The sequence below is a fragment of the Pelophylax lessonae genome, assembly GCF_965119305.1.
Source record: "Pelophylax lessonae genome assembly, chromosome: 9".
Classification (NCBI taxonomy): domain Eukaryota; kingdom Metazoa; phylum Chordata; class Amphibia; order Anura; family Ranidae; genus Pelophylax; species Pelophylax lessonae.
The window spans coordinates 243,260,507-243,332,595 of record NC_138776.1 but is presented as its reverse complement, the minus strand read 5'-3'; the positions used below and the strand labels follow the sequence as shown (position 1 = coordinate 243,332,595).

Genomic DNA, 72,089 nt, shown 5'->3' with positions numbered 1-72,089 from the left:
GCCGAGTTGCCCACATTCTAACTTGTGCTGATTACTGGGTGGCCACGCTGCTGGATCCCCGTTACAAGGACAACGTACCGTCCTTAATTTACTCACTGGAGCGCGATCGCAAGATGCGCGAGTACAAGCGCACGCTGGTAGACGCCATGCTGCTGGCATTCCCATCTGACAGCGGGGCCACAGTGGAAGCACAAGGCAGAGGAGGAGGAGGAGGAGGTCGCCAACGCAACCAGGGCACCGCCAGCACCTCAGAAGGCAGGGTTAGCATGGCCGAAATGTGGAAAAGCTTTGTCAGCACGCCACAACAAACAGCAGCACCAGCAGCTCAGATGGAACGTCTTAGCAGGAGGCAGCATTTTACCAACATGGTGGAGCAGTATGTGTGCACACGCCTACATGTAGTGAATGACGGGTCTGCCCCCTTCAACTTCTGGGTCTCCAAATTGGGCACATGGCCTGAGCTTGCCCTTTACGCCTTGGAGGTGCTGGCGTGCCCTGCAGCCAGTGTATTATCTGAACGGGTATTTAGCACGGCTGGGGGCGTTATAACAGACAAGCGCAGCCGCCTGTCCAGAGACAATGTGGACAAGCTCACGTTCATTAAAATGAACCAGGCATGGATCCCACGGGACTTTTCCGTACCTTATGCAGAATAGCAATGGATACCGACCTTACCCACCCATTGTTCCATTTTTGCTCTTTCTCACTCTTTTGGGGTGTACCCTCATTTAAAATTTTTGAAAAGAAGCAGTGTTGGCTACCTCGTCCTCCTCCTCAGGGCCAGATTAATGTAGGGGCTATTGGAGCTGCAGCTCCAGGCCCCTACCTTTTATATAGGCCCCGGGTTGGCCATATTCACTGTTACCGCTCTTCTGTCACTTGTAAACACAGAAGTCTGGCTTCTATGCTCGCTTCCCCAGGCAGCACCCTCAGAACCTCCCCACACAGCGTGAAGGCCGGACAAGGAGGGACAGTTGGCGATGCATGGATGTGTTTATGGGCTTCAGAGACAGCATCCCATGTTGAATTAGGCATGCATGGCTGCACCCTTCCTCCTCTGGGTGCATGGCAAGGCACGGCCCTTAAGGCCCTTCAAAATCCTCAGCACCAAGCCCATGATGCTGTTAATCCGGCCCTGGTCCTCCTCCACCGCCGCTTCCACCTACACCGCCCATAGGTGTGCGCAGCCTATTGCATTAAGGTGTGCACCCCAAAGTTGAAATACACATGCATGTGTTTGCCAGCAGGGAGAGTAATGTATCGGGGCCATGTACCTGTAGGCAAGGAGAAATAGAGCAGAGCAGGTCCCAGGGAGATCTTTCCCATCTCCTCACTGGCAATGCTATGTGCCCTAGGTGATTAGGGTGTGCCCAGGCACACCCAGCACACCCTGTGCGCACGCCTATGTCACCGCCACATCCACCACCACCTCAACCTCCCTCCTACTCCATATGGGCCTCGTCCTTCAGAGATGAAGAAGAACATTGTTTTATTTTTCTGTTTTTTTTGTTGTTTTAAGTTATTTCCCTATCCACATTTGTTTGCAGAGCACTTGCCATGCTCTTAATTACGTTTTGCTGCCATTTGCAGCACTCTAGCCCTTTCCTTTGGTGTTTTAGAGCCATTTTAGTGCCTTAAAGTTCGGGTCCCCATTGACTTCAATGGGGTTCGGTGTCCGGGAAAAGTTCGGTAAAAGTCCGGGACACGGACCCGGACTTTTTTTTAAAGTTCGGCCGAACCCGTCGAACACGGACATCTAGGTGTCCGCTCAACCCTAATTGTAACCAAAAACTGAGATTCATCTGTAATCAGACTCTTAATCTCTTTGAGTAATTGGGTACTATCCTTCAAATAGGACCTTCCTTTGGATACTAAAGGTTGAAGGAACTTATCTAAATATTCACCCAATCGAGAGAACAAAGACTCGACCCCACTAACTATGGGTCTCCCGGGTGGTTTTTCTAAACGTTTGTGGATTTTAGGAATGTGGTATATTACAGGAGTTTTAGAGGATGCAGGAATTAAATATTTTGCTTCCTTTTCTGTTAAAATGCCAATATCTTTACCCTTCTGTACATATTCTTTGAGTTTCTTGGTGTATTCACTTTTTGGGTCCTTTTTTAATTTCTTATAGGTATCTGGCACTTTCAAAAGGTTTTCCATTTCATCCTCATAGTCTTTCTTACTCAAAATGACAAGTCCTCCTCCCTTGTCAGCTGGTCTAATGACCACTTCCTTATTTTTTTCCAAATTCCGTATAGCTTTCCAAATCCGTTTACTGTCTTTGCCATGAATCTGTAATTTTTTAATATCTTCCTCCACCATTATTTTAAAAGCTTTAATACAGTCATTGTTTGGTACCTTGGGGTTAAAAATTGAGTTGTTCCTTAAAACCGTATGCTTAAAACGTGTGGATATGGGATTTTTATATTCGCCCTTGATTTGAAAAAATTTCTTAATATTCAGTTTCCGGATGAATTTTTGAAGATCTATATAAGTTTCAAATTTATCTATATCTTTTGAAGGTGCGAATTTAAGTCCCAAATCCAAAATTGCCATTTCCTCTTTACTAAAAACTTGATTGCTAAGATTAAAAATGCCCTTTCCTAAAACTCCCTTCTTCGCTTTCTTCCTGCCCCCACGTTTGCCTCTTGCCCGTTGCCTGTTGCCTTGAATCACAAAAGATTCAAGATCAATAACCTGATTACATGTAATACTACACATGTCACCTATGTTGTCGAATGCACTTGCAATTTGCAATATGTAGGTCGTACTACCAGACCTCTTCATGTCAGGATCAGAGAACATATAACCAATATCAAAAATGGCTTCCCGAAACACAGCCTCTCCAGGCATTACCTAGAAGTTCATCACAAAAACCCTGAAGGGCTAGTCTTCTATGGTATAGATTCAATTCAGGGACACTGGAGAGGTGAAAGTAAAAGGAAGAAAATTTCCCAAAATGAAACTAAGTGGATATTTTTACTCGACTCACTTCAACCCAAAGGACTTAACCTGGACATTGATTTAAATTGTTTTATCTCTAATTTTTAACATACAGTATATTTATATTTTAGACATTTTAATTTTTAAACAACAGGTTTTATCCTATGGGATATCCAATTCTCTTTTCTCTGGTTACCTCTACGGGATTACCCGTCAAAATTTGATCATAAGCTTATAAGGACCACCTATAAACCTACGGGACATACAGGTTGTTGTCTCTCTACCCTACCCTCATTCAATTGGTTTTTTCGGATAGACAGCCAAAATTTCCCTATTCATGTTTCCCTTTATATATTCTTTCTATTCAGGTTCCCTTTAATTGGGTTGGTGTTTTTACCCCCCAATGACTAGACACCAAGTATTCCGTTATGTGTATTTTTGTATCTTAATGCGGCCCACATTTATATGTCTTTCTCTTTGACTCCATACTGGTTTGAGTCCCTTACATCAAGTTACCAGACCCATCATATTTGAATATATAGCATTAGTGCTATACTTCATAGCCTTATAATGTTCACCCTGCAAATGATTACGAACTATAGCATTTTTCACTTCATAATATGTATATTTTTTCTACCTTATTTATTTACCGACTAGAAAGAGTATACACCATATTCTATTTCACCTCCACAATTTTCTATGTATTCACTGTCACTAATCTATTATTATCACCACATTTTTAGTCACCAATTTTTTTATCACCATGATCTTAGGCCATTTATCAAATTATTTATATATTGACTAGAAGGAGTACATACCATATTTCATTTCACTTTTATTTTTTATGTATTCACTGTCACTAATATTAATTTATTTATTATTACCACCACGTTTTTAATCACCAATATTATTTTATCTATTATTACCATCATAATTTTAGGTCACCTATTAAATTATTTAAATACTATAAACTATATACATGATTTCTATGAATGGGTTATATTCTGAGATCGGATGTAATGTTATTTATATTTACCAACGTTACCTATTTATTAAGATCTTATGATTCATCTTTATTATCATTATTAGTTTAGTATTATATGCCATCGCATGTATTTAATGTAATTTGTTGTATACTCCTTTAAACAAGATGGTAAACAGACCCGATACCCAAGCAGAGATTGTCATACCATTATTGTATTAGCGGGAATAGAGGAGGACCTGACCCTCTTAAAGTCCGTTTTTTTGGTCTCTTTTTCTTTTTTGAACATGGTACATTGCGTACTTTTGAGGTCAGAAATGTCCATCTCTTAATTACGCAGCCGCCAGTATGTAAATCTCCCAAGTTCTAATACACACAGTTCTACCCGGCAACAGCGTGCGTCCTCTCTCTTTTTCCTATTGGATGCTTTGCCCGGCATTCTGATTGGAGCATGCATCGAGTCTTGTTTACCATGTTGGTATAAAGAGGCGGAGATGGCGTGATGACGCTACTCCTGAAGACGTCATCACGACGAAACGTACGTAGAGCGTCATCGCGTCACATCCGCCTAAGTGGAACGCACATCCGCCCTGTGGAACGCACGGCGTCCCGGAAGTGCGCTACTATTGCTATTTTTTCATGCCACTACCCTCTATTCGTTTGTGAGTACCTAATTTTTTCTTTAATAAAGTATTTTAAAAAACGGTACTACTCTATGTGAGCCTTCTTCCCCCATATATTGGTACATCTTTGGACCCTAATACCAAGGAGCCGGGTTTACAAGATTCGGGCAGATAATTGGACCACCCAACCACTTTGATGGTCAGTGGAGGAGACCCAGATTATAGATTCAAGGCCTGACACCCCTGCAGGGGTATATAGCTCTGGTGAGTGCGGTCCAAGGGGTGCCGGGAGCACTGAATGGTCACCATATACCTGAGCACCTTCAATATTTATTATCAGAGCACCTGCACTCAAGTCACCTTTTGCCCTGTTTTTTAGGAAAAGTCTTTTTAACATTGTGGGACTATCCGCCTTTCTTAGGTGTTACGGACTTATTTATTCTTGTACTATTGCTGCCATAATATTTATATACCTACTGTGCACCTTATTTATGCCATACCTGATGCTTTGTATTTTACGATCATAAGGCTGTAGATTTAAGTGGATCCAACTGTTTTTTATATTTTGTATATTTCATACATTTTATTTATTTTTAATTTTCTTATCAAACTGTATACACACCAATTCACACCAATTTTGTATCAACCTTTTCTCACAGTTTAGCACAAATATTTATCAACCACAGAGTTGAATATCCTACAGTATTGCACATATTTATTAGGGATACACATACGATGCACTGGACACTTTAATTATAATTTATAGTGGTGATTTATATCGTATATACTTTTAGCACCTATTTTGGACATACAGAACCATCAGCACTTTTTGGCAGCGCCATACACCTTCCCCCTTTTTTCCTTCAACGTGCTATAATGGACTGCCAAGATTCTCAGAGAGTCTAAATCAGTCAGAAAAAAAAAAAACAAAAAACAAATGAATAAGCAAAATAAAAAGCATCATATGAAAAACCAAAGTGTAGTTGAACTGAAAAAAATAGTAAACCAGTGCAAATATATATAATGGTCAGGTAACCAAATGAACCTAAAAAATAAACGACCAAGCATGGGACCAAGAAGTCCCAAACCTGACCCAATATGAGCCATTCCAAAGTTGAAAAGGTGAAACCGATATACCATCAACAGCCACAAAAAGGCAGCCACAGTCCACCAGAAATTAACAAGCCCTGGTGAAGACAAGTAGGGAGTCATTGCATCAGCACCGACGGGCCAAAACCATCAAAATCATGAGCTTTTGTGCCTATGTAGTAGCACTTGACTGAGCAAAATACTAAGAAGGCACAAGAAGACCTAGATACCCTGAAAAAAAATCCCAAAAATTTATTCTCAGAATAGCCACTAGGTGGCACAGCCAGATAAGGTTAGAAAGGTTAGAAAATAACCAGCCGGTATCAACTGGAAGTATGCAGCATTAGAGAGCGATAGAAATGGGCAGAACAAGTCCACTATGAAATACATAAAAAAACAGTCAGGCCTCATTTTCAAAAGGAGAAAAATCAAACATAGGCAAAGATGAACAAGAAATCAACCATCCTTTTGACTTAGGACTCTTCCTCCCTCTCTTCTGGAAGAGGGAGTATTCCAAATGGGTGATAGACAAGGTGTAGAGGGAGGGTAAGGGGCCACTTCTGCTTCCAAAAGGCCCAATTCTTGCAATGTAATAGCTGAATAAGTGGTACCATTATGGGGAATCACCAACTTAAAGGGAACCCCTAATGGTATTGAATGCATGCTGCTAACACAAAAGTGACTTTTTTCATTTTACGTCTGCGATCCAGTGTGGTTGGAGAAATATCAGGGTAAATCTGTAGAACAAGACCCTCCAGAGAGTTTCCAGGAGAATTTCTGGCAGACCTCAGGATCTCTTCTTTCACCAAAAAATCCTTTATACATAATTTGATGTCTTTCAGGGGTTTATCCAGCGGTGGTTTAGGACATAGGGCCCTATTAATTCGATCAGATGAAGGCTGAAGTGTCATGGTCATACAATAGAGAGGAAAACCACTTGTACATGGTTGGGGTCAATTCTTTGATGGTTTCCAGCACCCTTCTGATCCACAAGTTGTTGTGCCTGTCTCGATGATCTAAGTCCTCCACTAGTGCTTGGAGGATTGCAAAAGCCATGGGATATGACTCTTGAAAGCTCATTGTAAGCCTAACTAAGCTTATCATGGAGTGAGTCTGGTGTGTTATGTGGACAATACCGGATCGGGAATGTTAAGAGCACTGACATCCCATAGTGTTCAAAACTAAGGCATATACAAAGAATGCTGGACTTTTTAGGTGCATGGACATATACAGTAGTTACACAAAAAGTACCTAAAAACAATACATTTTATTAAAATTCTAGTAAAGTAGGTGCTGTTATGTACAAAAACCATGTGAATTACATAAAGTGCAAAGTGCCAACAATAAACTAGTATAAACTGCATATACAATAGTGTGATTTTAAAGCGGAATTCCGGGCACAAAAAAATGTTTTCAATGAACATATCCCCGGGACAGTCAGGGCTAGTACATTCCACAATGGCTAGCCTCTGATCTGTCCCGGTTCGTACTTACCTTTTAGAAGAAATACTTACTTTTAAAACTTCTTCTCCAGCGCTGCCATCTCAGGTGTGGGCAGCTTGAAGCCAGCGTGATCCTCTTCCGCGTCCTCTTCCATCCTCTTCGGTCCCACGATGCAATGCGCCGGCCCCGCCGTCACTTCCGGGTCTGCAGCATCATCCCTGCACAGCTTCTGGGCATCCCCAGAAGCTGTTTAGCAAGGTATGACGCGCCTGCGCCAGAACTGACGTCGGGGCCGGTGCAGGCGCATTGATTCCTGGGAGCGATGACGTTCAGCTCCCAGGAATCATTGCAAAGCGGAAGTGACGGCGCGGGCCGTGCGGCCGAGGGAGGAAGTGGAAGAGAGGTGAGTATTTTCTTTCTGCAATTACAAGGTAAGTAAAAAAGAAAATATACTAACTACCCATTTCTTTTTCAGGTGAGCTAGAGCAAGCGGATGGCCCAAAATCGACTATGTCGATTTTGTGCCTGGAACTCCGCTTTAAGTGCTCAAACCAAATAATCTAAAATAAAAATAAAAAGCAAACATGTGTTAAACATGGAAATCCTGATGATGCCTCTAGAGGCGAAATGCATAGAGATCGGGTTGCTGCCTGGAAGCCGTAGATAACCATTGGCGTCATATCCTGGACATTGCTGGAACGCACGCATGTGGGTCGGGGAACCAGAGCTAGCAGTGAGAGAGTTGACTTTCATCCAGGATTTGATTTCCGAAAGGCATAGTGCAGGCTTTTCGAGCTGGTGCCGGCCTAGCCACTTTTAAATGTAATCACAATTTCTGCAGAGTTGTTTTTAAATTTTTTATTGATTAAATGGTGTTGCACGATTACCTTTTTTTTTTTCTATTTTTTTTATGCCATTTAACATCTACTTTCTGAGGGGAGGATATTTGCTAAGGTGGATTACGCTTACCGTGGAAGATCTTTTCAAGTTTATGGCTCTTGTATATATCTAAAGGCGATAGTGGTCCCTGTGACCTAGGGGCTCTGGTGAGTGCATTTATTTACCTGCACGTGGTGGAGCACTAAATCTATGGGAAGAGGACCAAGATAGAACACAGCACTGGTTGCGGTTAGTGAGGCTGTCACAATATTTTGTGAATTGTCACTATTCACATTCAAATTTTTAGTTCATGATATGCATTATTTTTACAATTTTATTTTAATACACAGAAGTTGGGGATCTTAATTATTGAGGTCAAAATTTGGGGATTTTATAGGTATCAAACATTTATGTTGTTTAACATGTTTGATTTTTATTTTTATTTTAGATTATTAGGTTTGAGTTCTTAAAATTATACTGTTGTTTATGCAGTTGATACTAGTTTTTTTTGGCCCTTTGCACTTGATGTAATTCACATGGTTTTGTACATAGCAGCGCCTACTTTACTAGTATTTGATTATTTGATTGCGTGCACTACTCTTAAAGGGGCAGCAGTTATCTGAGTGTTTTTAACACTTTATTAGGATTGGCGCCTTCTGCATGTACACGTAATACATTTTATTGAATTACAAAAATTATTTTAAAAACATTAGTAAAACCATGTGTTGTTATCCATCTTACACGGGCAGCATGTTTCTTTCAGCATGCTTAATATTTCTACATGTTCCACCGTACCGGCTTCTTCAGGAAAAAGTGTGGCGAAATTACTAATAAGAAAAACACAGAACAAGTATCAAGATAATATCAAGCATTTAACATTATATACATGTTCCCACATAATATATTGGCAATGGCATACAAATAAAACAAGTTGCAACCACCCAACAAGTCTTAGTTCTCTAAAATGGGTATCTACCTCCAAGATTGTACAGAGACAGTAGACCACTATATAATGGTCTACTGCCTCTGGGCAACTTGTCCACTGCCTCTGTACAGAGGCAGTAGACCACTATATAGTGGTCTACTGGCTCTGTACAATATTGGAGGTAGGGACCCATTGTAGAGAACTAAGACTTGTTGGGTGGTTGCAACTTGTATTTTTTGTATGCCATTGCCAATATATAATGTGGGAACATGTATATAATGTTAAATGTTTGATATTATCTTGATTCTTGCTCTGAGTTTGTCTTATCAGTAATTTCACCACACTTTTTCCTGAAGAAGCCCGTATGACAAAACATGTCGAAAAATTAAGCGTGATGAAAGAACATGCTGTCTGTGTATGATGAATAATAACACATGGTTATTCTAATGTTTTTAAATTAATTTTTGTAATTCAATAAAATGTATTGTTCTTAAGTACTTTTTGTGTAACTATATGTCCATACACTAAAAAGTCCTGCACTCTCTGTATATGCCTTCATTTTGAACACTATGGGATGTCGGTGCTCTTAGTATTCTTGATTCCGATATTGTCCACATAACACACCAGACTCCTAAGCTTATCTGCTTTGTTTCAAGGTGGTCTGTGGGTGTACCCAGTGCAGCCAGCTCTTGGGAAAGTGTGTTAGTTGTCTTATAGAGCTCAGATTGAAACTTGGCTGCACGTTTCATGTACATAGAATCCAAACTGCTGATGAGATCACCTTTTGTAAGGGGAGCAGAGTAGTCATGATCAGCTACAATAGAAGCAGGGTCTGGTTTGGGCTACAGTAAAGGCTAAGGGTGAGGAGAAGGAGGGTTCAAGGCACCATTTTAAGCCATGCGTAGCGACTCCTGGACACTATATGTGATGAGGAATTTCTGAGCGCCGCCACAGGTCTTTTTGTGGGTGGAAGCCATATACATGCTCTCTGCTGTGAGGGTGAGTAGAATCCGGGTTGGCCTCACTGTAGCCTCAGAAAGCCCAGGAAGGAGCAGAGCTATTGAGAAAAGGGGCCGGTCTGCAGCATACCACGCATGGGCCCTCCATAATTACGAGGTTTCTTTGCCTGATAAGACCCTATTTTTGTTCAGTGGTATGACAATTAGCTCTAGCTGTATCTGCTTTGACTACTCTAATGTAGCACTGCCCCCATAGGGGTTGCTGAGTATAGATTTCCCTGGGTCTCCCTCTGATTATCCTGCAGCCAGTTGCTTGGGTATTTTCACACAGCCAGGTGCACACTCATCTGCTCGTTAGCCAATGACCAGTCTAGGGGATTTTTTTTATTTTGTAATTATTGGTAGAACTTGGATAGGATAAGGGATTAGGCCAACTTTAACTATGCACAGATAAGGACAACTCTCACTTGGCCTCACTTGGTTGAACTGAATAGCAGACCCTCTGCTGAACCATACAGCATTTGTTTGGAAGAATAGGTCCTTTGCTTGCTCTGGAAGGAGACTCAATGAACTCTGATTCTTAGGGACACCTACCAGTATCTCCTTTAACTAGCACCTGTCCGCTGACTTTACTAGCTTGAAGGGATGGCGCTGTAAGAGAACGTTTACTGTACAAAGACATGTTCCTGTCAGAAACCGGACAATGGGCAATGCGCATGCATGAACTCGCGCAACCGCGCACGCACGTTCGCAAGTACACGAACGTGCACTGCACACGCACGTTCGCGGGTACGCGAACGTACGTTAGACATTGGCGCCAAAGGGACTATTTAAACCCAGCCATTGCACTGCTCTAGTGCTGCTTTGTCTTCAGCCTTGGATACCTGTTACCTGTTTACCTGCACCTTGTTCCTAAGTTCCAGACCAGGCTTGTCCTGACGATTCTCTGATCTCCACCTGCACCGACCTTGGCTTGTCCCGTGACCTCTCTTCCTGTCCACTCCTACTGGCTTCTACGTTACCGATTGGCTCCTGACTCGGCTTGTCTTACCACGCTTCTGTCATTTCCAGATCCATCCATCCTGCATAGGAAGCTCCTCCTGTTACCCAGGAACCCCTGCTTCCAGCACCTGCTGCCTGCTCAACACCCTGCTCATCTGACTTCTCTGGCAACCTTCACCAGTAGCCATCGTCCGCTCCAAGCAAGTCACCAGGCGCTCGTGCTACTCTACACTCAGGTGTCCCCTGTCTGCACTATCAGGGGTCCCGAGTCGGAGGCGCAAGGGAGGCCTTCCTCACAGTGTCAGGCTCATCTCCAGGTACGTGATAGGCGCTCACTTACCGAGCCCCTAGACTTAGGTCTGCTCTTACAATAGCCAGGAACAGATCCTTCTAGGTGTGTCTCCCTCCCAGTCTGCAGGACATCTGGGTTACAGCTTCTGTGACTCTGGCCCTCAGGTAGACCACCTGAGGCCGCATGGCAGCCTGTACAGAGGAGGGGCAGTGACTCCCCTCCCTCTGGGACGCTGCTCTCCAGCCGAAGACCCCATGTACACGTGCTCTCTTTGTATAAATGCAGTCAACAACCATGCCTTGAGGCACTTTCCTCTGCCAATGGCCAGGGCTGTATCTACACCCATGCTCCTATTTGTCAGGCTTCCTCCCACTGTCCAATATGCTCCTTCCTATTCCACCAGTGTGAAACAGGCAGACAACATGAGCAGCATCCGATCATACTGAGCAGACCCTATCAATTAATCACTGCTCCCTGACAGTCCCCCTGTTAAGCAGAAAAAAACAAAAAATATGCACTCTAGCACCTACCTAGGAGGGTGCTACACTAAAAAAACAAGTATACAAACATTGGATTAGGAGTTTAAAACCCAAGTGCAATGGATATGTAGCCATAAAGTCATAAATTCAAAACTCCAATGCAGCAAGATTGATCTGACGACTTAAATGTCAAATGGAGCAAATGGAATGTGTTTGCACTATGGCCAGATTATGGTCACTTTTGAAGCAGAGCTTGCCACCTAAAGGCAATATGTCCCTTCTTTGCATCTTTCACAGTAGTAAATAGATGAATTAACAGCCTGCCATCTAATATACAGGAAGTGAGGGGCATTCTCTAGCAGAAGAGAAAGTTATACGGGTGAGGTTAGAAGGTCCATGGCCACAGGTTGATGGTGAAGGCAGTTGGTAGCTTGCTGTGGGGGGGAGGAGACAGGAGCGCAAGCAGTGGACATCAGAAGAGGATGATTGGGGCTGTTCTGTGCAAAACCATTGCACAGAGCAGGTATGACATGTTTGTTAATTTAATAATAATAAAAAAACAATAACCTTTACAATCACTTTAAGTGCCGGTTCACACTGTTCCGACTTGTCAGGCGACTTGGTCGCCTGACAAGTAGCGGACCGTGCTGTGCAATTGGAATCGTTCTAATAGGAGCGACTCAAGTCGCTCCGACTTAGAAAAAGGTTCCTGCACTACTTCGGGGCGACATCGGAGCGACTAGCATTGACTTCCATTATGTGAAGTTGTTGCAAGCCGCACCGAAGTCGCGGTGCACGGGTGAGGGCATAACTCGCCCGAAGTTGTGTCGCCCTAGTGTGAACCGACACTTAATGGATTCTGCAGATGCCCCCTGGACTTATTGTTTGCTTAGGAGTTTTTTGTTCACATTTTCGTTTTTTTTGGTAATGGATTACATCCATGTTAACATTTTAGCTTTAAAGGTTGATTTGATTTTTTTTTTTTTGTGTGTGTCTCCTAGAAAAAACATTTACATCTTGACCTTAAATACAGTATAGTGAACTGACCCCACCTATTTAGCCCCACCCACATTTTTTCATAGCCATTTTTGGTTGGAGTTGAGCTTTTAATATGTGGAAAAGAGTGGATTATATTCTACTTTCCATATAGACCTTTGGTGAATGTTCCTGTAGTATTCACATCCACTGGTTTATTAGTGGATTCCCTTGTGGCCTACAGTACCAATGGGGTCATGGACAGCAACAAAAACCTGATGGAGTTTCTCATTTTCCCTAAACTCTTCTCTCAAAATATGTTGTAAAAAAGACAAGTATTACCTAAAGTTTTACGTTATTTCCTGTATTTTGTTTGCAAAGAGAACAGTCAATGGTATGCAATGTAACAAAATACGTGAAATGTGAGAAAGCCATAAAAATGGTGATAGAAAAGTTAGCAAACATCAGTCATATAAACAGAAAAAACACTCCTGCACAGAATTCAGACATTCAGAGTGTGACGAGCTTCTAGGTGAGTAGATTGCAATTTTTTATCTTATAGATAACAGCAATCAGATATTACATACATTATCCAGGTCTTTCCGTCATAATAATAACAGTAGATTATGGACAGCCAATCATAGATCAATTATTTATTTGAAAACCCTTTTACAAATGATTGACAATGTTATCATTCAAAGAACCAAAACATCCATCTGCAACCAATTAACATAGGAGAAATTGGTCAAAATTACTTTTTATGAACTTTTTCTGTCCATAAACCTTATCAGAAACATTTTATAGGTAATATGTTTACAGGTGGTAGCAGGCCAAATGGCTGTATGTATCTGGTTTGTAGCCTCAGTGATTGTTTTTCAGCACATGAGTAATTATCAAGTACCCCTCTTTCCACTGACCCCCTCGGGTATGGCATACTGTATTTTCCTGCATAACCACCATGATTTAAGGAGTATCTCTCCAAGCAGGTGTCGGCACACAGTTGCTACATAGGAACATGCACGGTGCTTTGCTACATTTTTACTGTTGCAGAAAGATGTCCTAATTTTTCTAGAAAGATGTCCTCATTTTTCTAGAAATGTTGATAATCATATACAGAAAAACTGTGTCAGGAGGCATCGGTGCTGAAATTGTCCTGGCCAAAAAGAACCACAACCTTGTCCAAGAACAAAAGGCTCCTTGGTATGATGATCAAAGCTTTATTAAATGTGATAAGAATAGGAACACAAAGTTGTTCTGATCTTTCCACTGAATGCATAGTTTTACAAGTGAAGTAATTTAGCATAGGTAATGAGATACATCCAAGATTGGGTGGACACATTATAAATGAAATAACTAGTGTTGAGCGAACACGGACTGTATTATTCGTGTTCGTACCGAATAATTGGATTTTTTGTACCCGAACACGGACACGGACACTTTACTGTATGTTCGGGTAAAAATCCGTGTTCGGTCGTTTTATTTCCGGGTTTTGCATGCTTTGGCGCTCTTTTCATGGCGGGCTTTCAACAGCCAATCAACAATCGTTTAACTGGTGTGCCTTAAGCCATCCCAGCCATGCCTGCAAATGTCTCAGTAGCTGTGATTGGCCGTCTGAAGCATGTGACCAAGTCTTTATAAGTTCGAGGCAGCCGCAGCGGCGTCATTATGCTGCTTAGATTCAGGGACAGAGCACACATCAACGTGCTGGCTGCTGATTAGGGAAAGATAGGCAGGAAAAAACCATTTGTGTCCGGATAGAATTGAGGGACAGGTCGGAGTGTTTAGGCAGGGCGAGTTGTAGGCATTTTAGGGATAGAGTCTGCTGAATTATAGGGTCAGTGTCTTCTACAAACTACAATCGATATTGCTGTGTGGGGGGTGGGGTGAATCTGCACTCAATCCTGATCTACGATCTCTTCTCAATCCTGTTAGGGACAGAGTCTGCTGAATTTTAGGGAAACTGTGTTCTACAAACTACAATCGATATTGCTGTGTGGTGTGGGATTGGAGATAGGCAGGTGTCAGTGATCCACATCCATTTTTCTGTGTGTGAGCTGCAGTGAACACAATCTTTTTGGGCTGCAGTGAACACAATCTTTTTGGGCTGCAGTGAACACAATCTTTTTGGGCTGCAGTGAACACAATCTTTTTGGGCTGCAGTGAACACAATCTTTTTGGGGTGCAGTGAACAAAATCTTTTTGGGGTGCAGTGAACACAATCCTTTTTGGTGTGCAGTGAACACAATCTTTGTGGGGTGCAGTGAACAAAATCCTTTGTGGGGTGCAGTGAACACAATCTTTTTGGGGTGCAGTGAACAAAATCCTTTTTGGGGTGCAGTGAACAACATCCTTTTTGGGGTGCAGTGAACACAATCTTTTTGGGGTGCAGTGAACAAAATCCTTTGTGGGGTGCAGTGAACACAATCTTTTTGGGGTGCAGTGAACACAATCTTTTTGGGGTGGAGTAAACAACATCCTTTTTGGGGTGCAGTGAACAAAATCCTTTTTGGGGTGCAGTGAACAAAATCATTTTTGGGGTGCAGTGAACACAATCTTTTTGGGGTGCAGTGAACACAATCTTTGTGGGGTGCAGTGAACACAATCTTTTTGGGGTGGAGTGAACAACATCCTTTTTGGGGTGCAGTGAACAACATCCTTTTTGGGGTGCAGTGAACACAATCTTTTTGGGGTGCAGTGAACACAATCTTTGTGGGGTACAGTGAACAGAATCTTTGTGGGGTGCAGTGAACACAATCTTTGGGGGGTACAGTGAACACAATCTTTGTGAGGTGCAGTGAACACAATCTTTGTGGGGTGCAGTGAACACAATCATTGTGGGGTGCAGTGAACTCAATCTTTGTGGGGTACAGTGAACACAATCTCATACTTCTGAAGGTTTGAGGGTGCTGCCTGTTCCATACTCCCCCTACTCCTCATCTAGCCTTTTAGGGGTACAAACAATAGTAATTGGGGCCTAGTGTGGTTGTGTACGTGTGATATACATACACTTTTTTGGGATCATATTTTCTATTCCGCTATTTAATCAAAAACCTTTGGGGATCAGTTAAATTGGGGGATAGTCTGTGTTGGTACGTGTGAGAGAGATCCACCTTTCCAAGTTGTTGGGGTTCATCTCATACTTCTGAAGGTTTGAGGGTGCTGCCTGTTCCATACTCCCCCTACTCCTAGCCTTTTAGGGGTACAAACAATAGTAATTGGGGCCTAGTGTGGTTGTGTACGTGTGATATACATACACTTTTTTGGGATCATATTTTCTATTCCGCTATTTAATCAAAAACCTTTGGGGATCAGTTAAATTGGGGGATAGTCTGTGTTGGTACGTGTGAGAGAGATCCACCTTTCCAAGTTGTTGGGGTTCATCTCATACTTCTGAAGGTTTGAGGGTGCTGCCTGTTCCATACTCCCCCTACTCCTAGCCTTTTAGGGGTACAAACAATAGTAATTGGGGCCTAGTGTGGTTGTGTACGTGTGATATACATACACTTTTTTGGGATCATATTTTCTATTCCGCTATTTAATCAAAAACCTTTGGGGATCAGTTAAATTGGGGGATAGTCTGTGTTGGTACGTGTGAGAGAGATCCACCTTTCCAAGTTGTTGGGGTTCATCTCATACTTCTGAAGGTTTGAGGGTGCTGCCTGTTCCATACTCCCCCCTACTCCTAGCCTTTTAGGGGTACAAACAATAGTAATTGGGGCCTAGTGTGGTTGTGTACGTGTGATATACATACACTTTTTTGGGATCATATTTTCTATTCCGCTATTTAATCAAAAACCTTTGGGGATCAGTTAAATTGGGGGATAGTCTGTGTTGGTACGTGTGAGAGAGATCCACCTTTCCAAGTTGTTGGGGTTCATCTCATACTTCTGAAGGTTTGAGGGTGCTGCCTGTTCCATACTCCCCCTACTCCTAGCCTTTTAGGGGTACAAACAATAGTAATTGGGGCCTAGTGTGGTTGTGTACGTGTGATATACATACACTTTTTTGGGATCATATTTTCTATTCCGCTATTTAATCAAAAACCTTTGGGGATCAGTTAAATTGGGGGATAGTCTGTGTTGGTACGTGTGAGAGAGATCCACCTTTCCAAGTTGTTGGGGTTCATCTCATACTTCTGAAGGTTTGAGGGTGCTGCCTGTTCCATACTCCCCCTACTCCTAGCCTTTTAGGGGTACAAACAATAGTAATTGGGGCCTAGTGTGGTTGTGTACGTGTGATATACATACACTTTTTTGGGATCATATTTTCTATTCCGCTATTTAATCAAAAACCTTTGGGGATCAGTTAAATTGGGGGATAGTCTGTGTTGGTACGTGTGAGAGAGATCCACCTTTCCAAGTTGTTGGGGTTCATCTCATACTTCTGAAGGTTTGAGGGTGCTGCCTGTTCCATACCCCCCCTACTCCTCATCTAGCCTTTTAGGGGTACAAACAATAGTAATTGGGGCCTAGTGTGGTTGTGTACGTGTGATATACATACACTTTTTTTGGATCATATTTTCTGTTCCGCTATTTAATCAAAAACCTTTGGGGATCAGTTAAATTGGGGGATAGTCTGTGTTGGTACGTGTGAGAGAGATCCACCTTTCCAAGTTGTTGGGGTTCATCTCATACTTCTGAAGGTTTGAGGGTGCTGCCTGTTCCATACCCCCCCTACTCCTCATCTAGCCTTTTAGGGGTACAAACAATAGTAATTGGGGCCTAGTGTGGTTGTGTACGTGTGATATACATACACTTTTTTTTGATCATATTTCCTATTCCGCTATTCAAAAAAAACCTTTGAGGATCAATTGAATTGCGGGATAGTCTGTGTCGGTACGTGTGAGAGAGATCCACCTTTCCAAGTTGTTGGGGTTCATCTCATACTTCTGAAGGTTTGAGGGTGCTGCCTGTTCCATACTCCCCCTACTCCTCATCTAGCCTTTTAGGGGTACAAACAATAGTAATTGGGGCCCAGTGTGGTTGTGTACGTGTGATATACATACACTTTTTTGGGATCATATTTTCTATTCCGCTATTTAATCAAAAACCTTTGGGGATCAGTTAAATTGGGGGATAGTCTGTGTCGGTACGTGTGAGAGAGATCCACCTTTCCAAGTTGTTGGGGTTCATCTCATACTTCTGAAGGTTTGAGGGTGCTGCCTGTTCCATACCCCCCCTACTCCTCATCTAGCCTTTTAGGGGTACAAACAATAGTAATTGGGGCCTAGTGTGGTTGTGTACGTGCGAGATACATACACTTTTTTTGATCATATTTCCTATTCCGCTATTCAATAAAAACCTTTGAGGATCAATTGAATTGCGGGATAGTCTGTGTCGGTACGTGTGAGAGAGATCCACCTTTCCAAGTTGTTGGGGTTCATCTCATACTTCTGAAGGTTTGAGGGTGCTGCCTGTTCCATACTCCCCCTACTCCTCATCTAGCCTTTTAGGGGTACAAACAATAGTAATTGGGGCCCAGTGTGGTTGTGTACGTGTGATATACATACACTTTTTTTGGATCATATTTTCTATTCCGCTATTTAATTTAACTGGGCCTCCATGCGAGACCTGTGTGCCTTGTTGCGCTGTTTTGAGTACTCCACCAACATGGCCAGTGGCAATGACGCCGTTCTCAGCTTAACTATCCCACTTCTATGCCTCCTTGAAAAAACAATTCGGGCGATGATGGAAGAGGATGTGGCACAGGATGAGGAGGAGGAGGAGGATGAAGAGGTAACATTTCCAAGGCTTTCAGGGCAGTCATTCGCAAGGGGCTCCGAGGGTGGGTTCCTGCACACGCAAACGCCAGGGACGCAATTGTCCAGCAGGGGCACAGTTCTGGAGGATGAGGAGGATGAGGAGGAGGAGGAGCTGGAGGAGGAGATGGAACCATGTTCACAGCAGGGTGGCACCCAGGCCAGCTCATGGCCATCACTGGTGCGTGGCTGGGGGGATACAGAGGACACGGACGATACACCTCCCACAGAGGACAGCCTTTCGTTGCCTCTGGGCAGCCTGGCACACATGAGCGATTACATGCTGCAGTGTCTCCACAACGACCGCCGAGTTGCCCACATTCTAACTTGTGCTGATTACTGGGTGGCCACGCTGCTGGATCCCCGTTACAAGGACAACGTACCGTCCTTAATTCACTCACTGGAGCGCGATCGCAAGATGCGCGAGTACAAGCGCACGCTGGTAGACGCCATGCTGCTGGCATTCCCATCTGACAGCGGGGCCACAGTGGAAGCACAAGGCAGAGGAGGAGGAGGAGGAGGTCGCCAACGCAACCAGGGCACCGCCAGCACCTCAGAAGGCAGGGTTAGCATGGCCGAAATGTGGAAAAGCTTTGTCAGCACGCCACAACAAACAGCAGCACCAGCAGCTCAGATGGAACGTCTTAGCAGGAGGCAGCATTTTACCAACATGGTGGAGCAGTATGTGTGCACACGCCTACATGTAGTGAATGACGGGTCTGCCCCCTTCAACTTCTGGGTCTCCAAATTGGGCACATGGCTTGAGCTTGCCCTTTACGCCTTGGAGGTGCTGGCGTGCCCTGCAGCCAGTGTATTATCTGAACGGGTATTTAGCACGGCTGGGGGCGTTATAACAGACAAGCGCAGCCGCCTGTCCAGAGACAATGTGGACAAGCTCACGTTCATTAAAATGAACCAGGCATGGATCCCACGGGACTTTTCCGTACCTTATGCAGAATAGCAATGGATACCGACCTTACCCACCCATTGTTCCATTTTTGCTCTTTCTCACTCTTTTGGGGTGTACCCTCATTTAAAATTTTTGAAAAGAAGCAGTGTTGGCTACCTCGTCCTCCTCCTCAGGGCCAGATTAATGTAGGGGCTATTGGAGCTGCAGCTCCAGGCCCCTACCTTTTATATAGGCCCCGGGTTGGCCATATTCACTGTTACCGCTCTTCTGTCACTTGTAAACACAGAAGTCTGGCTTCTATGCTCGCTTCCCCAGGCAGCACCCTCAGAACCTCCCCACACAGCGTGAAGGCCGGACAAGGAGGGACAGTTGGCGATGCATGGATGTGTTTATGGGCTTCAGAGACAGCATCCCATGTTGAATTAGGCATGCATGGCTGCACCCTTCCTCCTCTGGGTGCATGGCAAGGCACGGCCCTTAAGGCCCTTCAAAATCCTCAGCACCAAGCCCATGATGCTGTTAATCCGGCCCTGGTCCTCCTCCACCGCCGCTTCCACCTACACCGCCCATAGGTGTGCGCAGCCTATTGCATTAAGGTGTGCACCCCAAAGTTGAAATACACATGCATGTGTTTGCCAGCAGGGAGAGTAATGTATCGGGGCCATGTACCTGTAGGCAAGGAGAAATAGAGCAGAGCAGGTCCCAGGGAGATCTTTCCCATCTCCTCACTGGCAATGCTATGTGCCCTAGGTGATTAGGGTGTGCCCAGGCACACCCAGCACACCCTGTGCGCACGCCTATGTCACCGCCACATCCACCACCACCTCAACCTCCCTCCTACTCCATATGGGCCTCGTCCTTCAGAGATGAAGAAGAACATTGTTTTATTTTTCTGTTTTTTTTTTGTTGTTTTAAGTTATTTCCCTATCCACATTTGTTTGCAGAGCACTTGCCATGCTCTTAATTACGTTTTGCTGCCATTTGCAGCACTCTAGCCCTTTCCTTTGGTGTTTTAGAGCCATTTTAGTGCCTTAAAGTTCGGGTCCCCATTGACTTCAATGGGGTTCGGTGTCCGGGAAAAGTTCGGTAAAAGTCCGGGACACGGACCCGGACTTTTTTTTAAAGTTCGGCCGAACCCGTCGAACACGGACATCTAGGTGTTCGCTCAACCCTAGAAATAACCAATAAAAGATACATTTTCAGCCCAATAACCAATAAGAGCCCATTCAGACTAGCGCGACTTGTCAGGCGACTTGTCAGCCTGACAAGTCGCGGTCCATTGAGTAGTACAGGACCAGTTCTAATAGGAGCGACACAAGTCGCTCCGACTTAGAAAAAGGGTCCTGTACTACTTTGGGGCAACCTGGGAGCGACTTGCATAGACTTCCATTATGTGAAGTCCCCGCAAGTCGCGCCGAAGTCGCGGTGCACAGCGGTGCACGCGACTTCACAGGTCGCCCCCCGAAGTCGGATCGCCTCAGTGTGAACCGGCTCTAAGAGATACATTTTCAGCCCAATAACCAATAAGAGATACATTTTCAGCCCAAGAGCTAAACAGTCATTTTAGCATGAGACACCTTGTTTTGTGGTTTTCAGGTCCACCTGAAAAACTGAGAGGCAGAAATGATTGGTCCGCTCATGTGAAAGGGGCCTTAAAGTAAAACAATAGTTTATGAGTTTAAAAAGAAGTGTTAGCATGTGCTGTGAAGTTTAAACCCTTGCTGCCACTGTCCGGTTGCCCTTTATAACGGGCTTTAATTAGGGATCGACCGATTATCGGCAAAGCCGATATATCAAGGCCCGATCTGCACTTTCCCCGATATATCGGAGTCAGCCCCTGAGGGTACCGATATTGCCAATATTTTGGGAAAGTGCTGTACCGGAGTGATGCCTGCAGCTAGAGGCATCACCCCGGTACCGGTGTCCATAGTCGACAGTCGGCTGTATTGTAATGACAACTGATGCAGCTGAGAAGCCGCTCGGCTGTCATTACAAGGAGCGGGAGGGGACGTCCCCCCCTCCCGCCGCCTTACGCGGCTCGCCCGGGTCTCCCCTCCCACCGGGAGACCCAGGCATCCTACCTGCACGGCCGCCGAAGACCCGATCAAAGCCGCATTTGGCTCTGATCGGGTCTCCATGTAAAAACCCGTAAGTGATGTTATGACATCACTTTCGGGTACTCTGCGCCAAATTCAAAAAAATTACAGCATTCAAAACAGCCAAACTTGGCGTTTTGAATGCTTTTAAGTGCAGAGGAGGGGTTTGGGGTCTTTTAGACCCCCAGATACCTCTTCAAGATTACCTGTGTAAAAAAAAAAAAAAATCACTACCACAGTAGTCACATGATTTGAATCTCCCTTCAGAGATGGTGGGAAACAATGATGGGGACATGTCCATGACAGCTTGGTCAATGTGCTGGGAGCGCACTCTCAGCACAAAAGAGTGGTTCCCCATGGATGGTGTTAGGGTCATTAAAGTGATTGTTATTAAAAAAAAAAGTTTGACTTTACAAACATGTTATACTTACCTGCTCTGTGCAATGGTTTTGCACAGAACGGACACAAACTTCATGTTTTCTGGTCCCCCCTGGCGCTCCTGGCTCTTCCTCTTCTCAGGAGTACCCAACAGGAAGCGGCTTCCTATCGGGTACCACCTGTGGGCTCACACCTTGACCACGTTTCCTGCGTCTAAAGACACAGACAGCACAGTTCAGCCCCAATCCCTGCTCCCAGCAAAGCCTGTTAGAGCTGGGAGAAGAGGAAAGAACCGCTACAAATGGGCACAACATTTGATTGAATGAGGGCTCAGGTAAGTATATGGGGGTTGAGGGGTTGATACTGATACCTAAACATCTTTTACCTTGATGTGGGGAGTGCATTTTGGTAAAAAATGTTTAGGCTTTTGAACCACTTTAAGGTCCACCCAACCTGCTACTGCATATATGCGTATGGCTGGTGAGAACATGTTGAGCAGTGGGCAACAATAAATGTGTGTGTCTCTAGGGATTTATATATATTTTTCATGACAGATAAAATCAGATTAAATCAGGAAGTTCATGGAAGGAGCAAAGAGTTTGTGGTTCAGCAGAAGTTAAGGTATAAGGCAATATTGTCCAATGGATCAGACAGGGCCCTGTCCAGGTAGCTCAGATAAAAGTCATTGCCAGACACAGCAGAGGTCTTAGGTTTAGGTCCAGGCGCTGACAAAGATAGAGTAAAAAAATTGTCAAGATTCATCTGTGGCTTGCTTTGTGTTAATAATCATCTGATACTGCTACCAGGCAGGTACAGTAAAAAGTTCAGCGTTTGACTGTATGATGAAAATAAATGGTTACAGTGAAGTACGGAGAAGAATTGTCAGAAAAATTATGGGAAAAGACTCAAAAGAGTTCAGAAAGATACAGGAGGGGAATGGGCAGACTGTGGTTTATCCCAAAGGAGTAAACTTTATTGATAACAAAATTACGAAATCAAATGCAAAGTAAAGGCAGACTACACTAAGGTAGGTTAAAAAATGACGACAATGTTGTCACATAAAAGCACACACATCCTGGGTAGTCACATAAAAGCACACACATCCTGGGTAGAACTAAACACCAGATGTACATATTGATAATTAAATGTGTTGGATAACAATGATGTATTAGGTTCAGGTAGGGGTGAGTAGCAGGAAACCCCAGTGATGTCAGCTGAACTCCAGCTATACAGAAATCAATGTGGACATCTCCTCTCACCATTCACCTATGATCCAAACATGATAAGTGTCATGTACCTGGGTGTCCTTGAACCGGGAGCTTCCCTGTTTTATAGCTTGCAGCCTTATCTGTTGTGCCACAAAGAAGCTCTGGAGTTTTTGCAGTGATTTTCCAGCCTGATGCTTTACTTTTGGACTCACTAGCTCCACCTGCTGCCAGCTGCGAACAATATACAATTTAACCAGCTGTGAACAATGAACAATGAGCAATGTACAATTTACCCAGCCTTCATAAAGCAGCACTTCCTGTTCCTCAATGCCCGTTTGTTTTGGAATATCTTCCTGGGTCTGCTGTTTGCTCTTTTACTGACCATCGTGTATGAACTTTTGCCTGTATTCTTGACCCCTCTTCAGCCTGCCGAATCTGTACTTCACCGCCAGCTTGTGTATGACTTCTGCCTGCCTGACCATTCTTTGGATTACATTTGGATACCACTTTGCCCGATCTGTTGCCGGCCTGATCTCTGACTATGTTTTCAACTGAATCCTCAGCACTCAAGCTCCACTTCGGACTTTACCTAACAGGTACCTAACAATAAGCACTTCAAGTAAATAAACACATTACAGTCCCTTCACCAAACTGGTAAAGTTAGGGCACCTCAGAAGAGGCAGTCCTTATCCTGTGTGGTCACAGGGAAAAGAACAGCTGAAAAGACAGACGGAGTGAGTCCCAGATTGAATAAAGGGATTCCTCTCAGCACATCATGGGGAGCAAGACACTTCAAGAAAAATCATGAAAGACATCCCAAGCTGGGAAGTGTGTCAGATGGATTACTCACTGTCATGTGTCTAGCTTGCTCACCGCACTTCAAAAGGGATTGTTACAGCAGAGATTGCCGTTGCTCAAGGCATGTTCATTACCTGTCGCCAGCCTTACCAAAAGTCATGGGAATCCTTCTCACTAGCTTCCTCTCAACTGCATAAGGAAGGGGATGTTTTCCAGAGATAAAACTATAATCCTACCAACTTTATAAAACTCTGGTCCAACCGGATCTGGAGTATTCTGTCCAGTTCTGGTCGCCAATCCTTATAAGGGATGTGTTGGAACTGGAGAGAGTCCAGAGAAGGGCAACTAAACTGATTAGGGGATTGGAGGACCTTAATTATGAAGAGCGCTTACAAAAGCTTAAATTATTCTCCCTGGAGAAGAGACGCCTGAGAGGGGACATGATAGCAATTTATGAATACCTCAATGGTGATATCAACATAGAAAAAAAACTATTCAGTCGCAAAGAATGTATGAAGACACGAGGCCATACAATGCGATTAGAGGAGAAGCTATTTAACCTCAGACTACGCAGTGGGTTCTTTACGGTAAGGGCTACAAGACTGTGGAGTTCTCTACCACAAATGGTAGTTACTGGGAGGAGTATGGCTACTTTTAAAAGACTCTTGGACGTACATCTCAAGGATAAAAACATTCATGGATATGGGAAATGAATACGTCCACACACACCTACACAGGTTGAACTGGAAGGACTATTGTCTTTATTCAACCTTCAGCCCCCGTTCACACTAAGGCGACCTGGTCTCCTCACAGGTCACCGTAGGTCGCCTCCCATAGGGAAGCTGCGGACCCGTTCTAATAGGAGCGACACAAGTGGCTCCGACTTAGAAAAAGGGTCCAGAGCTTCTTTGGGGCGACCAGGAGGCGACCGCCATAGACTTCAATGTTATGAAGTCCGTGGCGGCCGCTCCGAGGTCGCGGAGCGCTGCTCGCACCGCGACCTCGGAGGTCGCCACCCGAAGTAGGATCGCTTGCATGTGAACGGGGGCTAACTACTATGTTACTATGTTACTATGTAATTGCATTGGGTATGCTGGGAGCAGAGAAGCCTCAGTCGGCTCCATAGTAGCCTCAGATCGCAATGGTGCGAGTATGGATGAGCATCTGTTTGCTGTCCAAATGGGATATCACCCGTTGCGATGCAGATCGATGTAGGTGAAGGTCAAGGCATATCACACTGGAATTGAGGAGTGTATCAACTCCGTTGGCAAGTTCCGTGATAGGTCAGCTTCCCTTCCTGAGTGTGTGGTCAGCGGGCTGGAGATAGCAGGGGAGTGATGGATGAAGGGGTACAAGCTGGTGTGGAGGTGGACCAGGGGGTGCGAGTGTAGAAGCACTGACGCGTTTTGTCCACTATGTGGCATGGACTTCTTCAGGGTGAGAAGAATACAGCTATAGCAGCAAATTGAAAGAGGCTGGAAAGTGTGGCAGGCTGCATAATTCCATGTTGATATGAAATAAGAAGTTGAATTCTTAGGTCTGGTTCACACCTATGAATTTTTTAGCGTGTTTTCAGTTTTTCAGAAACACACTACGGTCCATTTAACATAGTTTTCTGTGAAAAACACAAAATGCACCTGGAATATGTAAACTGCAGCCTGCATAGGTGTGAACCCAGTCTTAAAGCCTAACCCCACATTGTACACAAAAGTTTAGAGCAAATTAAAATTCCTTGTTAAAGTGTTACTTAACCAAGGACCATGCATTCACTATATCTGGTCTCCCACAGTATACAGAACATGGAAATGCAATGGTTTTAGTAAATATAAACTGCTGAACACCTTTTCTCATCAGCAGTTAGAGCAGGATTTTGACTTTATCAGTGTCTGGTTAAAGCTTGTGGGAGGAGTTCCCCCCCCCCCCCCGAATGTCCTATGAGGCTATATGACCCCTGACCCTCTGTCTGGACAGTGCTGATTGGCACTGTGCTGATTACATGCACTCTCCTTAGAAAAAAAAAAAACTCTCTAGCACTACACATCAAACTGAGCATGTGCAGAGTGCCCCCAAAGCTCTGTTCTATCAGGAGATGGTTTGGGGACTGTGGAAAAAGGGAAGAATTAGAGAAGACAGGGTAAAACAGCCTTTTTACACCATGCGGAGGGTTAACCCCTTAGGTTCTACAGTGAGTATAACAAGCATGCTTTACTGCATATACAGACTGATTTTACTGTTGTGGGTTTAGAATACTTTAAGGGAAGGACAGGAAAAAATTTCCCTTTGTTGAGCAACTGTTTATTAACTGTAGGTTGTTTTTACATTTAACTGTAAACTATCTACTGTGATTTATGTTTATATTGAACTTAGGTGAAAGTATGTAAAATGCCACATTATATTGTAGTCAGCTCAGCAGCTAAATCATTTTTACAGCTTTGTGCTCACTGAACAAACATGTACGTATGTAACTGGTTATATTTGCCCAGCAGGCTGAGGAAATGACCTGCTCTCTCAGTGAGCGTTGGTTTTCCCCAATCCAGAGAGAGCACCAGGGCTTGAGTCCTGCAGGAAAGCATAGGAATGGCATTCCAGTACTTTTTCTACATCAGGAACACCGCTCTTATTAGCAGGCGCGTCCTGGTGCCCCCCCAATAGGATCCCAGCACCACCTCCTGCTCAGGCATGGCCGGTCGGTAAGCCCAGACTGAGGATTCCCGACCCGCCACCCCCGAGCATCAGTGTGAAGAACGGAGCCGGCACTAGAGGAAGCAGAGCCAATGCTTCCTGTATAGTGCTGGCTCTTGTCAAAGGCGGAGTGATACCAAATGTACTCCGCCTGTGAGATGAGCGATACAGGAAGCATCAGCTCTGCTCTATACTGCAGCCGCATGCTTCCTGTCATACTGAATGAATGGTGGATAAGGAACCAGTAAACAGTACCCACCAAAAAATACCCGCCAGCAGTACCCACCAGCAGTACCTACCAACAGTATAAGCCAGTAGTACCAGCCAGCAGTACCCGCAAGCAGTTCCCACCAATAGTAGCAGCCAGCAGTACCCACCAACAGTACCCGCTAGCAGTACCCACCCACAGTACCAGCCAGCAGTACCCACCAGCAGTACCAGCCAGCAGTTCCCACCAACAGTACCAGCCAGCAGTACCCTCCAGGAATACCAGCCAGCAGTACCCACCAGCAGTGCCTGCAGCACTAACAACCAGCTGTACCCACCACCAGTACCCACCAGCAGTACCATCCAACAGTGCTCAACCTCAGTACCAGCCAGCAGTAAACACCAGCAGTACCAGTCAGCAGTACCCACCAGCAGTATCCGCCAGCAGTATCCACCAGTAGTGCCAACCAGCAGTACCAGCCCTGGATGACAGGTAGCAGCAGCCACCAACCATACCCGCCTGGGGGACAGCAGCAGCCAGCGATACCGGCAGGAATCCTGAGGAAGAAGTGAAGATTGTGGTCAGTTGAGGTGCAGGATAACCACAGTGCATCCATGTGAAAGCAGCCTTAGGCCCCTTTCACACAATTGGTCTGATCCGGTCCACCTGTTAAAGGTTGGCAGATGTAAATGGACTCATGTCTGTTTACACCCGCCTATTTCCAATTCAATTCACTTAAAAAAAAACAGAAGGTGATCCGTCCCCTTCTATCTGGGTGGATCAGATCGGAGGGCCCATGGAGTAGAGTGGGCTGTGTCCGTGTCTATTCTGCATATGCTGAGTGGACACGGACCTGTCATCTGCCCGCTCCACTCTTTGTGGGCTGCGTCCAGTTACCAAGTTGCTAGAGTGACCCTCGCTCCTCAAAAGGTATTTATACACACACACACTTTTTCATTTTTGAGGTGGGGAGATCTTGGGTGAGTTTCCACACTTTTTTCCCACGTCTTGACGCCTGGAGAACACACTGATGTGCATGGAATGGTGTAGTATGTTGTATAGAAATGGAAGTGGTGGTTAGGAAGACAAGTTCTAGGTTCCCCTATGCAAGGTGGAGAGTCGGCAGATGTGCCTCATCTTTGGATGCGAACAGCATGCTACTTTTTTCTCCATTTGGAATAGGCAGCCAGTGGGAAAGTGACTCTGTCAAAGCTTTGATCATTGATTAATTAAACCCCTTGAACACAATTGGAAAGACCACAGTTAAATCTGCAAAAAATAGTGCGCAAAAAAAAAAAAAGGTTGATTACTAATATGCACAATGAAAGAACTTGGGCCAAAGGAATATGAATTCTTCAAAAAGCAGGGGGTGTATTATAAACTTCGGAAAGGTCAAGAGTACGGAAGTGTCAGGACCACAGAAAGAAAAAGCAAGGGAGAGAGAGAGGCACCTTTTACCAGATGCTCTAACCTTGTACCTGCAAGTAGCTGGAACCTCCTAGGTCGATACCTGTAACCCCCAGAATTACACTAAGTAGCCAGTCAATATAAGCCACAAGATGAACAGGCGCAGTCTAAAAGTGACAATTCTTGGAATAACCAGCACTAAGGTCCCTAGCTGCTAATGAAAAAAACTCCTGGGAAGGAGTGACACAATATTAGCAACAATGATTTCTAAAAACGCTGTGGCAGGCTAGACAATTTTAGTCATTGGATCCGAACCACAGTCCTGTGATTCACAAACCTCCACACAGTTAAGGATAAAATGATTTATAAAACATGTGAAAGCGTAAGATAATCATAAAAAGTCAGGAAATTAAATTAAGAAGGCTTTGCAAACCAGTTCTTCAAAATGGATGTATAAACAACCAGCAGCTAAAAACGTGCCAAATGATGGAGAGGTTTGTGATATATCCTCGGCTGGGGCAGACTTCAGCTATGATGTAGATTAGCTTGGCTATCCTATTCTGTCCAGTTTTGGTCGCCAGTCCTCAGAAGGGATGTGTTGGAGCTGGAGAGAGTCCAGAGAAGGGCAACTAAACTGATTTTGGGACTGGAGGACTTTAATTATGAAGAGCGCTAACAAGCGCTTGAATTATTCTCCCTGGAGAGGAGACGCCTGAGAGGAGACATGATAGCAATTTATAAATACCTCAATGGTGATCCCAACATAGAAAAAAAAAAATATTGAGTTGCAAGGAATGCATGAGGCCACAAGACCATACAATGCGATTAGAGGAGAAGTGTTTTAACCTCAGGCTACGCAGTGGGTTCTTTACAGTAGGGGCTACTAGACTGTGGAATTCTCTACCACAAATGGTAGAAACTGCGGGGAGTATGGCTATTTTTAAAAGACTCTTGGATGTACACCTCAAGGATCAAAACATTCAGGGGTATGGGAAATGATTATGACCACAGACACCTACACAGGTTGAATTGGATGGACTATTATTTTTATTCAACCTCACCTACTATGTAACGGGGTATCAGAAGATGGTAATAGGGTCTCTGATGGAGCACGGTCTAAGGGTCCCCAGCAAGTTAACGTGTTTCGCACAAGGCTTCCTCAGGGCCAGAGAGACCAAGACAGACCGATATTTCCCAATGCGAATCAGATCATAGCAGACAGAGCAGACTTATGATGACATTTTTGATACTTTTGGGGGGACCAGTGACATTACTACAATAATCAGTGCTCAAAATATGCACGGGGACTGGCAGGGAAGGGGGTTAACTCAGGGGCGGTCAAAGGGTTAAGTGTGAGCCTAGGGGAGTGTTTACTAACTGTTTACAACAGCAGACCGTTGTTCTCTCTCCACGGGGAGCAATCGTGGATTCCCAGGGGCAATCACAGCCGCCGCCCCCGTGGATCAGCTTCCCCGCTGCCCAATGGGGGTGCGCGGGTGGTCGGCAAGTCCTTAACAAGCATGCTTTACTGGATATACACACTGATTTTACTGTTGTGGTTTTAGTAATGCTTTTAGCTTTGCTCATTATGTAAAAAAGCTTAAAGGCACATATTGATGAGGTTGATATAGAACTGCCCTTGGGTCAGTGTTCTAGTCCAGCAAAGGTCATATGATACTTTAAAGTAGGAGTATATTTTTGTAGCAACAAGTGTTATATAGTCAGCTTACTCCTCTTCCTCGGTCCTGTCAAAGTATCCAGTGGAGTGCATATTCTGTATTCATATTACACCGAAATATATCACTTTTATTTCACATTCTTTCTATTAAAAATGCTACATCTGCTGTTCTAGCTAAAGCAAGGTAGGTAAGCCATAAAATGATTTTTGCTTCTGAACTTCTGTATTTTAAATGCCCTGTGGTATAGGCCCACTAGCCAAAAAATGGTATTATGCATAGGTCTTTTCTTCTTTTGTAGAGGCTTATTAGCATGCAATTCCAAAGGTGCATTGCCAGATGTCTCTCTATTTGTACTTTATACTCGGTGATGTTCCATAAACAGCAGCAATAGATAGAACATGATTATATTGTAAAGTATTTGCTATGCTACTAACAGAGAGTTCTCTATATGTATAGTGATGCTTTTTCCTTGGAGCAATTTACCTTTTTTTTTTTCCTAGTTAGTTTATTAAACCAACTCTGTCACTATGTAACTTTTATTATACTGGTTACAGAACACAAGTAAGTTTTTGTTTCATCATAAATAAGGCACCTGCTAAGCTTTTATTCAGTACAGTCATTTCCTGGTTCTTTTAGTCTTTATGATTTAGAGTTGTTTTGCCATGATGACCCTGCTTTCCTGAATCAAATATTTCCAGTACGATTACTACTCTACCTTCTAAGGACCTACTCAGTAAACCTATAAAGGATATATCCAAGCCTACTACAAAACTAATCACATACAGTAGATATCTCTAGTGTCTATAATAGCAATATTCAGAATATGGAAATCATGCTTCAAACTGGTGAGAGCAAAGCTATTATCTTTTATGATCTTTTATGATCAACAGAAAAACTGTCTGCTCTACTAGAAGACAAAACTTGATTGGTTCTAGAAGGTGTGGGATCCAAGGATCAAATACTTCTTGGCATGCAACTTTAGAGCGATAGTTGGTTAAGTTGTGGGATCCAAGGATCAAATACTTCTTGGCATGCAACTTTAGAGAGATAGTTGGTTAAGTTGTGGGATCCAAGGATCAAATACTTCTTGGCACTTTAGAGATATAGGTGGTTGAGCTCCATGGGACATTTCCTCAAAGCTCCCACCCTTTCCTTTCACCCCATCCACGTCTTCCATTCTACTCTCCCCACCTTTTAATCATTTTTCTAAAATAGTCTTCTTAGAGATCTTAGCTATTCAGTTCAATTTAGAAAACGGGTCTCTTTTCAGCATGAGTGATAGAAAGGGCTGCATGGGCTGGGACAGTGATAATAATGGGGGATTTTAACTATCCTGAAATTGACTGTGGTAATGGCACTGCTGGAACAGTAAATGGAGTGAAAATGTATAAACCTATTACAAGACAATTTTACGGTACAGTTTATAGAAGCCCCAGCTAGAAATGTTGCCCCGCCGGACCGGTTAATCTCAAACCATGCTAAGCTAATTACTGATGTCCATATAAAACATCGGCGTAGCAGTAATCATACCATTATTTTATTTAAAGTGGTTGTAAATCTGTGACATAACATATGAACAAAGCATATCTCTCTATCGTGTGTACTTGTTTCAATCTGAAAAACATGCAGATAAACAGGTAAAAATTATGTAGGAGGATTTTTTTTTTCATCTCTGTGTATTACACCCACTTTAATGACAACATTTATATCCATTAAATCTGGTGTGCATAATGTTTAACATTAAAGAACACAGAACAGAGATAGGAATTCTTCAAATCACCTAAATGCGAACACAGTGCAAAATATATTCCCATTGGCAATAAGTTTAAAAAGGGCTAAAAGTAAAACCTACATGGCTGAGGCCCAAAGATAAAAAAAGCTATAAATAATATGCATTGAAAAATATACAAATCAAGGAACACTATCATCATTTAAATCATGTTACTAAAGTGAAAAAATTGTTTTGCTAAATTAAAATAACAAACATGTTATTTTCACCTGCTCTGTGCAGTGGTATTGCACAGAGTGACCCTGATCTTTCTCTTCTCTGGCCCAGCGACAGCGATCCTAGCTCCACCTCCTCTTTGTGTGTCCCTATGGCAAACAGCTTGCTATGGAAGCACACAGTATCTGCTCTCTCCTGAGCTACATGTCATGGATTCGTGCTCCATTGACTTATACAATGGGATTTAACACCCCCCCCCCCCCCGCATTTCCTTCTCACTACATTTGATTGACAGCAGCAGGAGCCAATGAACCTTGTTGCTGCTTGAGTACTGTGTAAAGAGAAAGAAAGGGGAGAATAAATGCAGCCGTGCACAGTGCTGGATCTAATCTCTCCTCTCTTCCCCTTCACACAGAAAGGGGGGGACAGAGAAATAGAAAAAGTTTTTACCTTAATGCAAAGAATGCATTAAGGTAAAAAATGTTTTTTGGCTTTAGTATGACTTTAGGAATTACAAAGAATATACTACAATTTGTAAAAAAGAAAACAAGGCCTCAAAAATTCAAAATTAATGTCAGTTAAAAAAAAAAAAATGATTTAAATATACTAATAGTAAAAAGGTCAGGCCCTTTACAAAATAATTTTGATTTGTTGACTGAAGACAAAGAGTAGGAAGATGTATTTAATACCTTCTTCAGCTCTGTGTATACAAAACAGTATGGGGGAGCTCAAGTTTGTAATGAAAATAGAATTGACATAGCCCCAAATGTTCTACAATGGCTCAAAACTAACATCGTCCAGAAACATTAGGACAAAATAAAGTTGAATAAATCCCCTGGACCAGATGGCATATACCCACGATTCCATAAAAGAGTTGAGCTCTGTTATTTTAAAGCCATTATTTCTAATTTTCAGATACTCTTTAATGACTAGTACTGCTGAATTGGCGTAAGGCCAATGTGGTCCCTATATTAAAAATAGGAACAAAGTGTGGCACCCTTCTAGCGTAGGATGCTAGACACATTTAGTTTTTGGCTCTTTCTGTAGTCAAGGGAGCAGTGATTGTTTGTACTGGTCTGTTCAGTGTTTCACATGCTGGGAGTTTGATTTCTTCACCCTGCCGTTGGAAAAATCTTTCAGCGCCTAGGCAGGGAGATTAAAATGACCAACCTGACTATTTATCATGGCCTAGCCAGTCCCTGGAGAGGAGCATCCAGAGGGCGGTTGGGGAGTTGATAAATATAAAGCCCTGTAGAGATGGTTCTTTCCTTTGCAGTGAGGTTTCCAGATCTTCTGGGGCTACTGCCCCTGAGGCAGCCTGTGGACTGTGTAGCTGTTCTCTGAGGTTTCAGCTGTGGCAGAGCTAAGAACCTGAAGTGATCTTTCTGAGGAGCTGGCTGTAGGACTTCCCCAGAAGGAGTGGGTCTGTAGAAGGATTGTCTCCCTCACTGGACTATGTCTGGAGGAAGCTGGAAGGTGTGTAGCTGTCCTGGGTAATTTTAAGCATTGACCCTAAATTGTGATTCCTGGGTGACTGTGTTCTTTGGGATGTAAGTGCCAAAGGTAGCTATGGACTGATCCAGCTCTCATAGGGTCTCAGGACACTGGTTGTTTCCCTGTCCTCAGCAGAGTCCTGGAGTGGGAACCTAGAGAACAGTGCCCTTTTGTTACTGTGCAGAATTTTGGAGTATCTAGGTTTCCCACCTAAGGCCTCCACCCCCTAAGCAGCCCCCCTTAGGCTGTAATCTCATTCTAAGGAAAAAGACCCCACTGTTCTCTGTCCTAAAGTGTTGTACAGGCTCCCAACTGCCATCTGGGTGACCCTCCCCAGGGATTGGACAGGCCTGTATGAATATCTAGCTGCTGATTAATCTCTCCCTGCCCACTAATTTCTACAGCTCCCCTGCCTACTAATTTCTACAGCTTTCTGGCCGAATCAGAGGGAAGCAGTCAATCCTGAAAGTACTGGAACATAGAACAAACCAAAACAATCAACACAGCCACACTGGTTACAGTGCACCAAAACAAAATTTTCTTAAAGTGTTTCTAAAGGCAGAAGGTTTTTATCTTGATGCAAAAAACTTTCAGTATGCAGCAGCCCCTAATATTTACCTGAGTCCCATTTCGTTCCAGCGATGCTGCACTAGAAACTCGGCTGTCCGGGACTCTCCCTTCTGATTGGCTGAGACATACAACGGGCACCATTGGCTACCACTGCTGTCAATTAGTCAATCAGCCAATGAGGAGAGGGGGATGGGGCCAAGCCACGGCACTGTGACTGAATGGAAACATGGAGCAATGGCTCGGCTCGGTTGCCCCTATAGTAGGTTGCTTGCTGTGGGGGTACTTGACAGGAGGAAGGGGCCAAGAGCACCAGTGAGGGACCTGAGAAGAGCAGCAGCTCCACTGTATACAGTGAGCCAGAACTAAATTTACATAATCCTAGCACTTATCTAGAAGGGTGCTACAATACTTTCTTGTACTAAAAGAGGTATAGACTCTAGAGAGTGAGAGAAATCATTTTTACCTGTACAAATAATTAGTAAGACCTCATCTTGAATATTCAGTTCAGTTTTGGGCAACAATTTATGAAAAAAGGATATTGGAGAATTGGAGAAAGTGCAGAGAAGGGTAACCAAACTGTTAGGAGGCATGGAGGTGCTCAGCTATGAGGAAAGTTTATATTACCTTATTGTTTCTCTCTTGAGAAAAGGCACTTAAATAGAGATATGATTAACATGTACATTTAAAAAATGCAAAAGTGATCCATATAGTGAACTTGGTGTAGAGTTTTTCACTTTCAGGTCATTACAGAGGACAAGGGGACACTATTTACGTCTTCACATACGGAAAGGATTCTTCACAATAAGAGCCGTGAAAATGTGGAATAGACTCCTTCAAGAACTAGTTCTGGCCAGCTCAGCAGTTTGTTTTAAAAATGAGCATTAATGTATTCCCTAAATGTACTAAACATAACTGAATACTATATAGTAGTATTAACACCAGAGGTAGATGATCCAGGGAATATCAATTTGCCTCCTAGGGGATCAGAAGGAATTCTCTTTTTCCTCCCTTGGAGCAAATTGGATCATGCTATATTGCAGTGGTATTGAATTAAATTTTCATAGAGCATCCAGAGGTCCGAATCATATGTTTGTGCAATTACCTGGATCACATCACAGCCCCCCTCCTCTTATATCACAATCCCATTCTTTCACAAACAGAGTAAGAAAGAAACAGCAATTCCTTATCCCACCCACTCAGCGCTTATGTGTTATACAATGCTCAATGGATTAGACACTCAACACCTGGCAACTCTGCAAGGTGTGGGATCTCATAAGCCAATATCCTCAATAAGCAGCCGCTATATCTTATCAATATCCAAAAACAGGTGCGTACAAGAGCAACGGCCCATATAAGCACTAGCAGCGCTAAATACAGCCTCTTTATCAAAGGCTACGAATATATGGCTATTAATATATTAGGCACAATATATTGAGCAAGTGGATTCTAAAGGACAAAATGTTCATTAAAGTCCATAAAGTTCTCAAGGTGGAGTCATGCAGAGACCAGGGTGCATGGGAAACTTGATGTATGTAGTAGAGAAAAGACGTATACTACAGGGTCTTCTTTACTGATCATACAGCAACCACCAAGATCCTTCACCACACCGCTGTGCTCCCCCCCTTAGAGTGAACACGTACCCTTAACGCTTGGGTATAGCGCTTTATTCAACCAGTGATCCTCCACTCTCTGATGGCGATCCCCTTAAGACTCAACTCCAGCTGGTAGAATAATGGACAGCACCTCCTCCTCGCACCTCGCTCCTCTGTGGTTCCCATTCTTACATCAGTGTCCTTAGTCCCCCCTTCATATCCCAATCCCCCATTTCACATCAGTTTCCCCTTCACAACAGTGTCCTTAGCCCCCTTCCATCCCCTTTGCAGTAGTGTTATGAACCCCAATTTACATCACAGCCACCTTTATTCACAGCAGTGTCCTCAACCCCCCTTCTACTCAGACACCCTCCCCCCATTGTACTATTTTCAGCCCCCCTTTACAGTAGTGTCTTCTGCCCAACCTCCCCTTCACCGCCCCCCCCCCCCCTCACAGCGGTGTTCTGCTCTGTTTCCCTTTACATTACCCCCCCCCCACTCACACACACAGCAGTGTCCTCCTCTGCCCACCTTAAGATCAACTCCCCACAGCAGTGTCCTCCTTTACCCCCTATTGCATCACCCTCCCCACAGTAGTGTCCTGCTCTGCTCCCCTTCACATCACCCCATAAAGTTGTGTCCCCCTCTGCCCCCTTCTGCTCCCTCACAGTAGTATTCTCCTTTGCCCCATTCACATGACCCCCCCCCCCATAACAGTGTCCTCTTTTGCCACTCTTCAAATCCCCCCCCCCCCCCGAGCAGTGTCCTTCTCTGCTTCTCTTCCATGCAACCCCTTCACCCCCCCCCCTTCTTCACAGCCGTGTCCCAGCAGCCCCTTTCAGTCTCTTACCTTACCCAAGTAACCAGCAGTGGGGGAGACACAGCAGCACTGGATGGATGGCTAGAGCTGCCGGAGTTAACTTTTCATATTAACAAGCTGGTGGGTGGTTGCCAGGACAGCCCTGAGTCATAGCAACCATTTACCTGCCAGCTGAAAAGCTAACTTGGGCAGTTACAGCCCTCAGTGATTCTGTGCCTCCCACCCTCCGCTCTGCTGTAAGAATGGCAGTGGCTAGGCCAGGGGCAGTCACTCCAGCCTCCTCCACAGCCCAGCATTTCAGTGAGTACTGGAAGGGTAGCGCACAGAGCAGGGACTGACAGCCAGCAAAGAACAGCTAGGTGAGTATACTCTTTGTTTTTTTCCAATACTGCACTTCTATAAAAACTTGTCTGGCTTTTATTGCTGTGTTTCTATTGTATTTCCATGGGGGGGATTCACCCTCTCAGTTTGTCCTTTAAAGCTGAATGTTAACCAACTTATATTTGCCTTCCATGGTTTCTCCCCCTTCATCAACATGCTAATAAGACCTTTAATAAAACCTTTCCATTTTCATTAAATACTTTATTTTAAACCTGATGTCATCTTTAGGTCCCTGTACTTCTCCATGCAATGCAGGCAGTTCATGGTTGGTTGGAACAGCAGGTTGCTGTACACAACAGGCCTAAAAGATAACAGCATCCTGCCTCAGTAAGCATCTCAAAAGTCCTCCACTCTGATGAAAGCAGTTGTTTGGCTCTTCGGAGGAGTTATGTAAAGTATTAAACTCCCCTGATGGGTTAATGTCAGTTTGCAGGAGTGGGCATTTCTAGGCAGACTGCACTTGCTTGCTGACTGTCCTAGGTGAGGCCCACATGGGATTCTGAGCCTCCTTGATTCAAAGAACTGAAATCCATTGAATAAAAAGGGGTGGTCCGGGCACAGTAAGGCTGGAGAAGAAAGGGATAGATGGTTTTTTGAGTTTTCATTATCATTGGTGATTGATCCTGTAACGACACCCCAAGTACGAAAGGAGTTACAGTCGCCTAGGATAATCCGCTCCCGAACACCAGGACAGCTATCGACCACTCCAATCAGCCATACATGAAGCCCATACAAATAATCCCCCCCCCCCCTTAAGTACGAGACAATGCTCCGTATTGAGGTCAAGTGAGAATAACTCTCTTTATTGAACAGACTTATATACAGTTTTCACCCACAAGGTTACCGCCTAGGTGGACCTTGTTGAAGACTGGACGTGATATTCCCAATCCAATAGGAACAGAGTTTTACACTCTCATACAGTGTACACAAAAATATACAATGTGGGACAATCCCCCCTCCCCCTTAGCATCCAATCCACATACCTATAAGTTTCTCTTAAGGCAGACAGACAGAACAATGGGAGGTCATTAACACTTAACAATGCGAAAGGGCAATCCACATTCCCTCCCAATACACAACAAAAGGAAAACCTGTCTGACATTGAAAGATATGTAATATACACAGCATTTAGGAAGAACAGATTTCATGGCAAATGGGAATAAATCTTTATATTCCTATATGGAGATATGGCTGGCAAATATGGCCGTCCCATCTGAAGCAATTCAAACCATTAATCATCTGTCTTTAACTTCCAGTGACGGTGAGTACTGTCACAGATCCACTCTCTTTCTTCCCTGCAAAGTTTTTGCCTGTACATTAAAGCCTATTTAATGCTATGGGTCAGTTAGGGAGTGTGCTGCTTCTTTCAGTACCTTGGGCTCCAGGAATAGGGGACCCAAAGAAACATCACCTCTTTCGGGGATGAGCATTACATAATAGATTTTGGAGTTGTGGCCACTTTGCAGTCTGTAATAAAACCTCTTCCTTGTACCAGGAATCAGAGGCATTGGCGGCAACTCAGGACCCTGTGGTGATGACCTTTCACGGATCTAGTGACACCCCTTTTCTCCAGCTCACTGGATCTCTCTGACAGCTGTGTCCTCTGCACAGATGTAGCAGTCCAGTCTCTCTCTGACAATGCAGTGAACACCCACAACAGACAGCTCTCCAACTCAGCAGTATAGTCTCTGGTCAACTCTCACGTCTCATGTGAGACTTCTCTGAGTCTTGGCTTCACTTTCCCTTTTTCTCCTTTTACAGCTCTCAGTCCTCCTGGGACTAGTAACCCCATTCCCGTCCTTGGCTTGGTAGAGAAGTGTCTCTTAGGGACTACATCCCCTATAGTTCCCAGCAGTCTCTTTTCCTCCCAGGCAGCACAGAAACCAATTACAGTGTACTCTGCAGCTACAGTGAGCTGGAGGAAAACCCCACCACCCAGGACAGCAAACACAACTTTAACAAAGCAACCTGCAGATGGTTATTCCTCCTTCTCTTTCCCTTCATTCAGCTCACTGAGACTAAGGAGTAGGGATGATCGAACTTTTGAAAAGTTTGGTTCGACCAGAACACCCGAATTTCCCGAAAGTTCGGTTCGGATTCCAGAACCCCATTGAAATCAATGGAACCCGAACTTCTAGAATCAAAAAACACAATTTTGAATCCCTAAAACCCAATAAATGCCCCTAAAAAGTGCCTAGGGTTCTGGGTCATGCACCAGGGACTATGAATCAGGCAAAAAAAATTCTTAAAAATTGTCGTTTTTGATATTTATATATGTATATATGTATACCTCTAACCCAGAATCTGCATAGTGGGGTCGCCCTGACATGGCAGAGTCAGTTCACGCTAAACTAAACTACGGTCACCCTGACATGGCAGAGTCAGTTCACCCTAAACTACACTATGGTCACCCTGACATGGCAGAGTCAGTTCACCCTAAACTACACTACGGTCACCCTGACATGGCAGAGTCAGTTCACCCTAAACTACACTACGGTCACCCTGACATGGCAGAGTCAGGTCACCCCAAACTACACTACGGTCACCCTAACACTTAAAGCTATCCCTACAAAAACTAGATTTTTGAATCTAACTATAGTGGTATATAGTACCCTAACTACACTGCATATCCCTTTCCTCACACTAATTGCAAAATGACACTGGAGCAACACAAATGCTTCCACTCTCTTCCACAGGCTCTGTATTACAGTGCTAGAGTTTTGGCAGGGCTATGTTATATACTGGGGGGCGTATGGGGGGGGCATATTCACTCCTGATTGGCCTCTGGACCCCGTAGTCACTCCAATCACATTTTAATTATGTTTCTGGGCCAATCATGGGCTTTTAAAGCCCAGTTCCTGTCCCATTGCATTTTGGGCGGTTCTGGTGGCCGAATTCCGAACTTTTACCGCAAAAAGTTCGGAATTCGGCCGAATTTCGAACACCCAATGTTCGGGTCGAACCGATGGTCGACCCGAACTGTTCGATCTAAGGAGAGGGAGAGAAACATATGTGTGGGTGGTTGCAGCATTATTCACAGCCTTGTACATGCAGCATTGGGCAGATGCAGATGATTGGACATCGGGCAGAGCAGATGATTGGATAAATACTTTAAAAAGTGGTCTCTCAATAAAATGTTCAAATTACCAAAATATTGCTATGATGCAGTATTTTCATTCTTTTACAATATATTAACAGATTTCTTATGTTTCCTTTAGTTTCTTTCTTTATATTTTTTTCTTCTTCCTAGGTTCCACCATGACTGCTCCAATACATATCCAAAGCCCAACCTTTATGGATATTAAAGACAGTCCATTTGATTCTGTCCCTCCTGCCCAGTTCATGTATGTGGGTCCTTATGCTTACCCACAACAGACTATAGCTGTAAACCCTCAAAACGCCACTTCATTGCCTTTTTATCAAACATTCCTGAAAGGCAGAGCAAAAGCTCTTGGGGTAAGTGCAATTTCTGCTAAAGTTAAAATAAATCTAAACCCCCAGTATCCTTTCTCATTATCATATTGCAATAATGTATGACACAGCAGCATGGGTTTTACTGTGTATTACTGCAGCACATGTGTTACACATCAGCTAGAACCCTTAACCACTTAAGCCCCGGAGGATTTGGCTGCTAAAGGACCAGGGGTTTTTTTGCGATTTTTTACTGCGTGACTTTAACGGACAATTGCGCGGTTGTGCGACGCTGTACCTAAACGAATTTGACGTCCTTTTTTTCCCACAAACAGAGCTTTCTTTTGGTGGTATTTGATCACCTGTGCGATTTTTTGATCACGCGCTATAAACAAAAAAAGAGCGTAAATTTTGCAAAAATAACAATATTTTTCACATTTTTTTATATGAAATTCCCCAAAAAAAAAAGTAAAAATCAAAATTTTTTAACATTTTTCGGCCAATTTGTTTTATGCTACCTATGTTTGGTAAAAAAAATCGCAAAAAGCGTATTTTGATTGGTTTGCCCAAAAGTTATCGCGTTTACTAACAAAGAGAAAGATTTTTGTCATTTTTGGTGTTTTTTTTTTTAACGCGTAATGGCGGCGATCTGCGATTTTTTTTTTCGGTACTGCGACATTGCGGTGGACAGATCGGACCCTTGACTGACATTTTTGACACTTTTGGGGTTACCAGTGACATTACTGCAGTAATCAGTGCTATACATATGCACTGTTACTGCAAAAATGACACTGGCAGGGAAGGGGTTAACTTTATTGGACAGGGAGGGGTTAAGTGTGTCCTAGGGGCGTGCTTTCTACTGTGTAGGGACATTGCTATTGGTGTAAAAGCAAAGATCAACCGTTCTACATAGTAGAACGGTCAGATCTTTACTTTTACACAGGGAGAACTGACAGGCAGCTTGTTTACACAAGCTGCTCTGTCTTTCTCCCTTCACAGGAGCGATCGCAGTGTGACTGGCGGACATCGAGTCCGCCGGTCACACGCACTGACTTGCCTGTGAACGAGCCGCGGCGGGCGCGCGGCTCGGCGGGCGCGCGCCCGCCCGCGATAGGCTCGCAAGTCAGTGACAGGCGAGTGACGTACCGATACGTCACTCTGCCTGGCCGGGGCTGACCGCCGCAGTATATAGTCGTGCGGCGGTCGGCAACCGGTTAAGCAGCACAATCCTCTTGAGTTGTCTGTTTACAGGCAGTCCCCCAGTTACAGTATCTCACAAAAGTGAGTACACCCCCTCACATTTTTGTAAATATTTTATTATATCTTTTCATGTGACAACACTGAAGAAATGACACTTTGCTTCAACGTAAAGTAATGAGTGTACAGCTTGTATAACAGTGTAAATTTGCTGTCCACTCAAAATAACTCAACACACAGCCATTAATGTCTAAACCGCTGGCAACAAAAGTGAGTACACCGCTAAGTGAAAATGTCCAAATTGTGCCCAAAGTTTCAAAGTTTTGAGTGGCCACCATTATTTTCCAACACTGCCTTAACCCCCTTGGGCATGGAGTTCACCAGAGCTTCTTCACAGGTTGCCACATAAGTCCTCTTCCACTCCTCCATGATGACATCACGAAGCTGGTGGATGTAAGAGACCTTACTCTCCTCCACCTTCCATTTGAAGATGCCCCACAGATGTTTAATATGGTTTAGGTCTGGAGACATGCTTGGCCAGTCCATCACCTTTACCCTCAGCTTCTTTACCAAGGCAGTGGTCATCTTGTAGGTCTGTTTTGGGGTCGTTATCATGTTGGAACACTGTCCTCCCTCCCAGTTTCTGAAGGGAGGAGATCATGCTCTGCTTCAGTAAGCACAGTAAATGTTGGCATTCATGGTCCCTAAATGAACTGTAGCTCCCCAGTGCTGGCAGCACTCATGCAGCTCCAGACCATGACACCCCCACCACCATGCTTGACTGCAGGCAAGACACACTTGTCTTTGTACTCCTCACCTGGTTGCCGCCACACAAGCTTGACAAGATCTGAAACAAATACATGTATTTTGGTCTCATCAGACCACAGAACATGGTTCCAGTAATCCATGTCCTCAGTCAGATTGTCTTCAGCAATCTGTTTTCGGGCTGTCTTGGTCATCATCTTTAGAAGAGGCTTCCTTCTGAGATGACAGCTATGCAGACCAATTTGATGCAGTGTGCGGCATATAGTCTGAGCACTGACAGGCTGACCCCCCACCCCTTCAACCTCTGCAGCAGTGCTGGCAGCACTCATATATCTGTTTCCCAAAGACACCCTCTGGATATGACGCTGAGCAAGTGCACTCGACTTCTGGTCGACCTTTGCAAGGCATGTTCTGAGTGGAACCTGTCCTGTTAAACCGCTGTATGGTCTTCGCCACTGTACTGCAGCTCAGTTTTACAGTCTTGGCAATCTTCTTATAGCCTTTGCCATCTTTATGTAGAGCAAAAATTCTTTTTTTCAGATCCTCAGAGAGTTCTTTGCCATGAGGTGCCATGTTGAACTTCCAGTGACCAGTATGACAGAGTGGGAGTGATAACACCAAATTTAACACACCTGCTCCCCATTCACACCGGGGACCTTGAAACACTAACGAGTCACATGACACCGGGGAAGGAAAATGGCTAATTGGGCCCAATTTGGACATTTTGACTTAGGGGTGTACTCACTTTTGTTGCCAGCAGTTTAGCCATTAATGGCTGTGTGTTGAGTTATTTTGAGGGGACAGCAAATTTAGACTGTTATACAAGCTGTACACTCACTACTTTACATCTTAGGAAAGTGACATTTCTTCACTGTTATAACATGAAAAGATATAATAAAATAATTACAAAAATGTGAGGGGTGTACTCACTTTTGTGAGATACTGTACATACATCCGAATTACATAAGACTCATACATACATACTTACAAACGGAGGGAGACAACAGTAAGTGCAACAGTAAGTGAGAGGAGATCTACCCCTAGGAAGGGAAATTCACACCTGTAAGGCTTCATGTACACTTGGACATCATGTACCGTGGCCGTGGGAAAACGCAAAACTGGTTTTGCGTTTTCCTGCGTCCAACGATCAAAACTTTCCTATCCTGAATGTGATTCTTCCAGGGTTGAACCTCACCTAGCCACAGCAGCTCCTAAACTCTGCTAAAAGCCTATGTGTATATTGACACATAGGCTTTTATGGAGTTGACTTTAGGAGCATTGGCAAAAAAAATGCCAGAAGCTCCTAAACTCAAGTTTAGGAGCTGCTAGTGTACATGAAGCCTAAAAGTTATCATGGGGAAAAGGTGTCTCCACTAAAACGTTATCAACAGTCCTTGTTTCCATGATAACCCAAAATTTGCAAAATCCAATTGTCACAAGGACAGAAAGTGGGCTGAGACAGCAAAAAGAAATGTAACAGGGGTGTTACCCTTTCCTATGCTATCCAAAATACTTAAAAATAATTTTACGTTCACTGGAGTTACACCTAAAAATTTTACCTGTTCCAACCTACATACAAATTCAACTTACCTGCAGCACCTATCGTGTTTGTAACCCAAGGAATGCCTGTATTGTGGGGTATTGTGCTAGAATAACTGGATTTTTGACTTAATATAAAATTGTTTTCTCTTAAATTCATTGACAGACGCAGTCCTCTAATCCATATCAGTAGGGTTATACTGCTTACTCCTGTAGGGGGCAGTATAACCCTACTGAAATGGATCAGAGGACTGCATCCATCAATGAACGATAGAGGACAAAATACATGCAATATAAGAGTATTTATATTTCAAAATAACCATTTCTGTACGGATCACACTGCTTCTTGCTTTAACAGATAATATTCCAGATGTTATCACGGAACAAAAAAGGGCATGTTCTTACTGTGATGTGTTGCATTGAAACCTGTGTGCGTATAAGGTCCATTAGTGAAAAAAAATTCCCTTTGCGCATTTATGCAAATGTAACAAATTAATACCTGTAATGTCTGCAATATGTGTGTAATGTCAGTTTCTATGTGTTGCCTATTGCCGGGTGAATGTGCCATTCCCTAACATTCGATTCTAAGAGAAAAATAGCCATGAGAATATTGGACTATAAAAGTTAAAGAACATTCACCATTAGAGAAAGCAGCTTAACACTATAGTCCACATATATCAAACACAAGGCCCACGGGCCAAATCTGTCCCACTAGACCATTTCATGTGGCCCTTGCACCTCTCCTGCAGCTGCGGCAGCCCCACTCGTCTCTGCCCCCACCTTGTCTCACCAGTCGGCAGCAGAGATGGACAGAACTCCTACAGATTCTGTGTGCCTCTCTGTGCAGCCGCAGCACCCCCATCTCCACTAGGGATGATCGAACGGTTGGGGTCGACCATTGGTTCAACCCAAAACATTGACTGTTCGAAATTCGGCCGAATTTAGAACTTTTTGCTGAAAAAGTTCGGAATTCGGCAACCAGAACCGACCAAAATGCAATGGGACAGGAAATGGGCTTTAAAAGCCTGTGATTGGACCTGAACCATCAGTAAAAGTCAATTGAGGGGGCAAGAGAATGCTAGGAATGTGATTGGAGTGACTAGGGGGTCCAGAGGCCAATCATTAGTGAATACGCCCCCCAGTATATAAGATGGCCCCCGCTAAAACTCCACCATTTTAATCCAGGGCTGTGGAAGAGAATGGAAGCAGTTCTGTTACTTCTGCTTCAAAGTGTCATTTAGCAATTATTAGTGTGAGGAAAGGGATATCTAGTGTAGTTAGGGTGCTATTTTCCACTTTAGTTAGCTTCAAAAATCTAGTTTCTGTAGGGAAAGTGTTAAGTGTAAGGGGACTGTAGTGTAGTGTAGGGTTATGTCAGGTACCTTGGTTGAGGCCGAAGTGCTGAGAGGGCTTCCCTTGCAGCTCGGTGCGGATCACCCCTGGAGGTGAGACAGGAGATGACACGTCCCAAGGAGCACTGGATGCTGGTGAAATCCGGATGGATGGATGGTATGGTATGGACACCCAGGACCGCTTCCAGGAGATCTAAAGGTGCTCAGTGGAAAAAGACACAAGGTTAATGCCAGGCCGAGGGTCATACACAGTTAATCAGTCCGGAAGTAATGAGCCAAGTGGAAGGTAGCAAAGGGGCAAGACAAGAGAGAGTCCGTGAGATCCAAGCCAAGGTCGGTACACAGGAGATCCAGCAGGGGTGTCAGAGCAAAGAGTGGTCAGGTAAGCCAAGGTCGATCAAGGGAGAAGATGCAGACAGGTCAAAGAAGCAAGCCGGTTAAAACAGGAACACAGGTAAACGGACAGGTCACGGGTACAGGAGCTGACGATAAACCAGCACTGAGCACACCGGAAGAGCGTCTTATATAGGGCCAGGGCTGGGGAGATGGGCGTGGTGACACACCTGCTCTGCATCCGGCGATCTATTGCTGTTGAATGGTGATTCCTTTCCTGACAGTGCCCCCCCCTGAGGGGCAGCCTCTGGATGCCCAACGACCATGTTTTTCTGGAAATTTTTTGTGAAATTCTCTCAAAAGTTTAGGGGCGTGGATGTTACTCAATGGTTCCCATGAATTGTCCTCCGGAGGATATCCTTTCCATTTAATCAAGTATTGAGTACGGTTGCCTCTTTGTCGACAATCCAAGATATTCTCAACCTCAAATTCAGGCTCCCCTTCTACTGAAACTGGAGGAGGTGGTACCTCTTCTCTTCCCGGGAAGGGGCTTGGTACCGCTGGCTTAAGTAGCGAGGCATGAAATACTGGATGAATTTTGAAAGAGCCGGGCAAGGCCAATTCAAAGGCCACAGGATTCACCACTCTCTTGACCTGAAAAGGACCGATGAATCTTGGCCCCAATTTCTTGGATGGGCAGGATAATTTCAAATTAATTGAAGAGAGCCAAACTCGATCTCCAACTTTGTACACTGGGTTCTCCCTCCGTTTGAGGTCAAAGAATTTCTTATAGTCCTGTTGTGCTTTATGAATATTGTCTCGTAACAACTGGAAATTAGTTTTAATGGCTGCTAGCCGATCATGGACTGCGGGAACCGTTATTTCCTGATCCAAGTTAGGCAAAAAAGAAGGATGAAAGCCATAATTAGCCCAAAACGGGGTTTGGTTGGTTGCGGCGTGTATGGAATTATTGTAGGCAAATTCTGCGCATGGAAGCAGGGAGGTCCAGTCGTCCTGAGAGCTGGTGCAAAAACATCGGAGGTACTGTTCCAGGGTTTGATTGGTTCTCTCTGTTTGCCCATTACTTTGTGGATGGTAAGCAGATGACAGGGACACTTCAACCGACAAGGACTTGCAGAGCTCCTTCCAAAATCTAGAGGTGAATTGAACACCTCGGTCTGACACTATATTATTTGGAAGTCCATGTAGCCTGACCACCTCTTTGATAAATGTGTTGGCTGTTTCCAGGGCGGAGGGAGTGCCCCTCATGGGCAAGAAGTGAGCCATTTTTGAGAGTCGGTCCACGACTACCAAGATGGTGGAAAACCCCTCTGAGGGTGGTAGCTCAACTATAAAGTCCATAGACAGACCTTTCCAGGGCTGCTCGGGAATCGGCAATGGTCTTAACAGGCCCCATGATTTGACTTTAGCCCCTTTGTTACGTTGGCACGTGATGCAGGAATTTACATAGCTTCTGCAGTCCTGATGTAGCTTAGGCCACCAGAAGCGGCGTTGGATAAGTTCGTAGGTCTTTTTTACCCCGAAATGTCCAGCGAGTTTGTGGTCGTGAAAGGTTTTAAGGACCAACAATCTCACTTGTGTAGGAACAAAAATTTTTCCCTGGTGCCAGAGGAATCCTTCCCGTTTATTTAGAGAACCGGCTTCGAGTTCAGTACATTGAGTAGAGGCTTGCTGAATTGTGGACTGTAGGTCAGTGTGAATTAGAAAAAAGTTTTGAGCTGATAGGATGGTATTGGGCTCCGTCGTGCTGGGAGTATCCGGAAACATTCGGGACAGGGCGTCTGCCTTTCCATTCTTAGATCCTGGTCTGTAGGTAATATGGAAATTAAAGCGTGAAAAGAATAGAGCCCACCGGGCTTGCCGAGGTCTTAGGCGTCTAGCAGTCCTGAGATACTCTAGATTCTTGTGATCCGTGAATATCATGATAGGGTGTGCCGCGCCTTCAAGCAGGTACCTCCATTCTTCTAGAGCACATTTAATAGCCAGAAGTTCCCGATCCCCCACATCGTAGTTCTTCTCTGGGGGTGACATTTTCCGAGAGAAGAAAGCTACTGGGTGTAGCAGGGTCTTCGGGCCTTGTCGCTGGGACAGAATAGCCCCTGTGGCTACTTCCGAAGCATCCACTTCGAGAATATAAGGTAAGACCGGGTCGGGGTGTTGAAGAATAGGTGCGGTCACAAACAGGCTTTTTAATTTATCAAAAGCTGACTGAGCCTCCGGTGACCAGCGGAAGCGAATCTGCTGGCGCGTTAGTTGGGTGATGGGTGCGATAATTGTTGAGAATCCCTTTATGAATCTTCTGTAGAAGTTAGCGAAGCCCACAAATCGCTGAACTCCCTTCTTATCAGTGGGGGCTGGCCACTCCAAAATGGCTTTTACTTTTTGTGGATCCATAGAGACACCCTCAGTTGAAATAATAAGCCCTAGGAACTGGATGGACTTCCTCTCAAATTCACATTTTTCCAGTTTCACATAGAGCCCATGTTTCCTTAAGGTGGTTAATACTTTTTTGACATGAATCCGGTGGAGTTCCAGAGTGGAGGAGAAGACCAAGATGTCATCTAGGTACACGATTAAGAAGTTGTCCAGGAACTCTCGAAAAATGTCATTGACTAGATGTTGAAATGTGGCCGGGGCATTACATAGCCCGAAGGGCATGACCAGATATTCGAAGTGGCCGAAACGGGTTCTAAACGCCGTTTTCCACTCATCCCCTTCTCGGATGCGAATAAGGTTGTACGCTCCTCGGAGGTCTAATTTGGTAAAGACCCGGGCAGACCGGAAGCGCTGGAACAATTCTGGAATCAAGGGGAGAGGATAACGATTTTTGATGGTAACTTTGTTGAGTTCCCGGTAATCAACACAGGGTCTTAACGTGCCATCTTTTTTCTCAACAAAGAAGATTCCAGCGCCAGCTGGGGAGGACGAGGGCCGGATGAACCCCTTTTCCAGGTTCTCGTTGACATAAGTCCGAAGAGTTTCTAATTCCTTCTCAGATAAGGGAAATATTCTTCCAAAAGGGATCTCGGCTCCTGGAAGAAGCTCAATGGGGCAGTCGTACGGCCTGTGAGGGGGTAGAGCATCAGCCTTTTTTTTGTCGAATACATCCCTAAAGTCCTGATAGGCTGCGGGAATGTCTTCAGGAAGGTCTAGGGCTGGCTGAACGGCCAGACATGTGGCAGGAGCGTTGGGTCCAGGGGGAAAGCAATGGTCCAGGCAATATTTGGACGAGAAGGAAATCCTCTTCTTCACCCAGTCAATTTGTGGGTTATGAGCCTGGAGCCATGGAAGGCCTAGGATAACCGGGAATAAGGGAGAGGACAAGACATCAAAGCGGAGGAGCTCTTGATGGCCCGAGTTTGTGGTAGTGAGTACCGGATAGGTTTCTCTGGTCACAGGTCCGGAACTAGGCAGGGACCCGTCGGCCAGAAAGACTTGAAGCCGTTGCTCCTTAATTTGTAGGGGGACCCCCAGTTTCCTTGCTAGTGTACAATCCAGAAAACAACTGCAAGCTCCGGAGTCAACAATTGCCGTGAGCTGGATCTTCTCTTCTGCTACCTGTAAGGAGATAGGAAGGATAAGGTGAGCAGGGGATGGCTCAGAGACCTGACAGTTCAAGACAGACCGTGAATAGCACTTACTGGGCCTCACGGGGCAGTTGCGGAGGAAGTGGCCGGAGGCTCCACAGTATAGACAGAGGTTAGCCTGGCGGCGACGTTGTCTCTCTTCGGGTGTTAGGGAGGAACGAATTAGTCCAATCTGCATGGGTTCACCGTCCGCAGAGGCATTCATAGCTGGTGCAGGGGGAGGAGAGGCGGCAAACGGGACCTTAGGCATCACCCAAGAAGCTCGGGCCCCCTGGAGGCGTTCTGAGCGTCGTTCCCGCAGACGCCTGTCCATTTGGATGGCTAGAGAGATCAAGTCTTCCAGGGATGCAGGTGTCTCTATCCGAGCAAGCTCATCTTTTAGAGCTTCAGAGAGGCCATGACGGTACTGGTATTTCAATGCCGCCTCATTCCAGTCCGTGTCGGCTGCCCATCTACGGAAGTCTACAGTGTAGTCCTCGGCCGGGCGTTTATTCTGCTGTAAGGCATGTAAAGCAGACTCTGCTGTGACCGTGCGCTGAGGATCTTCATATAGCTGGGCCATGGCCTCAAAAAAGGAGCTTACTGAGTTCAAGGTAGGACTCTTCTGTTCAAGGAGGTTGTGTGCCCAAGTCTGGGGTTCTTCAGCTAATAAGGAGATTATAAACCCCACTTTAATGGATTCCGAGGAGAAGGTCCTGGGCTGAAGAGCCAAATATAATAAACAGGCATTTTTGAAAGCCCTAAATTTCCTTCGCTCCCCACGGAAGCGTTCAGGTGTGGGCACCCGTGGCTCTGGTGGCGGAGCTGAAGCTGAATGGGCGGAGCTAGCTTGATCCGGTTGAGAAGGAGCCGGTAAAGAGCTAGTGGCAGGCTGATTAGGATCATTCGGAAGAGATGAGCCGGCTAGGTTTACTACCCGACCTTCCAGTTGGAAGTAGCCATCTTGCAGTCTTTGTACGGCTTGGGTTAGGGCTGAAACCTGTTGGCATAAAGCCTCGAGCGGGGAAGCACCTCTGTCGGCCTCTAACATGGCTGGTTTATGCTGTCAGGTACCTTGGTTGAGGCCGAAGTGCTGAGAGGGCTTCCCTTGCAGCTCGGTGCGGATCACCCCTGGAGGTGAGACAGGAGATGACACGTCCCAAGGAGCACTGGATGCTGGTGAAATCCGGATGGATGGATGGTATGGTATGGACACCCAGGACCGCTTCCAGGAGATCTAAAGGTGCTCAGTGGAAAAAGACACAAGGTTAATGCCAGGCCGAGGGTCATACACAGTTAATCAGTCCGGAAGTAATGAGCCAAGTGGAAGGTAGCAAAGGGGCAAGACAAGAGAGAGTCCGTGAGATCCAAGCCAAGGTCGGTACACAGGAGATCCAGCAGGGGTGTCAGAGCAAAGAGTGGTCAGGTAAGCCAAGGTCGATCAAGGGAGAAGATGCAGACAGGTCAAAGAAGCAAGCCGGGTCAAAACAGGAACACAGGTAAACGGACAGGTCACGGGTACAGGAGCTGACGATAAACCAGCACTGAGCACACCGGAAGAGCGTCTTATATAGGGCCAGGGCTGGGGAGATGGGCGTGGTGACACACCTGCTCTGCATCCGGCGATCTATTGCTGTTGAATGGTGATTCCTTTCCTGACAGGTTAACTGACACTGACTGCTATGGCAAGGTGACCAAACCCTTCCATGTCAGGGTGACCGCTATAGAGAAAAGATTGTTTCTCTTAGGTCACTTATAGAACAGGGATATGGCTTCTCGCCTGTCAGCCTGCTTTTTGCTGCAGGCGTTTATAGGGCTTTATTGAGGACATGTTTGGAGTCAGGCATGACATCTGAACTTGTGTATAGGGGTATATATACACACACACACATGTATGTATATATACACATACACATATATAGGTGTGAAAGTAGCAGAACCCTATGCTTGCGCTAATGAAATTATTAACACCCATATGGCTCCGCTCCTATAACACCTATATATGTGTATGTGTATAAATTCATAGAAGTGTGTGTGTATATATATACCCCTATACAGAAGTTCAGATGTTTTGCCTGCCTCCAATAACCCCCCAAAAATGCCCAAAAAAACACTTGCTACAAAACCGGCAAGGTGTGAAAAGAGCGGAGCCATATCCCTGTTCTATAAGTCCACTAATACAAACAAACTTTTTTTTTCTGGTTCTGGACATGCTACAGAGCTGAAACTTCACAGGTACACTTTTTAGATCCCCCAGACACGAAATCCAAAGAATTATTATTTTTTTTTTATTTATTTATTTTTTTTTCAATAATTGGCTCTCTATTGGCTCACGGAAGGCGGCGGGAGGGGGGGGCGGGCGTCCCCTCCCGCTCACCCGGGTAACGATCGAGGGGCTCCTGGGCCGCATCGGTCATTACCGACGGAAAGCCGACCAATGGCTGGTAACCACGGTACCGGGATGTAGCCTCTAGCTAGAGGCATCATCCCGGTATACCCCCGCAAAGTTTACCGACGTAGCCCTACGTCGATATGCGGTAAGTGGTTAACCAAGATTTATTTTTGGGATTACAGAATGTCATAATGCTGACAGGGGGAGAGAAGACAGGGGGCACTGGAACTTTAAAAAAAAAAACATTTTATTGTTTTATTCCAGGTTTTTTAGAACATAGAGAGGGGTCAATGACACAGCACAAGCACTGTGCTGTTTATCATGCTTTAAAGAACCAGGATATTTTTTTAGGGTTACAACCACTTTAGGATCATCATTGTACATACCGTAAATAAATAAGAAATCCCCTGACAATAAGCCCTAGTGTGATTTTTGTAGCCAAAATTAATATAAGACCCAATCTTATTTTTGCGGAAACACAGTAAATTGTTGGGCCCCAACACGCCTGAACCCAGCGGCTAACTCCCACCGGATGACATTTCCTGGTCCCTACTACTACAATGTAAGTAAAGGGGCGGGGGGTCTCCTGGGTTATGTTATTGACCATATCTAGACATGTTCATCTTTCCCATTTCGTAGCTAGCCAGGCTGCATGTCCAGATAAGGATCTGGTATTGATTTAGGATGGTGAACCTACATTTTCATGTGTTTTTACACGTGGTTTCCTTGGCTGGTATAATTATCTGCAGTCCATTGCTAAGGGTAACCCAGGGAAATCCAGAAAGTGTAATTCTCAGCAGTCCTCTAGGGGGCAGTGCTACAGCATTAAAGAACATTTATCAATAGAGAATATAGCCCAATGCTCATGTTTTTTTTTTTTTTTTTAATGGTTATTCTATTTTAATTTTAGGAATGTTACATTCACCTGGTGAAAGGCAACAGGTAGAAACTTCACGTTTGCATGAATGATGAGACTTTTGCAAAACTTATTTTTTATAAATAGAAATTCCATAGTGTGAAGGCAACAACTGAATGACAGTTGCTAAGAACTGTGTACTGTCATGTTTCTTTTTATACATACAATAGTCTTGTTTTAAACTTTTCATCCTTTGTTAGATCTCAGTATTGCTTGCTTGATCACATCCCCCCTCCCAGGGGGCGAGTCTGCGAGTCCTTGACACCCTGGGCTTACAGAAAGTGGTTGAATGATGCTGAGAATCATTCAACCCAGAATAACCAGCGTTAGACAACTACAGGGGACAGCTCCAAAGATGAGGTGAGTATTGCAGCAAAAGCTGTTTTTTTTTTTTTTGTTGTCCTAATAAGTACTGGAAATACGGCTATACCGTAAGTATATTTCTAAAGTCATTTGATGAGATTTGTCATGAGAAGCTGTCATTGTTGAGCTTTGTTTCTGAAAATGCTAGTTACCCCAGTAAGACCCAGTGGCGGCTGGTGCATTGGGGGCGCAGGGGCGCCGCCCCCCCCCCAATCCACGTGTCCGGTCCCCTAATCCAGTGTTCCACTGTTTCAACTCCGGTCCTCAGGACCCACTAACAGGCCAGGTTTGCAAGAAAACTGAAATACATCCCAGGTGATATCATTTGCTGCTCAGTGATTGCAGTACTCTAGTCTGCATCTCCCCAAGGTAATACTTAAAATCTGGCCTGTTAGTGTGCCCTGAGGACCAGAGTTGGGAAACACTGCCCTAATCTACATGTGGGGCACCAGACACATGGATTCCAATGTTTTTTTTTTTTTTGAAGCACGTGATTAGAGCCAGAGGCTCTAATAGGCTTCAAAAAAGGGTGGGCTCGGGGCGCAGAGCACTGAGCCCCGAGCCCACCCAGTTGTGTGACAATAGCGAATGAATATTCACTATTATGACACTGATTCTCCTCCCAGCCAATCAGGAAGCAGGTCCTGAGACCCATTTTCCGATTGGCTGAAAGGAGAGGCCATGCTATTGGCCAAGGTGGAGGAGGGAGGAGATGCAGGGAAAGCCGCTGCCGCCGCTGGGGGAAGCCACTGACGCCGCTGCCAGCCCTCCACGTCAGTCCAGGTGAGTGACCCGGTGATGGGAGCGGGGGCGGGAGGTATAGTATGGTCCATCTGTGCCCCCCCCTGCCCATGGAGCACCAGCTGCCACTGGTAAGACCTTTAATTATCTAGTTTAGGTCACTTTAATGCATTCTCAATAAATTCCACTAGATAGAGCCGAGGATATATGTGTCCAGCTGTCCATATTATTGTTATTTTTTTTCCCCTTTTAGATTGTGCTGGTTGTGGCTGGTATCTTGGAAATTGCTCTGGGTATAGCATTAGTATACACAGGAAGTCTCTTCTCCTTGTACACTGGCATCGATTTTTGGGGAGCCGTAATTGTAAGTAAAAATATCCCCGATATTATTTTATTGAGACACAGAATAGTTGATTCTTCATGGTTCAAGGATTTGTTAATTACATAAATACTATTAACTTTATATTTAAAGTGCTCACACAGTCTCTTAATCTTCATTTGAGAGTTAATGTCAGCTAATCCTCTCGGTATTACAGTCGACAACGGCATAGTTGCCAACATTTGAAAAAAATTTCCAGGGACACTTTGCAGCACAGCTATCAATCACTTACCCCACCCACTCTGCCGGAAGCTCCGCCCACTCCACATAATTAATCTCCGCCTACTTATCAGATAGGGTCTACTCAATAAAGAGCCTCCCAAAGCAATGAGTGGGGCCATGGATCACTGGAACAAGGATGGCAGGTATTTGTTCAGGTGGGCAGCACTGAGGGAAGTGGAAGAAACTGATTTATTGAAAAGTGTACCAAAGAGTTGTTATTTAACCACTTTCCGACTGCCCGCCGCAGATATACTGCGGCAGGCTGGCTCGGCTGCGCGAACCGCCGTACCCGTATGGCGGTTCGCGGGAGCTCTTTTGGGGGTGCGGGCTGCAACCATTAGGAAGCAGGGAAGCCGATCCACGTGACTGGCGGCAGCGTTTGCCGCGGGGCACCCGCCATCGCTCCCCACTGAGATAGAAAACGGCGGCCTGCTGTTGTAGACACAGCTGACCGTTCTTCTCTCTGGAATGGACATAGAGGGCCTGTGATCCTCTTATTTAGGATCACAGGTCTCTGTGTTGATTCCACAAGTCCCTAAACCCCTCACAGTTAGACAACGCTCCCCTAGGCTCACACTTAACCCTTTGATCGCCCCTGGGTTAACCCCTTCCCTGCCGATGGCATTATTACAGTAACAGTGCATATTTTTAGCACTGATTACTGTAGTAATGTGTAAACAAAATAACTGCGCTAAACACAAAATAAATCAATAAATCAGTGAAGAAATTGAAAAATTTAAGCTGCAGCTACAGTGGGAAACACCAAATAGAAATATTAAAGATAAAGCTGCGCTACAAAATGATGCATGTAAATACAACGAATGTGTATCTCATAAGATAGTATTGAGCTATCAAACAGAGTTAAATAAACATATAAAATATGTATGTGCAATCACACAAATAAATATAGGGACACCCCCTAACAGCAATAAAAATCGGCTCCAAGCCGAAAGGTATAGTCCAAAATAGAAAATATAGAGTCCAAAAAATGTGCAATTGATGTGCAAAGAAACAGAAATCCTTCACCGCTAAAGTGAACTCTTCCTCCGCTGTGACAAAGTGCCCAAATCACGCTAATGCGCTTACCGGATGAAAACTGTAATCAGGCATTGGAAATGAACCACCAGAGATAAGCATCCAGTCAGCTCCAATAGATCCTTTAAGTGCCACCACTCCAGGTCTGCTAGATGGTATGCACAGCGGTATAGAGACAGCCCGGGCAATCCACACTCATGTATAAAAACAAACAGCGCTTGTATTTGGCGGGATCCGAAGAACACAGCCCCCTGACTTCCGGGTAACTCGTGGTGATGTCAGCACGCCTTTACGACGCGTTTCGTCATAGATGACGTCTTCCTGGGGATCCAAAAATGTCAGTTAGGGGTCCGAGCTGTCTGGGCACCCGCGATCACTCCCTGTGGAGAGAGAACGGAGGTCTACTGTTGTAAACACCACAGATCATTGTTCTCTCAGCTATCATCACAGGACTCCTGTGTCCCTCCTATTAGGAACACAGGTCCATGTGATGATTCCATAAGGCCATCCCCCACACAGTTAGAAAACACCCCCTAGGCATACATGTAACCCTTTGATCCCCCCTCACAGTTTAACAACGCTCCCCTAGGCTAACACTTAGCCCTTTGATCGCCCCTGGGTTAACCCCTTCCCTGCCAGTGTCATTATTACAGTAACAGTGCATATTTGTTAGCACTGATTACTGCAGTAATGTCACTGGTCCCCCCCAAAAGTGTCAAAAATGTCAGTTAGGGGTCCGATCTGTCCGCGGCAATGTTGCAGTACCACTAAAAATCGGAGATCACCGCCAATACTAGTAAAAAAAAAATAACAAATGACATAAATCTTTCCCCTAGCTTGTAGACGCGATAACTTTTGTGCAAACTAATCAAAATACGCTTATTGGGATTTTTTTTTTTTTACCAAAAATATGTAACAGAATACAAATTGGCCTAAAAGGATGAAAAAATGTGATTTAATTTTTTTTTGGGGGGGGAATGTTATATAGCAGAAAGTGAAAAATATATATTTTTTTTATTGTCGTTCTTTTTTTGTTTATATCGCAAAAAATAAAAATCACACAGGTGATCAAATACCACCAAAATAAATCTCTATTTGTGGGAAAAAAGGACATTCATTTTATTTGTGTACAGCGTCGCACGACCGCGCAATTGTCAGTTAAAGTAACGCAGTGCCGAATCACAAAAAATGGCCTGGTCATTAAGGGGGCAAATCCTTCCGGTCCAGAAGTGGTTAAATTAAAACTGACCCCAAACCATTACTATCATCTGATTACTTTTTTATGATGTATTGAACTAACATAACTCCCCTCTTCTGTGTTTGTTCTAATTAGTACATTATTGATGGTTCCCTGACGATTGCAGCCGATGCTAAGCCCAAGATCTGCATGGTGAGTTTAAACTAAATAGCTTGTGTATAATAACTCAATTTCTTTGTTTTTTTTTTTTTTTTTTGGGGGGGGGGGGGTCCAGTCCTATCCTTCACTAATGATAGTGTGTGTTGTTGTGCCTAATGCCCATAGAAGTGTCAGTAAAAAGAATTGTGTTGTAAAGTGCAAGCAAAGTCTAAAATCTTCCTGGAACCTAGGGGGTTAATCCTCCGAATTGTGCAAAAAGGCTATTTGATCCTGTCTTCTCTAAACCTCCCTTTCTTCCACAGTCCCCACTCTATATGCTGATAGAATAGAGCCTTGGGGGCACTCTGCACATGCTCAGTTTGGCGTGTATTGCTAGAGAGTTTTTATTTTATTTTTTTTCTTGGGAGGGGACATGTGATTAGCACAGGACCAATTAGCACTATCCAGACAGGGGTCCTGGGGTCCTGCAGCCTCATAGGGCAATCAGAGCAGAATAAAAACTCCTCCTACAAGCTTTATCCAGACAATCATAAAAGTCGTAAGAGGCATTTAGCAGTTTATTTTTACTAAAATACTTGCATTTCCATGTTCTTTGTACTGTAGGAGACCAGTTATAGTGAATGCAGGGTCCTGGGTTTATTAACACTTTAAATGTGATTGTTAGCAATAATTCAGACTCGCATGGCCCTAGGCATCAAAGTTCTTTCAGATATCTGGGAGCACTCAATGAGACAGCAGGTACGATGTCACAGAATGCTCGCTTTCCAGGAGATTATACATAGAATTGATACAAGAATAGCAGTTTACTATTACGTGCTTCAAGTCACATACTTACATATGAGCTAATTAAAATGAAGCATAGTTATAATTGGCATTACATCAGACTTGTTCTAAGGATTAAGATAAGGAATAATTAGTTACTTCAAACAGACTTGCTCTGAGGGTCAGTTTGACCACAAAGCGTAACCTCCTGGAAGCTTTCAAGGACATTTACTTAGATAGGCTTTTTAATTAAGCGGAGTCTATGGGTTTTAGTAATAAGATGGAGTTGAAAGAACAAAATGGAGGATAGATTATTCCTTCAGTGATCACTGGACACTTTGTGATTTTCCACATTGTGCTGATCATTGATTGTTATTGTTCTGTTCTCACTACACGTATGCCCCAGGCGTGTGCAGCTCAACATACAGCTAAACCTTCAATCCTACAATAACCAGTCCTTTTGTAACTTAAGGCTTTATTCCAGTGAAAGAATGGTGGTCACATGAAACAGGTTACAAGTCAGATGGATATGCAAATAGGATTGTGAATAGGTGAAACTGTAAATAAAACAGATAAAGCATACAATCAGTATACAAACGTTAACAATATATGCACCGAGTATATAACTAACAGTTCTGAGCATACCAGTGATGCTTCCAAGAGGAGTTCAGGAATCTTCCCACAGGCACATAGGATACTGTCTGCTCTTCCATGAGGTTTAAAATGGAGATTTTCTCAGAGAGGGGTGGAACTAATATCCAGCAATAGAGAGCAAGAGATACCATAAAGTACTGTAGAACAACAGTCTATGTCACAGTGACATCTTGTGGACAATATTGGTATTGCGAGTTCCACTAACATTAATTATTTCTAAGCTGGAGGCATGACAGTTATGTTTGGTATTATTATTATGTATTTTTTTTTTATCACTGTATAAATATTTGCTTAAACTATAGTGCTGCATCTTAGGGAATTCGCTCTCATTTTATTTGCAATTATATGCATATGTTACATTTCAGCTTTAAGAGTGTTTATTTGTCTTTTCCAGATCAGGGGCTTTATTGCTATGAACATTGTTACAGCTACCATCAGCTTCATTGCATTCATATTAGTCTGCGTGGATCTGGCCTTTTTTTCCACTTATCCAAGATTATTTCGGGGCGCAAAGGTAAAGATATATTTAGGCACAATAAAGGTCCATCAGGTAGTGGGAAGAAACCACGTAGCTTGCTTTAGACATTAGTGAACAGATTTATCAACCGTGTGATACTTGAGATAAATCCAAATGAAAAAAATAGGATAGCAAGCACACAAAAAAATCAGTATAACAAATTCACAAAAAACCACAAGTTTTAACCACTTTACCGCTGCTCACTGAGCCTCTACTGCAGCAAAGTGGTTCGTTATCATCTGGCGACGTAGACCTACATTGCCTGACACTCCCCTTTCTTGGCGGCGCGCGCGCGCCGCTGGAGGCTCGCTCCCGCTGTATATGTCACAGCGGGAGTCGGGCCAGGGGAGGAGCGGCGGTGATCACCGCCGCTCTTCCCCGATCGTCGGGGAATCGAGTGTGGAGATCCGCCCGCTTGTGTAAACACAAGCGGGCGGATCTCCTAAGTGACAGGCAGGGTCAGATTGCAGGGTTCAGCATAGCTGAACCTGCGATCTGTCCCTGTGTCACTCAGTCACCTCCCCCCCCCCACTGATTACTATAGTAATGTCACTGGTACCCCCAAAAGTGTCAAAAATGTCAGTCAAGGGTCTGATCTGTCCGCTGCAATGTCGCAGTCCCACAAAAAAAAAAAAAAAAAATCGCAGATCGCCGCCATTACTCGTTAAAAAAAAAAAAACACCAAAAATGATAGAAATCTTTCCCTTAGTTAGTAAACGCAATAACTTTTGCGCAAACCAATCAAAATATGTTTATTGTGATTTTTTTTACCAAAAATATGTAGCAGAAAACAAATTGGCCTAAAATGATAAAAAAAATTAGATTTTTCATATAAAAAAATGTGAAAAATATTGTTATTTTTTCAAAATTGTCGCTCTTTTTTTGTTTATAGCACAAAAAGTAAAAATCACACAGGTGATCAAATACCACCAAAAGAAAGCTCTGTTTGTAGGAAAAAAAAGCACGTCAATTTCGTTTGGGTACGGCATTGCATGACCGCGTAATTGTCAGTTAAATTTGCACAGTGCCGAATCGCAAAAAGTGGCCTGGACGTAAGACAGCAAAATCCTCCGGTGGTAAAGTGGTTAATGGGCCAAAGATACCCTGGAGGAAGAGGAGTAAGGAGGGTATTATTTAATGCAGGTATCCAGGTAATAAAAGATCTATCAGGAGTCTGACCCTGGAATGATGAAGGGGAGGATTATATAAATGTTCCCATTCAGTCCCTCAAGTATTGCGTCATGCTCCCGGGTGTCTCTCAAGGATTACCCCATCCAGCAGAAAACAATGCATTAATGTGAGCAGTGTCAGTAGGTGTCTTCCTCACAAGCCTGCAGGACCAAGTGGTCAACTTCTAGTATATGTATGTAGCACCCTACAGGTAGGTGCTAGGTAAAGTATAGGGGGCCTTGGCTGCTTAACAGCAGGGCCAAGATTTCAGCTGGACTGTCATGTCTCCCAGGTGAGGTTACTGAGAGGGGAGTCTCCCCACTGGCTCTGTGAGAGGATTCTCATAGGGCAGTGGAGGAAACCCAATCAGTGGCTCAGTCAAGCTTGTATCTACCCCAGAAGGCAGATTCTGGGAGTGGGTATAAGTTCAAGGGTAACGCATGACGCAGCATCTTTGGCGGGAAGCAGAGTTCCAGGAGCGAGAGTACAGCTGTCTCTCCTCCTGTCAGAGAAAGTAGGTGTCCCGGGTGGCGGCCTGGGAATCCAGAGAGTGAGGAGCTGAGCTGCAGAGGGGATCCGGTGTGCCGATAACCAGCGGAGAGAGAGAGGGGTCCAGTTCCAGGAAAGCCTACAAAGGTCGTGAGTACTGTGGACTGCCCCTGGGGGTCTGCCTAGTGTCAGAGGGGACAACACCGGAGAAGGTTCTAGAGATCCAGGAGTCAGCCAGCTGTTAAAGGGGGTGCCTAGTCAGAGGACCCTGAAGTGTTAAAGGGGGTACCTAGTTAGAGGACCCTGAAGTCTCAGAGGGGTTACCGGCAGTTTGGGCCCTGAAGATTCTGTATACAGTGTGAAGTGTACAAAGTTGAGAGTTGCAGCAGCACAGGAATCTCCACAGAGCTACCTTGGCCAGTGCAGGGCTGGAGGGAGCTGTTCAGTGACTTTGAGCAAAGGTAGTGTCAGAAGTCAAGTGTTCTACAGTCCTGGATCTTCTGGATTAAAATCGAGTTTCCAGCCCAGTTTCAGTATTACTAAGCGTCACTAAGCGCTAGCCGGCCGTCAGCTGGCGTCAAGACAGCACCAACGAGCATTTTTCATCAAGTGTCCCAAATTGTACCTAGTGGAGCCAGAGAAGTATCCCACTCATGTTGGTGCACGTCTACGGGACGTAAGCTGTGAGCAGAAAATGTGTTTAGGACTGGTTCAAACCCATTTGCGACAGAAAGGAAATGTCTGAAGATGAGCCAATTTCGGGTGGGCCGTCGACAAGCAAAACCAAAGACATGATAGAGCGAATGCAACAAATCCTGGCACGAAATTGTCGACTGACTCTACGATTAATGGCAGGGAAATTGGGCATTAGCAAGGACGCAGTGCGCACCATCATCGGCAAAGATTTGGGTAAGTGGATGATCTTTTTTGCTGCTTTGTGCCGCACAAGCTGACAGACAAACAGAATCCAAAATGGATGTAAACCTCTGGAGAATTCACTACTATTTATGTTCAGGACCCATCCTTTCTGTGAACTATCGTCACAGGGGATGGGACGCCAATTCTTGGCTCAGCCCAGTGTACCTGTTCTTGACCATCTGATCTGGCGCCTATGCACTTCTTTCTGTTTTTTCAGCCAGAAGAGCATCATGAAAGGCGCACGTTTTGCAGTCGTGGCAATCCAAGACTGTGTGACAGCGGTTCTGCTATAGATTCCGAAAGAAGTCTTGAGAAGGAGCTGTCAGCTTGGAGTGCGTAGCCTCGCCTTCTAGTCTCCACGGACTCTGTATTCAGGACTCCCCGCCCCGTAAAAGGGATGTCACTTCCGCTTCCGCGTTCCAAGCAAGCACTACGGAGGAATACCAGCCCTTCATCCCCAGTGACGTTGGAGCGATCAAGTCCTCCAGGATGCAGCAGTAGGAGATAAACCTCCACTCCTAGAGATGCCTACCATTCTTTACCTGTTTTGTAAGTGTTTTTATAATTTTGCAATAAATGCATTTCTTACAATACACACATTTCTTACAATATTGCACTTAGTGGCGCCTCCCCCCCCCCCCTTTCTTCTCTCTTGCACATACACAGAGCATGTGCACACTGTGAGGATGACAGCCTAATCACAGTGCAACCAACTTCCTGCATAGACAGCCGACTCTATTTCCCAGCCCTTTCTTTAACAGTCCAGGTGACTCTCAAACATTGGAATCTTGGAGTGCCAGGCTCCCAAAAATATTGTTTCTTTCCAGAAGCTTAACAGCCGGTTCACATAGGAGCGACTCGACTTGCCCTGTGAACCTCGGAGCGGCATGCACAGACTTCATATCATTGAAGTCAATGCAGGTCGCCCCAAAGTAGTACAGGACCCTTTTTCTAAGTCGGAGCGACTTGTGTCGCTCCTATTAGAACGGTCCTGTGCTAATCTATGGCAGGCGACCCACGGCAACTTGTCAGGCGACCAAGTCGCCTGACAAGTCGCCCCAGTGTGAACCGGCTCTTATGAGTGTTGCCAAAAGTGTGCTGTAAAGTAGACATGTGCAGAAAAGAAAAATGTGTTTTGTTTTGTTTCCGGTAGATTCATTATTTTACTAATTGTGTTTCCTTGAGTCATTTTGGAATTTGTTTTGCTTAGTTTTGTTTGATTTCTTTTTGATTATTAATGTTCTAATGGGCCATACACACTATAAGATTTTCTGAAGACTTTTTCCTTCAGATTTACATTTTCTATGTAGTTCAAGGGCCTGCCAGATTGCATACAAATTGAAAGTGTTTAGGTTTGACCTCATATTATATGGTTTTGGTAAATCTAAAGGAAAAAGTCTTCAGAAAATCTTATAGTGTGTATGGCCCATTAGGAATTCAGATTGGTCAAAAAACGATCTACTGATTCGAATTCCGTGTGAAGAATAGCTGGTTGTTAAGGAGCGCCCTTAATAACCGATGACTCATCACCTGTCAGCGGGCTTCCTAGCTGAGAGCTGAAATGTTAACAGAAGAATGCCCACATTAGAAAAGTAAAAAAAAAAAAAACAGTGTGGTGCCCCCCCTCCAATCCATACCAGGCCCTACGGGTCTGGTATGGATTCTAAGGGGAACCCCATGCCAAAATGAAAAAAAAAAAAAAGACACATAGAGTCCCCCCAAAATCCATACCAGACCCTTATCTGAGCATGCATCCCTACGGGTCTGGTATGGATTCTAAGGGGAACCCCATGCCAAAATGAAAAAAAAAAAAAAAGACACATGGAGTCCCCCAAAAATCCATACCAGACCCTTATCTGAGCATGCATCCTGACAGGTCAGGAAAGGGGGGGAACATGTGAGCGCCCCCCTCCTGAACAATACCAGGATACATGCCCTGGGTTGTGCCCCCCCACCCCAAAGCCCCCATGTTGAGGATATGTGGCCTAGTATGATTTGGGGGGGGGGTGCTCGCTCGTCTCCCCCCCTTTCCTGGCCTGCCGTGCTGCATGCTAAGGGTCTGGTATTAATTTTTGGGGGGACACCGCGCCATTTTTTTTATTTATTTTAGCATGGGGTTACTCGTAGAATCTATACCAGACCTGAAGGGCCTAGTATGGCCAGAATTCTTTTGTTTACATTTCAGTTCTCAGCGGGGAAGCCTGCTGACAACTGATGAGTCATCGGTTGTTAAGGATGCAGTAGGCGGCTTCCTGGCCTGCTTAACAACCAGCTATTTTTCACACAAAATTCAAATTGGTCAATAATTTTTCGACCCATTTCAATTGCAATTGTTCCAAAAATTTGGAATTCATTAGAAAACAAATTTCAACAAATGAGTTACTATTTCTTTTGGAGATTTGGATATATCCAAATCTCCGAATAACCAAAAATGTGTCAGAATTTACATTAGGACAGCAACTAATTGCACGTGTCTACTGTGAGAGATGCTGAATATTTTGAAGGCCAGTAAGAGCCCATTCACATTAGCGTGACTTGTCAGGCGACTTGTCAGCCTGACAAGTCGCGGTCGGTCGCGGTCCATTGAGTAGTACAGGACCCGTTCTAATAGGAGCGACACAAGTCGCTCCGACTTAGAAAAAGGGTCCTGTACTACTTTGGGGCGACCTCGGAGCGACTTGCATAGACTTCCATTATGTGAAGTCTCTGCAAGTCGCGCCGAAGTCACGGTGCACAGCGGTGCACGCGACTTCACAGGTCGCCCCCCAAAGTCGTGTCGCGCTAGTCTGAATGGGCTCTAAAGGTAAATTGTTTGTTCCTTCTGTTTTGCTTGTTTTCTGATACCATTCAGTGAACTTTTTAGTCACACCTCGTATAACTTTGTTTTTGGACAAGAGATACACTTTAACCAGTTGCCGACCGCCCCCTGTATATTTACTGTGGCAGGCTGGCTCGTACAGGCAAAGTCATGTAGATCTACGTCGCTCGCCTGGGAGGAGGTAGTGGGCGATTGCGCGCCTCCAGCCCCCGCTCATCAGCTGGGAAGCCGCTGCGGGTGTCAGGCGGCTCCGATTGCAGACTGACACCCGCGAACGTTCCCCGCTGAGAGAGGACGGTCGGCTGTTGTAAACACAGCTGACCGTTCTTCTCCCTGAAATGATCACATGTCTCTATGGTCATCTCAGAAGCCACGCCCCCTAACAGTTAGAATCACTCTCCTAGGGTCACATTTAACCCCTTGATCACCTATACTGTTAACCCCTTCCCGGCCAGTGTCATTATTACAGTAACAGTGCATATTTTTAGCACTGATTACTGTAGTAACGTCACTGGTATCCCCAAAAGTGTCAAAAATGTCAGTTAGGGGTCCGATCTGTCCGCCGCAATGTCGCAGTCCTGCAAAAAGATCTTCGCCATTACTAGTAAAAAAAAAAACCAAAACATTAAAAATGACATAAATCTTTCCCGTAGTTAGTAGACGCAATAAATTTTGCGCAAACCAATCAAAATACGCTTTTTTTTTTTTAAACAAAAGTATGTAGCAGAAAACAAATTGGCCTAAAATGTTAAAAATTTTGATTTTTTTTTTTGAGAATGTCATAGCAGAATGTGAAAAAAAAAAAATATATATATATATATATATATATATATATTTTTTTTTTTTTTTCAAAATTGTTGCTCTTTTTTTGTTTATAGCGCAAAAAACAAAACAGGTGATCAAATACCACCAAAAGAAAGCTCTATTTGTGGGAAAAAAAGGACGTCAATTTTATTTGGGTATAGCGTCGCACGACTGCACAATTGTCCATTAAAGTAACGCAGTGCCGAATCGCAAAATAGGGCCTGGCCATTAAGGGGGTAAATCCTTCTGGTCTTAAAGTGGTTAACAATACACATATTTGTAGTCAAGATTATAATTTTGGGGCAAACCTTAATGTAAGAGTTGAATGCTCTCTATAATTTTAATTCAGTTTCAGCAACTAAAACCAATTAGTGAGTTACTAATGAAATCCAGAGACACTACAACTGTCATAGAGGCTGAAAGTCAAGTTATAGGTTGTATTTTCAGGAGGAGTTTATAACACTCAAAAGTGGTCAGGAACATCCAAAGCTCCCAGGCAGCCAGGAACAGAATTAGACATAATGACAGAGAAATCATCTCTCACCTGTAACATATCACTTTATGGTGAACTAAAGCCGAGTACACACGCAGCGATTATCGGCCGACCGATCGTCCGTCTTTTGTCCAGAGTGGTGTCTGTTGGTTGGAATGTGCCTAGACTGCACACGAATTTTCTCGCCCCACAAAATTCTACTTCAGAAGTGATGTCATGTGTTGGATTGCTTTCTTTGTGTTCTTTCTTCTCTGAGCATGCCCATTCTTGCTCATTAGATTTTTCCCTGTCGAAATCTGTACTGACTGCACGAAAATCGGACGTGTTTTGACGGCGGACAAAAATTTTATAGCCTGCACACGAGATTTTTTTCGGCCCGAAAAGTAGGAGTCGGTTGTCGGAAGCATCCTACTAACAAGCCGAAAATCGGCAGATCGGTCGTCGGACGAAAATTCCCTGACGATTTTCGACGCGTGTGTACGAGGCTTAACCCTTTGACATATGTAGTATATGATCGTATGGCATAACATGGCATGATGTTGTACTAATCTTTGTTTATGTCATGATTTTCACAGCACAATGGACTTCTTGTTCTTCTCCTACTTCTGATCCTCAAACTCTTGCTGTTCTCTGTGTCTACTTCCTTGTCCGTGTTTGGTTGCAAGACTTTGAGTCATGAATCTAATATGGCTTCTCAGGTAAGGCTCGGAGCTTAAGCACATAGGTAGTTGCCTCCTCTGATTGAGCTTTAATTCATAAAGCAGAAGGAACGTGGACAATTGAGGCACCCCAGTTACACAGAATATGGCTTAAAATAAAAAACATTTTATTTTTGCATTCACTAAAATAGCTAGTTTACAATAAAACACCCATATAAGAACATTGGATATCTTTAAAATGGGGTTTTATGACAGCAAACAGCCTCATCCTTTTTACACTTCCCCAATTATTACTATTACATAGTTTGTCTGGCTGAAAAAACGACACAAGTCCATCTAGTTCAACCAATAACCTTTCACTGTTTGTCTTACCACAAGACTTGTATGTATTTAATGTGCTGTCTGTCCGATAAGAACAAAACCCCTAACACATCCAGAAACCTCCCAAGAAGAAGGGGCATCCAATGGCGCTTTTCCACTGCATGGAACCGAACAGTTCGGCTCGCCTTTGCGCTTTTCCACTGCATGGTACCGCATGGTACGGTGTTGGAACAGTTCGGTACGGTATGGTACGGCGTCGCTTTTCCACTACATGGAACCGAACGGTACGGTTCGCTTAAACAGTACCACCTCGGTTGTGGTTCCAAGAGGGCCGTACCGGTACCATATCCCACAATCCTTTGTATGCAGCCTTGACTGTTTGTCACTGCTAGCCACTGATTGGTCAGAGAATTGTTGTTATCCCACCCACTTACTATTAGTGGAAAACCAAACCAAACCGTACCGAACCGTTCCAACACCGTACCATGCGGAACCATGCAGTGGAAAACCAAACCGAGCCAAGCAGGGCCAAGCAGGGCCGAGTGGAGCCAAGCCAGTACTTGCAGTGGAAAAGTGCCACAAGCGACCAGGAGTTACATCTCAGATCATGATAACAGCACCCATAATAATACATAAATTAATAAAATTTGTAATTCAAATAGCTAGTTCAGTTTTCTGGAGTTCCCCACAGCTTTCCTAAACCCTGTCCAAGTTATTCTGCAATAATCTTAAAAAGGCAACCTCTAGATCAGGGTTTCTCAACCAGGGTTCCGTGAAACCCTAAGGTTCCCCCTGAGGTTGCTAGGGGTTCCTTGAGCAATGGGCAATTTCTGCCTCTCAGATAATTTTCCAATGACACGATTGTTCCTTTTATCTATCTGTAAGGGGGTAATTCTTCCCAATGATGACAGGAATAAGGAGCATTCTTCCCACTGATTGTCACACTAATGTATCATGAGTTGTAGATTTTTAATTTTTAGCAGGGGTTCCCCGAGACCAGAAATTTATTTGAAGGGTTTCTCTCTGTTAAAAAGGTTGAGAAAAGCTGGTCTAGACTGTTTTCTGAGCCAGGGGAGTGAATATTGTTGTTTGGCTGTTGCTGCACCAGTGGGGGAAGAACCTAGGACACAATTTTAGCAGCCCTTGTGGGACTGAGCGCTACATACATACTGCAATACATATCTTTCCATCATCATAACAAGAGTTTTTAACCATTCTGGACCGGAAGGTTTTACCCCAATAATGACCAGGCCATTTTTTGCCATTTGGCACTGCGTGAATTTAACTGGTAATTGCACAGTCATGCAATGCTGTACCCAAACAAACTTTATGTTCTTTTTTTCCCACAAATAGAGCTTTCTTTTGGTGGTAGTTGATCACCTCTGCAGTTTTTATTATTTGTGATATAAACAAAAAAATACCAAAAATTTTAAGAAAAAATTGGAGGAGGGGGAGGCGGCCCTCCTTTCACAGATTGGAATGGCAGCAAGGAGGGGAAATGTAATTATAACTGGAGACTTTAATTATCCAGATATAGACTGGGCAGAAGGAACCGCGCATTCATCCAAGGCTCGGCAGTTCCTAAATGTTTTGCAGGACAATTTCATGGGTAAGATGGTGAACGCACCGACAAGAAACAATGCGGTACTAGACCTACTGATTACCAACAATACAGACCTGATCATGGATATAGAAATACAGAGCAGCTTGGGAAACAGTCACCATAGGTCAATTCGTTTCAGTATTAATCATAGTAATAGGAAACACAAGGGTAATATAAGGGCACTGAATTTCAAAACTTCCCAAAACTCCGCTCTTTGCTAGACAATATCAAATGGGATAGAACCCTAGGAACAAAGAACACAGAGGAAAAATGTGAGTGCTTTAAGAACATACTAAACAAAGGGATTGGCCAGTGCATTTCAAAGGGGAATACATTTAAAAGAGCGAAAATAAACCCAGGTTGGCTAATCTTCAACATAAAAAGGCATATTAATACCAAAGAAATGGCATTCAAAAAATATAAGGCTGAGGGGTCATTGGCAGCATTCCAACAGTATAAAGAGTGTGTCAGGAAAGAGCTCACCTGCTGGTGGCACTGTAGCTCCCAGATCCATAAGCTGCAGTTCCAGTGTCCACCAGCGGGTGTCTCTCAGTAGTCAGAAGCGAACATCTTATGCAATCAGTCATCACCTGATGCTGGTTGCAGGAAGTATATTTAAACCCTGTGTATGCTTCTTCTCACTGCCTTGGTATTGTCTCCATGTGCGCCTGACCTGCATGCCTGTGTCCCTGTATCCTGATCCTGGACTCTGATCCTGACCCTGACCCTGCAGCCTGATTCCTTCCTTCCTGTTTGCTTACTCCGTCTCCTGCAACCCTCTCTCTGTTCTGTCTTGCTCCCAGCTCCCTCTGCTTGATCTCCCGTGTATGACCCCGGCTCTGTTACTATTACTATTCATTTATCCTGTTTTGTATATATTTGGTTTGAGCAGTTGTTTGCTGTGTGTCACTATTGTTTGGGTATCTGATTGGATTTACACAGTTATAGTTTTCTGGAGGTGCGTTTACATTTGTGTTATTCACTTATTTTTAAATAAATTATATTCTTTACACCTTAATTATGTCTAATGTTCTCTGTGTCAGTCCACACATTTCTGGTCACACCTGTTGCTGACAGAGTGCAATAAGAAATGTAAAGGCAAAATCAGGGTGGCTAAAATAGAACATAAGAGACATATAGTGGAGGAGAGTAAAAAAAAAAAAACAAGAAATTCTTTAAGTATATACTGTAAATAGTAAGACCAGAACACATTGGCCCCATAAAAGACGATGAAGGGAATCTGGCCACAGAGAACAGTCAGAAGGCGAAAGTGATAAATAATTTCTTCTCTTCAGTCTTCACAAAAGAATTGGGGGGCTAAACTAACCCAGCTTGTAATGCTAAATTAAATAATAGACCTCAGAAAGTACTCCCATGGATAACAGAAGATAGACTTTGAACTAAACTAGAGAAACTTAACATAAATAAATCACCGGGACCGGATGGCTTGCACCCAAGGGTTCTTAAAGAAGTCAAAGTCAGGTACCCACTCCACCACCAAAAGGTGCCAAATGTGGTAGCGGAGGGGGGAAGGAGGCAGTGCTTCCCATTATGAGTCGAGCTCCGCTTTAAGCACATCCTAATGTGCAATATTTTTGTATTTTAGGAATCACATTAAATCCAGGAGCAGAGAGTTGTGATGGAAACATGTCGTGCCCAGAGCTGCCGATAAGGGGGTACCACTGATCCTGTTGGGGGCCCAGTCACACAGACGGGCCCAGAGAGCAGGGGGAATCAGATGTGGGCAGGACAGGGAGGATGATCGGTGGGGGGGGGGGGGTACAGGAAAGACGCTTTGTGTGTTTCACTTTGATGCAGCTGAAAACTGGTTTCTCCCCCTCTCCTTCCCGACAGCTTTCATCTGTTGCAGGGAGATACACTTAGGGCTTTGTTGCCCTAAGTGTATCTTCCTGCATCCCCCAACCCTTCTCCCCACCAGACCAATCATCCTCCTGGTCCTGCTTGTATTTTATTCCCCCTGTTCTCTGGCCCCGCCTGTGTGCCCGGGCCCCTCCACATCGTATAGGACACAAGTAGTGGGGAGAGGGAGAAAAGACCACACAAGCCTATAGGCGGGGGGAATCGGTGGACAGCCTCTGGACTGCTGTCATACTCTAACCTGGGTGTAACATTAAACAGCCACCAGGATCCTCCGCTCACAGCTGAAGAAGAGGAAGTTCTGTGGTGATGTTAGCTTGAGTTCTGGTCCGGTCGGAGTGGAGGGTCCTGGGTCTCTCCCTCCTCTCTTTGTGATTTGATATAGATAGAGCCTCCCCTCCATATTTGGATCAGAGGCATACCTTCTATTGCTAGGTATCAATGTTTAGCAAATGGGCTACCCACTCTTCTATTTTATGTTTTTAATTCATGGTTTATTGACTGATTTTTATTGCTTATTTGAGTCCCCCTATAGTAAAACTGCTATAGGGCGGTCGCTAAGTGGAGCTCCCCCCTCAAAAACAGAAAGAAATAATTATAATGCGGACATAAGCCACACACCTTCCCTCTAAAGCCCCGTACACACGTACCGAATGTCGGCCGAACGATCGGCCGTCTTTTGTCCGTTGCTGTCCTGTCGGTTGAAAAGTGCTAAAGACTGCACACGAATTTTATCGGCCAACAACAGCCGACTGCAGAAGTGATGCCATGTGATGGTTAACTTTCCGTGTGTTTTTTCTTCTCTGAGCATGCCCAGTCTTGCTCATCTGCTGTTAGTCGGCCGAATTCTGTACTGACTGGCGAACAATCGGCCGTTCTGGTGACGGCCAACAAAAAATTTATAGCCTGCACACCCGATTCTGTTCAGCCGAAAAGTCGGAGTCGGTTGTCGGAAGCATCATACTAACAAGCCAAAAATCGGCCGATCGTTCGGCGGCCGAATATTTACGGCCGACAATCGCTACGTGTGTACGGGCCTTAAGCAACACACAGACTCTAGCTCAGCCTTGATAGCCACTGAGCAATTCTACATCCCCCAAAAAATTAGGCGTGACAAGATAATTGGTATATATTGTCCAACTTAACTGCCAACTTTAGAAGAAAAATGTTTCCAATTGCAAAATGGTGTAGAGCTCCTTTCACTTTATTTCATCCAGCTTTTTATTGAATCTAATGACCGTATTTTCTGTTGTCTGTTTCACAGGTATTTTTATTTCAGAATGATGTTTTGGTTGCAATGCCTCCACCACCACCTTACTCAGCTTCATATGAAATGGCAAATATGTCCTTTGTGGAATGATATAATTCCTAATTCGCAGGCTTCTGTTTATTCAATTTTAAGTGATTTCAAATAATCTGTGTCAAATAAAAACAAATCTTTACAAGTTTAATATTCATTATTACCTACATGCAGTAAAAAACAGACTCATTCTCATTTTTTTAACCACTTTACCACCGGAGGATTTTCCTGCTTTACGTCCAGGCCACTTTTTGCGATTCGGCACTGTGCGAATTTAACTGACAATTGCGTGGTCATGCAATGCCGTACCCAAACAAAATGTACGTCCTTTTTTTCCCACAAACCGAGCTTTCTTTTGGTGGTATTTGTTCACCTGTGCACTTTTCATTTTTTGCGATATTAATAAAAAAATGCGTCAATTTTGAAAAAATAACAATATTTTTCTACTTTGACAGTTAAAAAATATCCAATATATTCAATGTTTGTCATATATTTAGGCCAAAATGTATTTAGCTACATGTCTTTGACAAAAAAATTCTCAGTGAGCGTATTTTTAACTGCTTTAAGAACGGAAGATTTTACCCCATTGCTGACCAGGTCATATTTTGCGATTCGGCACTGCGTTATTTTAACGGACAATTGCGCGGTCGTGCGATGCTGTACCCAAATTAAATTTATGTCCTTTTTTCCCCACAAATAGAGCTTTCTTTTGGTGGTATTTGATCACCTGTGCGATTTTTACTTTTTGCGCTATAAACGAAAAAAGAGCGACAATTTTGAAAAAATAACAATATTTTTCAAATTTTTTTATATGAAATTCCCCACAAAAAAATGTAAAAATCTAAATTTTTTAACATTTTAGGCCAATTTGTTTTCTGCTACATATTTTTGGTAAAAAAAAATTGCAATAAGCGTATTTTGATTGGTTTGCGCAAAAGTTATTGCAGCTATTAACTACGGGAAATTTATGTCATTTTTATCGTTTTTTTTTTAACGAGTAATGGCGGCGATCTGCAATTTTTTTTTTTGCGGGACTGCGACATTTCAGCAGACAGATCGGACCCTTGATTGACATTTTTGACACTTTTGGGGGTACCAGTGACATTACTACAGTAATCAGTGCTATAAATATGCACTGTTACTGTAAAAATTGCACTGGCAGGGAAGGGGTAAACTTTTATTGGTGATCAAGGGGTTAATGTATACCTGGTGCTTACTAACGTGTGTGGGGGGAGGGGACTGTGTGACACAGGCACAGATTGCAGGTTCAGCTATGCTGAACCCTGCAATCTGTCACTGCCTGTCACTTAGGAGGTCCGCCCGCTTTGTTTACACAAGCGGGCGGATCTCCACATTCGATCCCCAACCATAGGGGAAGAGCGGCAGTGATCACCGCCGCTCCTCCCCTGGCCCAATTCCCACTGTGACTGAACACAGCGGGAGCGAGCCTCCGGCGCCGCGTGCGCGGCGCCCACGGGGGGAGGAGTCCAGCAACGTAGGTCTACGTCGCTGGACGATAACAAACCACTTTGCCGCAGTACGCTCAATGTGAGCGGTCAGCAAGTGGTTAAGGAAACAATGGTCATTTAAAGAA

General features: G+C 44.3%; 1 protein-coding gene across 1 annotated transcript; it reads left to right on the top strand.

The window, feature by feature from the left end:
- Positions 1-31,032: 31,032 nt before the first annotated feature.
- LOC309564345 (membrane-spanning 4-domains subfamily A member 8-like) lies at positions 31,033-70,555 on the top strand (the record flags this gene model as incomplete). Its single annotated transcript, XM_082268971.1, has 7 exons — positions 31,033-31,066; positions 39,771-39,976; positions 53,370-53,480; positions 56,086-56,142; positions 57,920-58,039; positions 65,310-65,432; positions 70,460-70,555. The coding sequence occupies 7 exons, from the start codon at positions 31,033-31,035 to the stop codon at positions 70,553-70,555; spliced, it is 747 nt and encodes a 248-aa protein (XP_082125097.1).
- Positions 70,556-72,089: the final 1,534 nt, after the last annotated feature.